Below are 72,089 nucleotides of genomic sequence, written 5' to 3' on the forward strand. Positions count from 1 at the left end.
CTATATAATCATCTTTTTGAAAAAAAAAAAAAAGTAGAGTATATTCCCATTAATGACCAGACAGAGAAATATTCCATTAAACAACATGAACGACCAAGGTGACAAGTAAGCTCAGAAAGAAAGAGAAAAATCCCCAGAAAATAAAGTTAAAGACATAGAAATATGCAATTTAAATGACAGAATTAAGGATTGCACTTCTGAAAACTCAATGAGATGCAAGAAAAATCTGATCAATAAATCCAAGAACAGACCAACAAAATGAGTTTTTTTGCAAGGAGACTGATGACCTAAAAAAGAATCAACTAGAACTTCCGGAGATGAAGAATACATTAAAAGAAATGAATAATGAAACTGGAATCTTAGGAAATAGAGTTAACCAGATGGAGGAAAGAGTCAGTGGTAATGAAGAAATAAATCTGGAAATGACTCAGAAAGGAGAGACCTGAGAATGAAAAATAAAAAACCATACAAGAAGGATCTGACATCATTAAGAAAAGCAACATAATAATGAATATACCAGAAACAGAAGAGGAGAAGGGAAAAGAGAGCATATTCAAACAAATACTTGACAAGAATTTCCAAAATCTAAGAAATGAGCTAGATCTTTGAATCCAAGAAGCAAATGGAACACCCAATTTTCTCAACCCAAAAAGGCCTTCTCCAAAATACATTATATGAAAATTGTAATAAATAAATAAATAAATAAATAAATAAATAAATAAATAAATAATGAAAAAGAAAGAATTCTCAGGGTACAAGGAAAAGAAGACAGTAACCTATAAAGGAAACCCATCAGACAATCTTCAAACTTCTTAGCACAAACTTTACAAGCAAGGAAGGAGTGGAACCAATAGTCAAACTATTAAGTGAAAGGAATTACCAGCAAAGAATAACATATACAGCGTTGTTCTCCTTTAGATATGGAGGAGAAATAAAAAATTACAGACATATGAGAGTTGATGGAATTCTCCGATTGAGGCTTGCATTACAGGGCATACTGAAGGGGGTCATTCCACCTGAAACAAAGGGACAAAAAATACATAACTGAGTAAGATGACTAAGAGGCAGACAGAAGCAGGATAATGCAACCCTTATTAAGAACAGGGTATTATGAGTTTAAACATTAAAGAGATAATTGCTGCTACAAGTTAGAAATGAACGTTAAGCACACATAGGGACAATTTGAGATTAAAAAAAACAGAAAAGGGGAGGGAGTAAAGATCAAAATTCACAAAGGGGAATGGAAATAAGGTGCTCACAGAAGAAAATGGAATATATAAACTATCCTTTACATAATCTTAATAGTAACCACACACCAAAAATCCAGATTTGAGATACATAACATAAAATAAGAGGGACCAGAGGAAAAATCTACAGTGCTCCACCAAATTAAAATAACAGACAGAAACACAAGGACAAAGAAAGAATGGAGACACTGGGCTACCAGAAAACAAAAGATTAAATGGCTATAGGAAAACCTTATATTTCAATAATCACCCTAAATGGAAATGGACTGAACTTACCAATAAAAAGGCGCAGAGTAGCAGATTGGATCCAAAAAACAAAACCTAATTGTATGCTGCTTTAAAGAGACACAACTCAGCTGCAAGGACAAATATAGACTTGAAGTGAAAGGGTGGAAAATGATATTCCAAACAAATGTCATCCAAAGAAAAGTAGATGTAGCTGTACTTATATCTGATGAAATAGACTTCAAGATAAAAAAGGTAAAGAAAGATACTGAGAGACATTTCATATTGATAAAGGGAGCCATATAAAAGAAGACATTACACTTATTTATATCTATGCTCCCAATCAGGGAGCCCCCAAAATATATAAAGAAATTACTAATAGAACTAAAGGGAGAAACAGACCAAAACACTATCGTAGTAGGAGACCTAAATACCTCACTGTCAGATATGGACAGATCATCCAAACAGAAAATCAATAAGGAAATAACACCCTTAAACGACACATTAGACCAACTGGACATAATTAACATTTACGAAGCCTTTCATCTCCACCAGCTGCTTATACATTCTTCTCTAGTGCACATAGAACATTCTCAAGGATAGACCACATGCTGGGACACAAAACTAGCCTCAACAAATATAAGAGTACTGAAATCATACAAAGCACATTCTCTGATCATAATGCTTTGAAACTGGAGATCAACTGTAAAAAGAAAATTGGAAGAACCACAAATATGTGGAGATTAAACAACATACTACTTAAGAATGACTGGATCATAGAAGTAATCAAAAGAGAGATCAAAAGATATACGGAAACGAATGAGAAAGAAAATACAACATAACAATACTTTTGGGACACAGCAAAAGTGGTAATAAGAGAGGAAAGTTCATATCATTACAGGCCTATCTCAAAAAAATAAGAACGAGCCCAAGTAAACAACCAAACACTACATTTTACAACAGAAAAAAAAGAACAAATGAAGCCCAAAGGCAGCAGAAGGAAGGAAATAATAAAAATTACAGCAGAATTCAATGAAACTGAGAACAAAGAGACACTAGAGAAAATAAATGCAACAAAGAGTGGGTTCTTCAAGATTAAGAAAATTGACAAACCCCTGGCTAGACTCAGAGGACCTGAATAGACCCAGGAAGACATACAAATGGCCAACAGACAAACAGAAAGATACTCTACTTCGCTAGCTATTAGGGAAATGTAAATCAAACCCACAACGGGATACCATCTCACACCTGTTAGAATATCTATCATCAACATGACAAGTAATAACAAGTGTTGGAAGGATGTGGGGGAAAAGGAACCCTCTTATGCGGCTGGTGGGACTGCAAATTGGTACAACCACTATGGAAAACAGTATGGAGTTTCCTCAAAAAACTAAGAATTGGATTACCATATGATCCAGCAATCCCTCTTCTGGGTATTTGCCAAAAAAATCTAAAAACAAATATATATGCACCCCGATGTTCATAGCAGCATTATTCACAGTGGCCAGGACATGGAAGCAAACGGAGTGTTGATGATTGAATCAAGAAACTGTGGTACATATATACAATTGAATATTATTCGGCTATAAGAAATGATGAAATACTGTCATTTGCAACATGAATGGATCTTGAGAAAATCATGCTAAATGAAACAAGGCAGACAGAAAGAAGTTGAATACCACCTGATATCACTCATATGTGGGATATAAATTTAAAAACCACAAATAAACATGACAAACAGAGACTCATGGACATGCACAGTGGATTAGTGTTTATCAGAGGGAAGGGGGAAGGGGGAGGTAGATGGAGTAAAAGGGGTCAAATATTTGGTGGTGGAAGGATATGTATACCGTTGAATTGTACACTTGAAACTTATTGGGTTTTGCTGATCAATATAACCCTAATATTTTTTAATGAAACAACAACAACAAAGCAAGTAGATGATAAGCATATGAAAAGATGTTAAATATTAGTCATTAGGAAAATGCAAATCAAAACCATAATGAGATACCATTTCATACTCACTACTATGTAAGCCACTGTGGCAGCAGAGGTGGTAACTGAGGGTGAATAGAATTTAGAATGGATACTAGAGGAAGGTGAGATGATGTCTATCAATTGTGAACCCAATACCAACTGCTATAGTGTTAGTTGTAGTTTGTACTAACCTCTCCCTTCTAAGTTTCCCCTCAGGAAGAAAGACCTTCTAGAGTCTTGGAACATCTGTTCCCCAACTATATATAGAGAAATATATCTAAGTGGCACAAATGATATATTGTGGTAGACAAAGAGATATACTACTGAGATCCCTCTTCAAGGTAGAATTTACTGCTCAACTCTGGAAAGGGCAGTCAGCAGATCATATGTAGTTGTCAGCTTCTTCAGGGTGTGCCTCAGCTTCAGTTTCTTTTTGCCCAAGTTATATCCTTCCTGGGGCAGCCCACAACTAGTAACTGAGTTTGATATGGGACCACTCTGATTGATAACATTCATTCCAGAGCTCTTTGCTGGATCACCCAAGTCTTTGTTTGGCCTATATCATGTGTTGGGTTCTCCACTGACCCAATCCTTCTTTGTCCACCTTCCATGAGTGTTGACCCTTAAAAAACAGACATTTTACATAGAATTTTTGTAAATTGGTCAGTATATTTTACACTATATGATTTTGCACACTATTTACCTGATTGGCAATTAAAATTGTATTGGCTTCACACAATGAACTAGAGAGCTATCCATTTTTTTCTATGGTGTGGAATATATACCTTTAACTTAACAATATACACCTTTAACTTTTTGTGATATACTTTTAAGTTATTATAATCCTTCATGTATAATGCAAGAATCTCACAAGGAATTGCTCTTGGATATTAACCAAAAGTAACATAGAAATTTTGGTACAACCTCTTTGCAGCTGTATTTATAAATGAGGTGGGTCAAGAGCATTCTTTTTGGTAATATATTTTTCTCATCGGATATCATATTATAATGGTTATACAAAATAATATGGGGAGCTTTTCATATTTTTCTATGACTGAAATGGTATATAACATAATTATATGATTTTAAAAGTTAAATAAGAATTAGTATAGAATCAGTTTTGGGCTTTTAATAACTGAGTACACTCTATGCTTCTATATGTTGCCATGCCCCAGGACTCAGTCCTCTTTTCTATTCACTCTCTTCCTAAGGGATCTCATGCAAGTCCATAGTTGTTAAATACCATCAATTCATTATTAATATCCAAATTTATATTTCAAACCCGATTTCTCCCCTGTGCTCCAGACCTGTATATCCCAGAAGGCTTACTTGATATCTCCATGCTTGTCGCTAGGAGACATCACAAACCACATCTCTGAAATAGTACTCTTGTTTTTGCTTTCTTCTCCCAGTCTTCTCCATCTCAGAAATGATACCACTATCCACCTACTTACTCAAGCCTCAAAACTATGAGTCATCCTTGCCTCCTTCCTTTCTCTCAATCTTTACAATCCCCATATAAACAATCTAAATACCTGTTAATTTTACTCTCAAAATATATTCTCGATCTCTCTTTATGTGTCCACATCTGCTAACACCACTTTAGATTAAGCCAAATCATGATCATGTTCTGCTGGGTCAACTGCAGCAGCTTCCAAACTGTCATCCCTATTTATACACTTAATCCCATATATAGGCATTCTTTGTTTGATTGTGCTTCCCTTTATTGTGCTTCGCAGGCATGCCTTTACAAATTGGAGGCAAGACCCTCCACTAGCAAAAATATTATGACTCAAGGCTCAGATGGTGGTTAGTATTTTTGAGCAATAAAGTATTTGTAAATCAAGGTATATACATTGTTTTATTAGACATAATTCTATTGCACACTACTGTATAGTGTAACCATAACTTTCATATGCACTGGAAAAAATATGTAACTCGCTTTATTGCAATACTTGCTTTATTGTGGTAGTCTGGAACCAAACCCACAATATCTCTGAAGTATGTCTGTAATCTCTAGTTTACATAATATCCAGAGTAAACCTGTGTTCAGATGTGATGACACCACCACTAGAAATACTACAGTGTTGCTCTCTCATACCTTGAATAAAATTCAATATTCTTAATATTGCTTCTGAAGTCATGCAAGATGACACTTCTGTCTATATTTCCAACATCATCTTATTCCACTCCCTCCCTAATTTACCATGCTCTCATCATACTGTGATCTTTCCTAGTCCTTGAAAATTTGAAGCTTTTCTATATCAAGACCTTCGCCACTGGAGTTCTGAGTCTCAGTGCAAATGTCACTTCATAGAGACCTTCCTTAAACTCTTAAGAGGGGACAATCTCAAACCCCTGTGTAGTCTCTATCTCTCACATCAACTTTATACATTAACTTGATGTCACATATCACAATGCTTATTTATGTACTTTTTTTCATTTATTATTCCACCAATGGAATATAAATGACATGAGGGCTGGGAACTTTTCAATATTTTCCACCACTTTTTGTCAAGTGAACATACTATGTGTTCAATAACTATCTGTCAAAGAAAGAAAAAAATGTATAGATCTAATAATTAAGAGAAATAGACAGTTGTGTTAGAGTTAGTATTTAAAATATGGGAGTGTGGGGTGGTTCATAGAGTAGTGGTTAGCATGTCTGCTTTTCATGCAGAAGGTCCTGTATTCGCACCCCAGTGGAGCCACGGTCCATACCTAAGGTGCACCAGGCCCCCTGGGTGTGCCTGGCCCCAGGTGTGTGCCACGAGCATGTGGGAGGAGACACCCCACCTTCAGAGATCCAGTTCTTAGGGGAGATGGAAACATCCATAGGTCAGGGGTGGAAGTCGAGGGGGGGAGGAATAATAAAAAATAAAATAAAATTATGGAAGTGAGTAAGCTCATCCAAGGAGAGCATATAGAATGAAAAGAGGAGGGGTGTGAGGACAATCCTGGGGAAACATCAACTTTGGGGCCTTGGATGGAATAAGGACAAGCAGTTCATAGAAACAGAAAGTTAAGCCAGAGGGATAGGAGGAACATCAATAGAATGTGATGTCACAGAAACATGATGGAATGTCAAAAATGAAGTGGCCAATAGAATCAAACCCTATTGAAAAATCATGTGAAGACTAACTTTCAAAGTATCCACTGGCTTTTGTACTAAGGTAAGGACTGCTGGTAACCTTATCAGAGAATTTTCACCATTTTTGGGGGGTGTAGGGTGGGGGGAGGGAAAAAACCAAAGAGCAGCAGGCCGAATGGTGAAGGGAACACAATGAAGTGGTCACAGTGTAGACTACTTTCTAGCAAGAAGAGAGAAAAGCCAGGGCATAGATTAGAGGGAGGAAATTATTCTAAGGACAGAGAGAATGTGAACAGGTTTACTGTACGAGAAAAAAAAATCTAGTAGCCCAGGAAATTAGGGGAGATGCCACAAATACAGGAAGAATAAGATGTATTGAAGTCCCCAAGAAAATGGAATGGGAGGGGCTGGGATCTAGACCATGAAGATAGGGTTTATTTTAGCAAGGAAAGCTAAGGGACTTCGTGGCTCAATAGCTCGTTTTTCTTAATGAGAGGAACGCCAAGGTCATTTGCTTAGGAAGAGGAGGGAAGCATGCAGACAGCTTGAGACTGTATAGAAAGTTGGATATAGCAATTGAGAGTTATAGGAGAGGGAACTGAACCAAAAAGAGCCACCCATGGACCCACTCACCCGACCCCCAGGTTAGAAATTCATTCCACTTGTCTGGGTGTTGTCCTTCAGTAGCTCTTAGAAACAGTTGTCTCGGGGCTCACTGAAGTCCCCAACTCAGTCACCCACCCGTCTGGCCCTGTAGGAGGCATTGTGCCAAAGAAAGTAGGTCCCGGGCACAGCCCAGCGCAGCCGCTCAACTTGCCCGCCAAGTAGGGGGCGCACTGCCCAGGCTGGTGAGCCCCAACACGCCTTGCGGCGTAATTCAGAGCCCGTATCTATGACGTGGTACCCCGTCGCCCCCTGTAGGGGTTGATGTGGTAAGTGAATTGGCTTCACTCTTTGTTAGGAGAACGAGCGGGTGAGAAAGGAAGAAGGCCGAACAGGCCTGGCCTGGGCAAGGACTGAAGTAGGACTGAGCAAGGAGGTGAGGAGCCGATCGGTAGGCGGCTACTGCTTACAACAGTAGCAGCAGGGGTCTACTGACTAGGCCGCGGCGGCCATGGCCGTGGACTTAGGTGACGCCAGGAGCGGTTTCCGCCACAGCGAGATAGTCCTATTCATCAATGAAGAGGTGCTCAGTAATGGCGGCTGCCCGGACTTCTACTTGACTTTCTGCTCGCGGCCCTGGAACGAGATAGAAGACAAGCTGCTTTCCATTATAGCTGACCCTCAGGTACCGCGGGCCGTCAAGAGGGCCTGCACCTGGAGCGCGCTGGCCTTGAGCGTACGTGTGGCTGCGAGGCAGCGGGAGCAGCAGGCGCACCGGGTCCGGAGGCTGCAGGAGCAGGTGGAAGAGCGCGAGACCGCCGCCTGGGCTCTGGCCTCCCAGCTGCAGCGGCTGCGAAAGGAGCGCGATATGCTGGTCTCGCAGTTGCGTCGCATGCGAGAAGACCTGCAGCAGACACTGGACGACCGCGAAGCTCTACGCCGGCAGCTGCTTCAGGCTGAAAAGCAGTCACGGGAGGTCGTACCTGAGTCCCGACCCCAGCGGCTCGGGTATGATGTGTGGCCTCTGAATGCAGATGAGCGGAACAAGGTGCTGGCCGAAATGAGGCAGCGTAGGAAGGATGCAGATTTCCAGAGGGAGAGCACCCAGATTCCCCTGACAACAGGTGTTCTTCATGTGCCAGGACCCCAGAATCCCTGGGCCCAGGTTGTTCACACCCCTCTGCCAGTGCCGTACCCCACACCATTCCCAGCGGCAATCTCGTACCCAGCGCCTCCCGCACCCACAGTAGTCACAGAAACAGATGAGACAGCAGGACCCGCATTTCCACCCCAGATGCCTACTGGGATGATCTACCCATCTGACATGTGGCCTGCAGTTGGGTCCCAGGAGGAAATAGCCCCGCAGCCTGACCAGAGGAACCAAGGCCAAGAAGAAGTTCCTGTGAGGCCCCATTTCATAAACTCCTCAGGGCACAGCCAGAGCAAAGAAGACCCAAGGAAGCAGCAACCTCAGGGACAGGTGCCCACGCTACCAAAAGGTAAGGAAACCTTTGAATACTAGCAATAGGAGAAACCTGCCCCAGACCTCGGGAGGAGGGACTGGGAAAGCCTATAGTATAGAGCGTAGTTTTTTCTGACACTTAGCTTGCAAATAAATGCAAGAGGTAGGAAGCCTTGATCCAAAACAAGCTCCTCACTGAATTCAGGGATGTAGAAAAAGAGTGACACATACTCCAAAGAGAAATCAATTTCTGGAGGCCCCCTTCTGATCAAAAACTAACTTTTATTTATATCATAGAAAATCTGAAAAACTAGCAAACAAAAATTTTCATTGTCCTATCACCAAGCAATAATCATTTTAACACATTTATATACCTATTTCCACATATGGATCTCTATCCCCCAGTTTCATATTATACATCTATGCATATAATGTGTACTGTTTTAAAGGAAGATGAGATTCTATTGAATATGTTCATTAATCTTTTAAATGAAAATTTCTCTGATTACATTTAAATTCACAGGTGGTAGACTCTGGATAGCTGCTACCAATTGGCTGACACCAAGGAGTGACTGACATGATGAAACATTCTCTTTTTTCTCCTTTCTGTATTCTCTTTAACCTCCTTTCTCCCATAGTACTAGGTCTTTGGTGGAGAATAACCATGTTTTTGGAACGTAAGTTACACTGTATTCTAGGAACACTGCTTTTCCTTGAGAATGCTATTATTGTGCTGTAAATTGCAGCAGCATTCATATGTGTTTCTTGATTTGGTTTTTATAACATTCATAGGTGAGAGCCTGTTCTTTGTTTCTCTAAGCTCCAGGAACTTCATGTGAAGCTGAAGAAGCCCCAGCTCCCAGTGTGTGAATCCTCACAAAATGCCCTTCTGGCTCTCAGCAAGCAGCCTTCACCTCAGTGAGACCTCAACTGGCTGGAGCTAAAAAGAATATGAAGGAATCAGGGGAAAGGAGGCATACTGATACACATCTTGGAACAAGGAACAGCAGACAGATTTTGTTAGAACTTACAGCTTCTGTTGGGGAAAAGGGATTGGCATAGCACAGGTCAAAGGGGTTTGGGAAAGTAGTGTTAAATTTTAGAGATTGTAGCAATTTTATTGTTATATTCATTAATTAATAGAACAAATAGTTATTATCTAATATGTTAGGAAATACAATTATATGTTATTATCTAATGCATGCATTATAACCCAGTTTGATGAGTTTGATGAGATGGCAGTAGAGAGCCTAATTTGAGATAAGAGTGTAGACCCAGGGGTGTCTCCTTTGCCTAGCATGTACTGTGGCTTTTGGGTAAACCCTATTGAAATAATGTCAAGATCCATTTCTATGATTCTGGGGGCAAAGTCAGAGACTTTTATGGAAGGGCTTAAACGACTGAACTGCTCATCACATTAATCTTAGTGGAGACAAATGGGCAGTGGCAAGCAAATATCCCACAAAAATAGGATTGGGACTTTTCTGATACTCTTGCTGATTTCTTCCCTTGAGAGGGACAGCTGTCTTGACTGTCTGAAAGACCACTGGATAACCGTCTTAAGAACGGTGCTTGGGAGAGTGTTGGATACACACTCAAGCCCTCAGCCCCAGGCTGCCCCCATGAGAGGCACCTTTCCTGTCATGAGTGGATGAAGAATAAAATGAATTCTAAGGACAGACATCTTCTTTTGGGAGGCTAATTGGACTTAAAATAGACTGGACTTGGACAGGCACTCTTGAGAATGCCCTTGGACCCCATGTCTTCCACTTGGTGTATTTTCTGCTGGCTCTCCACTCCCTTGAGGAAGCTGCTCTGCAAGCAAGTAGGGAGCCAGGGTGGAGCTCAAGGAGTGGGAGCTTAGATAAGCCTCCAGTCTGAACAAAAGACGTCCTAGAGCCCCCTCCTGAGAGCCTAGCTCATCAAGCTCAACCATTGTCAGTTTTTTTTCTGATTCTAACTAGTAATAAAGTGTGTGTACTTGCCTGCTGTGTCTTCTGTGTAGTGGGTATCTAAGGGCAGGTTTGCTCAGAGGCAACAGTTTAAATCTGCATTTTCCATCCCACTGAAGTGAAAAGTTCAATCTCATTCACTATTGAAGGGCCCCTCCTCTTCATGCGAGTTAAATATGGGATGGGGTGGGAGCTTCTGTGGGGCCTTCAATCCATTTTGTGATTGTTTCTGCTACCCTGTCTGTCCAGGTCTACATGGTTCCTCAAAGATGGGCACCTCTGCTGCTTCCTGGCCCGTGGGGGCACAAGAGGTGAGGTGTTACTGCTAGGCTGGGAGACCTAATGCCTGGGGTCCACCCTCCCTATATGCATGAAGAATCCATTTCCCTGAGGCCCAGTCTCTGAGTAGAAATTTCCCTCCTGTATTTATGTTCTCCAAAGCACTGCCCCCTCCCTCCTATACACAATACCATAAAGGTGCTCAGGATTTTGGAAAATAGCCAGACTTAGTCTGCTAACAAGACAAATGTTCCCTGAGGCAAAGGGAGGTGGTTTGCTACCTACTTTGTGTAGGGGCAGGGACGGGGCAGAACACAGAAGTGATCCTGACCCACCAGCTATCTCTCTTCCCTCAGAGGCCTGATTACCAGGAGGCCTTGGTTACTTGGGAGGACACTGAGGAGGAAGGGGGACCATCAGGGACATAAAATAAAAGTTTGGTTTTATGGGTTGGGATTAGTTTTGTGATACTCTTGTGTGTGCTGCTGATAGAACTCTGGGATCTTGGGAGGATGGGACACCAATGAGACTTGAGAATGTTATAGTACATTTTAATTTGGTGGTTCTTCGCGTGTGGTTTCTGGACCAGCAGCATCAGGGACACTTGGGAACTTGGGAACTTGTTACAATTGCAAATTCTCATGCTCCACCCCAGACCTGACTCCTGAAGTCCTGGGGGTTGGGCCAACAGGTGTTTCTGATGTCCCCTGGAGTTTAAGAACCTTTGTTTGTAATCCATAGTGTAATACAAACAAATCACCCTAGATCTCATTTTGATTGGTTTATTAAGGGCTTCACAACACACTCTGATGTCCATCGGAATGTCTGTAGATCTGTATGAAAACAGACCCATCCCTGGGTATAGCTCTTCCATAACAATGTGATTACCCAATTTTTCAGCACTGACTTTTTTCATAGCAACCTGCATGAATCTTTGGTCAGAACCATCAACGTTGACTGTCAATTATCCTTTCATTCTGGGTTGGGCACATTCAGGTAAAGGCAGTAAATTATCAAGGGAAGAGCCCAGGCTTTCGAGCCAGAGAGACCTGGGTTCATATACCTGTGCTGCTGTTCACTAGCTGTGTGACCCTGAAGAAGCTACTGAATTTCTCTGATCCCCCCAAAGCTTTGGCTCCTTTCTCCTACCTTTAGGGGTGATGATAAGGTAATGGGTACAAAGCAGCGGTCACCAACATTTTTGGCACCAGAGACCAGTGTTCTATGAGAATCTAATGATCTGAAGTGGAGCTGAGGCAGTGATGCTAGTGCTGGGGAGCAGCTGCAAATATAGATGAAGTTTTGCTTGCACACCCGCCGCTGACCTGCTGCTCTGTGGCCCAGTTCCTAACAGGCCAAGGACCAGTAGTGGTCTGTTAGGACCCCTCGTATAAAGGATACCTATTGAGTACCTACTCATACCACTGAGTGCCTACTATGTGACACTTCATGGCCATTATCCCATTGGCAACCGTCACAGCTCTGTATAGATATAATAGATACCCTTATTAATAGTTCTTCAAAAAGAATATTTTACTCCAATTTTATAATTGTGGCAACTCAGTAACTTACCCAAAGTCATTTAGTTGGGAGTTAGTGAAGTCTGGGTTCTAACCCCAACCTGTCTGGTACCAAACTCCATGCCCTTTCCATTGCATCACAGTGCCTCAACCTTTTACTCTTACCAATTAATAGCAGTTAACGGGGGTCTGTTAATACCTTGACTGAGAACTGACTGTAATGGAAGGACTCTGAGTCATAGAGGCAGTCTAGGGGAGAGAGAAGTAAATGAGTGGAGATGGCAAGTCAGGCTTGGTTGCTATGGAAATGTTGGTGCTAGAAAAGAAGGTGCTGGAAGAAGAGGATTGTGGACATGGCTCCTAGTGGTGTCAGCTTGGTAAAACCGGCAGAGGTAGAGATGCAAGAAATGGAACATCATGTGGTGGTTGGTATGTTCCTGCCCCACCTCCACACAGCCCCTTGTCATCAACTTTCATTCCCACCTCTCTCAACTACAGAAGTGGTGGCTCCAATCTATATCTTTCCTGTGGGGGTCCTCTGCAGGCAGCATGTGGAAAAGTGTGAGATGGGGAGAAGTACCTCTCAGGTGTCACAGGAGACAATAGACCAGTGATAAGTGTGCTTCTGCATCCCTTTGAGGGTGAGAGCTGTGCATGATGCATGGTAAAGGTCAGGTGACTGGACTAATGAACAATGTAAAATCATTTTTATTTGATAAAAACATGTTTCAAATGAGAGGAGAGCTCTGATATATTATTGTAAGAGTGGAGGCTTTGTCCTCTCATGGAGCCAGGTCATTTATGAGTAGAATGCAAGAGAGAGGAGAACCAAGGAGATTCAAAAACTCACTCTCTTGGGAAATAATTTTCCTGAGGCCCTTCCTGATTATCAAAGTAAACTGGATTCACCAAACAGAAATGTGAAAAGCAATTAAAACCACCTGTAATCACAAAACCTGGAGATGACTGCTGTTTATATTGTAATGTAATTATATATATACACACACATACATATATACATATACATATATATCAAGACAAGATGTGGTACATACTTTTTTGTAGCCTCCTCAACTGTGGCATTGGCTCCAATCTGGACCCTTCCTATGGTGGACTCTGCACCCAGCATGGAGGAAGGTGTAGGGACAGGGAGAAGCACCTCTTTGGTGGCAAAGGAGCAGTTTTATGTGTGCATGTGTGTATACCATATATATACACCATATACATCCATATATATATATATATACACACACACACACACACCCCATATATATATCTCTATATATGCATATATTTATACATATATATACATAATAATGGTACATATTTCTTTCTAACACTCATTTTTCACTTAACAGTAAGACATGAGCATAGTCACATATTCATATTGAGAATGTGGATTTAAATGGCCATATAACATTCTTTCATGTTGATATTTCAATTTACTTAACTACTTCTATTTTATTGGGTATTTAAATTGTTTTCAAGTTTTTATTTTCACTCTCAATGTTATGTTGGTGGGCAGTTCTCTGCACCATGGCCAAGAGTAAATATCATCATTAAACATATCTTAACCAGTTTGAAGGATATCTTGTTTTAATTTATATTTCTTTGCTTACTAGAAAGATGGGACATTTTTTCAAGTTACTTATCCATTTATATTTCTTCTGTCATGATTTAGCTATTCATGTACTTATTCAAATCTACTCATGGAATATTCATCTTGTTTTGTGAGTATTTGATAGTAAGGTTATTAACCTAACCCTTTGTCACACTTAAGTTTGTAAGTATTTTCCAAGTTTGTAGTTTAAATTTGTGTCTGGTGGCATTTTGATGATCAGAAGTATTACATTTTCATATACTGAGATTTATTTCTTTATCACTGTCATTTTTTATTTTTATTTTATCCTTAGGAAGGCCTTCTTTATTTTGAGATAATATATATAATCATCTATATTTGATTCTATATTTTTTATAGTTTAAAAAATTTGAACTCTAGTCATCCTTGAACTTATTTTGGTATTTATTGTGACATAGGCATCTAAATGTATTTCCTCCCAAATAATTAACCTTATATCTCAGCATCATTTTTCAATGTTCCATTCTTTCTCGCATTGATTTGAAAAGTACACCTTTACTAAAACTCAAATACACATCAGCGTGTGTGTGTGTGTGTGTGTGTGTGTGTGTGTGTGTGTCTTGCCTGATAAACCATTGGTCTATTTTTATATCTATTTAACATTTGATTCTGGCTTTATAACATTTTAATAAATGCAATACAAATTATCACCCATCATTGATCTTTTTCTAAATTTCCCTGTGGTCATTGTCTGTTTATTCTCTCAGTTGAAGCTTTAAATTTAACTTTCTATTCCTCAGAGTCCCAGATGTACTTTCTTCAATTGAATTATGTGAGACTTACCCTATACCTCATAATTCATTCCTCTTTTTAAAACCTAGTTTGAGTGGATTTCTGTTCCTTAAGATTTTATCTCAGTCTTATTGTCTCTTCATTTCCTCCTTCCATGATCTTGTCTAAACATTTGAGATCTGTCATCTTTAGAAAAAGATCCCCATCTATACCATTAAAAAAAAGCTCACATTTTGCTATGTATTTGATAGCATTGTTATTTAATTCTCTTGAAAACCCTACAAGATGGGTAATGGTATCACCTCCATTTTACAGATAAAGAAACCTAGACTTAGAGAGGTTAATAACTTGTCTAAGGTCACACCACTGTGTACTAAAAGACAGAAAAAATGACTGTGGAAAAGAAAAAGATCACAATATATTCAAGTTCTATCCTGACACACCTGCCATGCTATGCTATATAGCATTTAAAAGAAGAAAAATGAGTATTAAATATTCTGTCTGCTCTAAAATTAAAAATTATAGCAACAATTGAGACAGACCTATGTTTTGAGAATGAAACTGACACAAGAACCAGTATGTCATACTAAAGAGAGGCTATGATGGCAGAGTGCTTAAATACATTGCCTCCAATCGCTTGGCTCTGAATTCCAGATACATTCGATGGATTAATGGTAGATGATATAATCCACGTATAGCACACTCCACAGCTCCTGGCACACATTGATTCTAAGATATGTCATTTTTTTTACATTTTAATATCTTTGAAATCAGTAGGGTTTTCACGACCAGTTTAATTGGCATATCTATCTTATAATTGGTGGCATCTTTGATTTGATGAAATAAGGTATTAAGTGCTTAATAAATATTTAACTATTATACAAGATGACCACTCATCCATTCAGCAAATATTTATTCAGGGTGAACTATGTGTAAGGCACTGTCCTAGGGATGGGGACAGAATAGCAGTGAAAATTTCTGCTCTCATGAAGTTTACTTTATAGTGGGGGACAAACATGAAACACAGATTAAGTAAAATATATAGTGTCAGATGGTGATAGGTGATAAGTAAGAAGTGAAACAGAGTAAGGGGAATGGACAGTCATGGAAGCGGGGAGTGCTATTTTACATAGGGTGGTCAGGGAATGCTTCACTGACTGGGTGACATTTGAAAAGAGAACTGAATGGGATGAAAGGATGAGGTGTGAGAGCTGAGGGATTATTTTTCTAGGTAGAAAGGAGGGCAACTACAAGAGCCTTGAAGTGAGAGCACCCTTAGAGTCTTTGAGAAACAGCTAGAGGGCCATTATGACTAGAGTGGAGTGAACCCAAGAGAACAGTAGATGAGGTAGGGAGGGGAGTACTGAAGATTAGGGCTGAAAACTTGAAGTATGTTGGTAAGGGTTCCTTGAAATCCTTTTTAAAAGGCTGTAGATCTGAGAATAGGAAATGCATATTGGGGCTCAGAACCACCTAGCAAAGACTGTTGAGTGTCATGGCTATACTGCACTTAAAGCCAGGGGATGGCTTGGGTTAGGGATGGTATTAATTTAAGGAAAGTGAGGAGAGACAGTTCCATTTAGTATCTTAAACACACTAATGCATAGTCAAAATGATTCATGGTGCAGTACAGTTTGAGGGGAGAATGATAATGATATGTGATCAGAATAATTAGATGAGGCTCCTCTCAAAAAAGTAACATTGAGGGCTTATACATTACTGATGAGGTACAGCACAAATTGGCCTTGGTTTGATCTTTCAAAAAGTATGTTCACACAATGTCCATCTGCCCCTCATGTAGGGTGGACAAAATTTGTTATTTTAAGAATACTGAAGACCATTTTTAGGGTGACTATAAACAGGATAGAAGAGTACAGAAGTAAGATTTTTGTGATCATTTAATGTAAAGCATACATTTTTTAAAAAAATTGATTGTTCCTTAGAAACCAGGATGCATAGTAGTTAAGAGCATGGTCTTTGAAAACAGACAACTGGGCTCAAGTGTCTGTGTTGTCACTTACTCCTTGTGTGACTTTGGCTGAGTAACCAACTCAAGCCTCAGTTACTTTATCTGTAAGCTGGAAATGATACTGCCCAATCTCAGAGTTGCAGTGAAGATTAAATGAAATAATGTGTGTAATGTGCACAGCACTGTAACTGCTCAATAATAACTACAGCTGCTTTTCCCTATGAAAAATGCATTGTAGACACAAGATTTCTCCTGTTCATTATACATAGCTTTTGAAACAAGGGAACTCAAATTTACACCATCATGAAAATACAGATAGTAAAAGTGAAAAAACATTTCATCAGAATTCTAAAGGCAGTTCTACCATCCAGAGTATATACATTGAACTTAAAAAGATGAACCACCAAGTTGACCTTTTAGAGGCACGGTAACCCTCATGGCAACATATAAAGAACCACTCTTTTTGCTATCAGTAATCTTAAAGTGCTTCTTAGAGGCCTTGTGAAGTGCAGGGTGGTGAAGCATATTCAATGAACTGGCTAAGACAATAAAAACAGGTTCTTTTGAGAAACCCCCTCATCAGTCCCACAAATGGAAGGTAAGGCCATCCCCCACCCTGCAATTAAAAGACATTAAATGTTTAACAATCAGAATATGAAACCCTATTACTCAAAAACTATAGAGAGACCCAATGTTTAATTCCTTCTGCTATCAAAAATGTCCCTTATGTAAAATGGAGTGTGTTGTCATTTAATCCAATCATATAACGTAGGAACATTGGACTGTGTTGTAAGGAATTTGAAAGAATTTTCAGAAAATGGGTAGGTCCTCCTCTGCCTGGCCATATTGCTGAGGTACTTCTTGCTCAGAATGGCATGAACTTCAACAATGAGTATGGTTGATCAATGCAGACACACATATGCTACAAGTATATTTATTAAGAAGCTCTTACATTAGATTTCCATATTTTATTCACATTGTTTTTTTTTGAAATTTTCTTGACCAGATAGGCCCCCATATTTGAAATGCCTGAACTAAAGGTTTTAATGCCTTCTTAAAGATGCCACAGGGTTAATTTGCAGACCTCTGAGGTCATGTGACTCCTATTGATAATTCAAGAGACTAGAATTTGGAGAATATAGATTATACAAATCCAAGTTCTTAAGGCTGAGCACATAGAATAAAAATGAAGTTATCCATAATGATATGGATTGTGTGATCTTTATTATTTTTTAATCCAGATCTAAAAATTACACATATCAGATCAAACAGGAGTACTACAGTATGCTTTATTTTGCAAGTATTAATTAGTTCATTAAATCGATATATCCAAAACTTTGCTTAGCTGCAAGCATCAGTTCTCCCAAAGAAGTTTGGGTGGAAAACAATTGTTTTTATTCATGAGCTCAAAGTCCTACAGTCTGATCCATTGTTGTTCTGACATAAAAATGAACTCTGTGGGCAAAGCTAATTGAACATTTAGTTCCTAGAGTTGGGGCTTCCTGTATTTTATTGGAGTTGAAGCGGTGTTTTTTTTCTTGTTAGTATTAAACACACACTTGCTAATTATCTAAGATAAAGCCATGATACCCGATGAAGAACTAGTGATAATAATCTCCTACCTAAAAGGAAGAATATGTTTAAATGAACCTGTAATTTGGAATGTATCTGAATTTCCAATTGATTTATTTAACAAGGTCACAAGCTGATTTAAATAATCTGGCTTCTAGACAATCATCTGAAAAATATATATTGAAATGAAGCTACTGTTCTTTATGGTGCCATCATTTTGACCAAATAACAAGCAGTTGTTTTCACAGGAGAACATTTTAGAAGAAAACATTCTCTACATACTTAGAAAAGAGAGGAGGGCTTGAATCTGCAAGATAGAACTAGAGAGTGCTAAAGGAGAGGTAATTGAGCAATCTGACTTTCTACTCCAGTTTGGAACATATGCTTTAAAGATACGCATAAAGGTGAAACTGTTGATGAATTTTCTTTCTTTTTAACAGAATGTTTTCATGTCAGTTATAGGCAAAGAGTTCTGGCATCAGTTAAGGGCAACAATACAGTGGTAAGCATCTATATTGTGCTGAGAGGTAGATGGGGACTTGATCCTTGTATTTAATAATAAACTACCTTTACTTAAGGTTTAAGCTTAATTTTTTATTCCACAGATGTGAAGGCAAATCTTTGAAAACTTTTGTTTTTAGTTATATAGAGATAAAATAGCTCGATAAAATAAACACCTGCCTTATGCTAATAATAGGTGAGCAAAGCAGCCATGTGGGCCCTAGAGAAATAAAACACTGTGCTTCCACATCAAAACGCAATTCAACAGATATTGGGATGAGTGGTCTCTAGTACCTTACTCCAAAAGTCAGAGCCACTGAATGTCTCTACTGGGATATAAATCTCTATAGAAGTCAACAAATTTACAGAATAATTCCAGTCCACCCTTGGCGAGGCAGCCATCTGACTGATGACACTTCAGGACCCACTTGCTTCTAGAGTTAGCACTTGCTCCTTTCAGAAGAAAGAAATCAATACATTAAAATATCAATTAGAACTTATTTACATAGGGAATGGGAGAGTGCAGAAGGTGCACAAAATATAGAAGGGTTTTGGTGTTTCGTTTTTTAATGGATTATGTATGAGGATGAATTAACTTTCAAGATAAGGCTTTAAGGGTGAAAACAACATTCTAAATTATAATCCTAAAAAACCATAATCCACCTTATGTCAACACCTTAAAAAAAAGCTGAAGATCTTACATCATCCTTTAACACAGATGTCATGTCTGAAATCATATATTCCAAACTCCAGAAGGAAAAAAAATGCACCCTTGTTAAAATATAGTGGCCACTTAACAGTAATGAAGAAAACAGCCAGCCTTTTGCTATTAAACACAGTATCTTGAAACCATTTCTTTCTTTTTTTTAACTAGCAGAAAAATATAGATTTAAGTAATCCTGATCAGGAGGTTGGAAAAGGAAGTCTTATTATGAACCAAGTTTTATGTTTGCCTCCAATGAAAATGAATTTATTATTTTCTTGAATTTCTTTCCTGAAACAAGTTAAATTCTCTAAAAGCTTTGATATTGCAAATAATGTCAAAAAAGTAGCAAAATACAAGTAACTGCAACATATAAAACTATACTTTAGTAGAAATGCTTTCATAATTGGATAAAGAGGCTTAAAATTATTACTTACTAAAAAAACATATTCCAAGCCATGATTTTTTTCCATTACACTTTAACAAAGGAAGGAAAACTAGAAAAACAACAGAAATTGGTCTTAACACATTTTTTCTTAAATAAGTGCTACTCATGCCCAAGTTAGCTAACAATTCACTGAGGTTAGTCTGCATATCTTATACAATCGATTGCACAACAATTTCTGGCTTTTAGCCAATGGAAATGTGATAGCAAAAAACAAAAGCACTAAATTTAATTGACTACACAGACTGATATCCAGTACGACTTTTTCTTCTTCCAATCATATAAGAGATAAAGACAACAATTATAAGGAAGCCCAAGGCCACACCCACTGCAACAGGAATAAGAAAGTTGAGGTCAGAGTCAGCAGAACATTCTTCAGCTGTTAAAATAGAACAGACAGAAAGCAAGAAAAGAAAATTAGTAAGGAATGCAATTAAGCAGAAACAAGCAAACAAGAAATGAGCATTTTGAAAGTGTACACAGGTTAGTCTTTTAGGGCATTACTCGATTTTCTTATCTTCTCTATATGCACCCAAATATTTCTAAGCAACTGATCCTCTTATAGCTCTCATTATCTCTTCATCTCAAATCACGCCAAATTTCTCAGTACAAAAAAGCAGAAGTTAAGGGAAGAACAGGAAAAGATCCAAAACACAGAATTATGCTTGCCTGATATGGGGAGATTTTATGTTTAATCATGTAAAGGCACTGGGGAAAAGAACTATCATCTACACTTAAGAGCATTGTGTGTGTATTTCCCTACTTTTCTCCCTTGCCACAACTATTATTAAAATATAAATAAGAACTCTACATGAGTAATAAAATGTAAGTTAAAAAGGACTTAGGGTCAAGAAAATGTGGTATGATTTTTTTTCACACAGGCAATGGGTAATTATCAGGTTATATACAATTATTTTTAGCTGAGCAGTGGCCAGTAAGAGAAATAGCAGAATCTAGTACATTGCATGCAGTCCATGCCACTGGATCACCAGGAAGGGCGTGTGTGCAGTGCAATTTAAGCTCGGGATTCAGAACCGTGTTTGAATCTTGACCGCATCAGTTACTAGGCTAAAGGACCTTGGTCAGGTTATTTAAACTGGGCTTCACTTTACTCATCTGTAAAAGGGCGGTAATAATACCTATATCATAAGGTATTTGAGGATTAAATACAATATTATTTCTAAAGCATCTGATACACATCAGGTAGTCCCTTCTGTTTTCCTCCCATGTTTATGATCCCATCCAAGGGGGTTTAGGTTTTGAAGTAGCAAACAGAGATCAAAATAGGAGTGTTTAAGTATATTAAAATTGAAAAAGCCAATATTCAGTACTTTAAAAAATACTTAGTAGCGGGGAGGTAGACGGGGTAAAGGAGGTCAAATCTGTGATGACAGAAAGAAATCTAACTATGGGAGGTGAACACACAGTGTTAATATATATATGACTTACTGTTAAAATGTACAGCTGAAACTTACTGGATTTTGTTAACCAATGTCACCATAAAAATAAATTCATTAATTTTTAAAAACCACTTAAACAAAGTTGAGAATCATGTGTTATTTATTGAAAGTAGTTAGTACTTGCAGCTCTAAGTGTCCCATTCTGATCTCATAATTTCAAGTTTAAACTAGTTTTACTATTTACTAGTGGTTTTGTCACCCACTAGATATGTAACCTTGGTGAAGTCACTTCCTTTTCTGTAAAATTATAGGGTTAGAGTAAATACTCTTTAAGGTCCTTTCCAGTATAAGTCTAATGCAATTAACAAAATGTGATTGATATTTGTTATGATTTACAATTAAGTAATAACTTGTATTTTTCCTCTAATTTTACTTTTCCTCCTCTTGCAATTTTGACATTCATAAAAAGGAAAACCAGTTGCTAAGGTTCTGAATACATGAATTTTCATAATTATGGTAGCCTTTGTTGAAGAGATTTACTATATTTTACTATAAGCCTTGGGAGACTGATAACAGGGTACCAAAATACTGTAATCTGAGTTACAGAAATTCTGAACCAGCTAATATATAAATAGAATGAATTACTAAAATAATCACTTCAATGTGAAAGTCTTCTCAAGTCTATTGATTAAGCTTCCTACTTATTTGTCTATACATTCAATATCTGTGCTGCATTTATAACAAGGAGTACGCTTCAATAGGGACTGATTATCTAGCTCATTTTAATGTCAACAGCTTCTCCCTACCTCTCCATCTATGCTCTGCTCCACAGGGGCCATCTTAAAGAAGCAAGAGCCTAGTTGCTGTGCTTTACTGCATCCCTTCTGAGATTGCTGTTAGCTTACATTTCATAAGTACCAATCTAATGACAACACTAAATAAATTTTAATGCTCTAGAGATCAACAAGATGAAGTATAGAAACAACACAATCTGTCCTAATTAGTTCATAGAATTTTTCTATCCTTCAATGCTAATTGGGTATCCAAAGAAGAGAATAATACAAGAAAAAAAGGCAAGTGGTTAAATATGCTTGAATCTTTTCCGTCTCTATTGCTGAAAAAGGAATGATTTTTAAGAAACTTATTCTGAAGCTAGTTTAAGTCCTGTTGCGGTCTTTTGGATCTGTTATTTACCTAGGGGGAAAAATTCACAAGCCCAAGATATTACTTCATTCTTAACTTGAACTCAAAGAAATCAGCAAAAAATAACATAATCTAAATAATGCTGATGGTCCTGAGGACATTCCACTGAAAACCAAGTTTGAGCCTATCTGAAGGTATTTATGCCACATCAATATTTATTTAATGAACTATATTCAAAGGCATTGTGATGAGTTTAAATCAGGATAGTTCTTATACATTGAAACAGAACACTGGTAGTGAAATAATATTTAATTCCATTAAGAGACAGCTACATATTTTATTCATATAATGACTATGTTAATAAGTTTATGGTATCTTGGGTTAGGATCAAAATTTGGCTCAGGCTTCTTGAGATAGACCTAAGAACATTGAACACTGATGTTCTTTTTAACAAGTTTGACTTGAGGACCAGTAAATATAACATTTTTTTTATTTTAAGCTGATGAAAGAGAAGAGTTTTTACTAATAAAGATTTAACTCAAAATGTTGGGACTGATTTAAGAATTAATTTCAACATCTTAATCTTAAGGAGCAAAGTGTTTCAAAACTAAGAGGCAAGAAAATCTTGTTGTTTGCATGTATTTTTATATAATCAATCAGATTGCAGGTTCTAAAATTGCTCATATCCAGCGTTATGGGCACTTGAGACCAATAAAGTAAGCCATCATCACCAGAATAAGTACTCCTGCCAAAGCTATTCCCACCACTATGGGTACAAAGAAGTTGTCAGCAGCACTGCAATCTTGAGCTAGATGTGGAGAAAGGACAATTGAGTATAGAAACAGTGACAAGATTTCAATTCTGTAAAGTTTAAGTTAAAAAGACAGTACTTCCCAACACACATTTGTTTTTTACACCAAGGTAAAAAGCCATTGGCATTCATTACCAGCAAATGAGATGTTCCACAAAAGTAATTTTCCAAATAACCAAATCATACACTTTTAAGTACTCCCTAAAATGCAGTCATTTTGGATGAAGGATATATAAAATGACCACATACTTCCCAGGTTTCTTAAACAGATGATAATGAATGAATATAATTAGCCTTTCCTTGATGATCAGGTGGTAAGCTTTCAGAGGCAAACTTTTATGATATTGAAGCATAGTTCCAGGAACACTGCAAATTGTGAAGTATTAATGAAATGAACTAAATGAACAACTGTACAATGCAGACCTAAGAACTTAATGCATAGCAATTGGGTCGTTTAGTAGTGGGAAAAGATATAAACTAGCCCTGACAGAACAATTATTTGCCTCAATATGTTCAGTCTAGTGTGAGAGTCAGGTGAGAAAATTGGTGGTTATCATTTCAAAATAGGCTATAATAGGGGCAGACAACACACAATGTCATAGAAGTATTTCAGAGGCATACTCAATCTTGTTACACAAAACATATTTTGAAAAAACTGACACCTAAGCTGAGTTGTTAAGGATGAGTAGGAATTAATCATGTAGGTAATGGGGAAAGAGCGTTCCAGGTATAGGGAACAGCACAGGCAAAAATAAGGAGGGTAAGAAAATATGGCACTTCAGGGGGAATGCAAATAGGTTGGCATAGCTAGAACAATGGATCAAGAGGTACCCCTGGCTAGAAAAAGGTATTAGAACCAGCTCTAATTGTATGCTCTAGGTAATTTGGTCTTATACTGATGGCCAAAAGTGCAGCAGGATTTTAAGCAGGATATTTGTTTCAGAAATTATGGCAGATGTAAGACTGGTGATACTTAGGTAGGAGGCGTCTCTATTGCTAGAGTCCAGATATCCAAAATATGATCCTAAACTGGGTTAACGAAGTACAGATGCATAAAGGGCAGACTAGAGATCTAATTAGAAGGCAGAATTGACCAAATGCATGTCAGGGTGTGGCAGGAGATAATTGGATGGTTTCCAATTCCACGCTTGAGTGATTGTGTAGATGCTGATGCTATTCATTGTGATAGGGAATATAGAAAAATATATGCATTTCAGTTATTTGTAGTTATCTTTGTGTGTGGGGGGGCGTTAATTAGTGTGTGGAGTGGGGGAGGGTAGAGAGGGATATGTGGAAGAGGGGGACATTCAGTTTTAGATCTGCTAAAGTTAAGATACTTGTGTCCAAATCAAGTGGTTGATGAACCTAAGTAGTAGTTCAAACAATGGACAAAGATATTTCTCAGTGAGGAAGAGTAATAAAAAAAAGGACCAGAGACAAAATCCTTGGGAGCACCAATATTTGAGGGATAAAGGAGCAGGAAAAAGTAGGCAAGACAGGTAGAAAATGGTGCCACAGAAGCCAAAGGACAGGCTCAAGTAGAATGGGAGAAGTGTAAAATATTAGAGAAGTCTGGGAAATGCCGATTGGATATAGCAATGTGGGGGCTATAAGTCAAACTTAAACTGCAGGTTTAGTACTTAATGGAAGTGATCAGTAGAAGATAAAGAGCTTGGGATGGGGAACATACAATACTCCTCTCCTTTTCGAGAAGTTTAGAAGAGAGGACAATAAGAAGGTAGTTAGAAGTGGGACAGAGGATCAAGAAAGGACATCTTCAGGGTGGATGAAGAAAAGAGCCCTTAGCATTTGACAGGTTGAGGATACTGAATGGTACATGGCCTCCTAGGAGGTAGGATAAATGGGATTCCAGAAGCACTGACCAGGAAAAGAAAACCTACTGAGACTGGAGAGGAGGAAGGAATGAATGGTGCAGATGTAGACCCATTTGCAGAGTGGGAAGAAGGCTAGAATGCTGTATCACCACTTCTCACTATTTACCATTTCTGTGCCTCTTAATGCCTTGATTCTCCTAGCTTGTAATCTATCAGGGATGGGTAAATCAGATAAAGCTTATTAGAATTGTATTGAAAATAAGAATGAACAAGACAAAAGGCAATTCTAATTGTGCTTGCATTTAAGAAGTGTGGCAGACTAGCTTCTGGGGCAATAACTGGGAACAAGTTTATAGACTTTATGACATCAACTTTGGCTGCCAGTTCAATGATCGTTTTTACCTGCTTCTTGGTTCTGATAAAAATCCAGATAGCTGAGGTTGCCAGGTGTGACTTCTGAATATATGGTGTTAAGAGTACCCAGTTAGCTCCTCCCCTTCAATTTCCCAAATTACCACAGAGAACATAAACTATTAAATGACATGTACCATAAATTATTATGCATTGGATTTAATATAACTTTGTTTTTTAAAAAAAATCATTAGAAGATTAATTTCTTATTCTGGCAATGGATTCATAGTTCTCTTTCCCAAATTGGGTATTTAACCTAGTACTGAAACAATTTTCATAAATACTGCCAATAAGGCTTTCATGTAAGACAAATATTCCCAGGGTAGATTAAAAAGGCAATTCCACTAATATGAAAATCTTTCTAGATGCTGTCACTTATTTAAAATGCTCTTAATTAGCATGTGAAATATTAATTTATAGTAATTATTGATTTTATAAACTCAACCTTTAAGAATTCTTTAGGTAATGGAAATAAATTCTGGTAAAACAGTGATTTTAATAAGATCACAAGCTGAAGAAAAGAAAATCTCATTCTCTAAGTCATTTTGATTTGATCTATTTGACTAATGTACACCTGAGACTGTATTGAAAGTAATTCTGGGGAAAGAAAGAGTGTTATTTGTGGAAGTTTAATAGTTGCAGGAGCAGTGAAGATTTTAAAGATAAAAAATTCATGGCCATTGAAATTTCAACAAAAAGTTTTCTGTTTAGAAATCTGAAATAAAAATTTCAGTGTGACTTAGAAATCTGAGACATACGTTTATAACAAGATATAAAACAAAAACTCTTAAAAACCAATTGAGTCAAATTTCTCTTTTGAAAAATCAGTGTTAAGAATCACATTCTTATGGGACATCTTATTTATTATACACCTTTTAGATTTATCATCAAACTAAGTATAACACAAAATCTGAAAAGATACTTGAGGCTACTCAGTATCACCCAAACATGTCTACACTATTTTCAAAAACAAGATACAGCAATTATTGATACAGAAAGTTAGCTACCAGGGTAAAAGATAATAAGGAGGTAGATGGGAGAGAGATGAGCCTAAGCCAATTTAACATTACCTACACAGAGATGAAATACTACAATCTTAAAAATATCCATATCTTATAAGAATCTCTCCTAAAGAATACAAGAAATTTCAGATGGTGTGTTTTAGACTGTATATAAAGTAAGTTCTTAATACATAACAAGGCTCTTAGCAGATTGATTCCTACTAAAAATACTCAAATCTTCACTGAAATGGAAACTACCAAAGAAATAGAACAACAAGATTTTAAAGGCCTCAGTCCCCCTGATGAAGAAACTGAGACCCCAGAAGTTAAGCAGCTTGGACAAAGTCACATGGTAACTAGTAGCAGAAGTGGGAGCTGTGATGATTAACTGGCAGTTATATGGCTTAACTGGGTCATCCAGAGGAAAGTTACTAGGTAGGTTACTAAATTTTTTTGTGTGTGATATACCGAGGTTCAAGTATTTTAGGGTATCTGAGAGAGATTGCATGTAATCCTATTTTGGTTCAGATCAATAGCTCGGATTGTATGACTGAAGTGTACAGCTGCTATGTACAGATATTAAATATCAGCCTCAATTTAGGAGTTGAGAGAACTGCACAATAACGCTTTTACTAAGAAATGAATATTCTTGATCATTGGTTCACCAACTGGCTACCAGATTCATTGGGGGAGCTACACACACACATACACACACAAACATGCACGCACGCACGCATGCACATTTTAGCCTAGATCTGCTAAATTATGTCTCCTAGGGATGGCGCCTGGAATCTGAATTTATACAACAAGCTTCCCAGGTGATTCTTATTCTGTAGCCAGCCCAGCATCAGTAGAAACATATGTATGGGACCACTCTTCCAACAGTAATAGTATAACAGAACATTTGGAAATAATTTAGTTCTACTTCTAAGCACTTGTAGAATTTTTCCTTTGGAACGAAATTGCCATTATGTGGTATACAAAATCTTGACTTTAACAAATGGGAAAAAATGTGAGCAAATTTTATTAAGAAATAAAATAATTTTTATTGTTTGTTTTAGAAGCAATACGTTGAGCAAATGGACAAGCAAATATCTAAAGAGAAATACTATACATCAACTAGTGGTTTAAACATTTGAGAAAAAAGACATGAGAAGTATTTACACGGACCAGTCTCTTTATACGAGAATTATCCAGAACCATACAGAGTGTCAGACCATCGAGGTGTAAACCCAGTAGAGCAAATTAAACTACAAAAGGTACAAAGAACATGTGGCTATAGGAAATAATAACGTAAATAACCATATATAAACTGGTCCATGTAAAATACAAAAATATTCAATGAAGTCAGGTTTTCTAGAAAACAGTGCTAATCAGAGGTATTTTAATATGAATCAGGTATATAATCTAAACATAGAAACTTTTAGGAACATTAACAGCATTAAGCCAGTGCCACCCACTTGTGCTTCCAATTTTTATTTTTTTAAAAAGCTGCTTTGCTTTGACTCATGAGAAATATCTGAGACCTACATTCTTATGAGAGTTATCTAGTCTTCTAAGGTTAACAATCTTACACTATGACACTATTTAAATAAAAACTAATTTTAAAAAATCAGATTTATATTTAGTCTTTAAAAAGTGCCTTAAAGTGACAATACAGCTCAGTGTACAGCTGGTGAGGAATCTGATTCTGAGCCAGTAAGATTTTTCAGCCTACTCTAAACAGAGCAAATTTAAATGAGAGAAAACATTTTAGCACTCCAATATAATTCAAAAGATAGTTATAGACATACATGTTAACATATAATTGCTTGTGTGTGCAATTATGCATCTCTGTGTGTAGCTAGACTACCAAATTAATTCAATGTCAATAATATTTTGGAACCCAGATATCTCATTTTCTAGTGAATGGGGGGGACACATAATCTCCCACTCCTAAAAACTCAGGAACTGTCAATGGCTGCATAATAACAATTTAAACATATTTGTTCAGCCATTCTAATTAAAAAATCTCATAGAAAGAGCAAGAAATACTCCATGTGTTAACTATCAAATTGAAACTTTTTGCTTTCTTATATAAACATTAGGTGGTATACGGTAAATGGACAAAACTGAACACAAAATACATGAATTAATCATGATTCTACCACAATGAATGATAATAATCTAGGTTTTAATTAGCACAAAATCATTTAAATGGGAAAGCTAAATTAGTAAATGTTGTAGCAATCAATGTAAGCTGGAAACAAACAAACAAAAACCCAACTTTTTAATGGACTAAGAGAAGACCAAGACTTATGGGTTAGGTGCAGATTACTTTTTAAGTGTAAGTGCACTTCTTTATCTAGGTTCTAGAACATACTGCCATTTCTTTAAGGAAAAGAAAAGACAAGAAAGGAATAAAACGTACTACTGCCACCAAGGATACAGGAAGGCTAGAGAGAAGTCTACATTAAATTTAGCACTGCATACATAGGCCAATTTGTGGGTACAAAGAACTAATGCCCAAAACTGGCACTGCCTAGCCATTTTCTCTAAAGCACATAAAAATGCCCAGTTGGAATAGTTTGTATCTTGCAATTTAAAAGAATGAAATATCCAGTTCTTAAAAAAATACTTAAACAATAAGTTTAACACTTATTCTAAAATTTTAAAAGCTTTTGTATCTCTGTCATTATAGCCACATTAAACACAAATATATTCAAACAACATTAGGAAAGCACTCATTGCTAAGAACATAATACTAGACTGTTCAAATATACTGGCATATCTCTCATAGGTCAAATATGCAGCAATGTCAAAGCAGCTAAGTTAACCTACAAACAAAATCACAGCAAAAAATGCAAAAGGAACAAGTACAAATCCACTGTAGAATGTGTTGTCTCAATTCAACTACATGCAGGAAAAAAAATCTTTTTGAAACTTTTTCTAAAACTATTTCTAGTGAGAATATCTGAAGTGAAAACACAGAAACAATAACTCAAGACAAAATAGAACCTATAATCCAGGTGATTTTGCACATGACTTTTGCTGTAGAAATAATAGTTTTACATCCCTTCGTTGGGGAAAACACCATCATGTGATTAATTTGTAGTTTATAGTTTTGGGGTGTTTGTATTTAACTGTGAAATCCCCGATTCTAAGATCGGAACTACAACTAAATATACCTTAAATTGAACAGTACTGCATGTTGGAACTTGTACTTGCTTTAATATTTTGTAACAGAGATCACATATGGATTAGTGTTACAGAGTCTGATATCCCGCATAACTTTTTCTTCTGCCAATTAGGTAAGCAATCACTATAACGATAATCAAGCCTGAAAGGCCAGCACCAACTATAATTGGTATTAGAATGGTGTCATCATCCAGCGAACACTCCTGAGCTGTTGGTGAGAAAAAGTGTGTAACACATAATGAGTATAATCAAAAAAGAATGTCCAAAACTAAAAGATGTTGATTCAAAAGTCAGAAATGCTTTTACAAGTTCAACTTCAAGTAATTAAGACAGGCACATTTTAATGATAAAGCTAAAGAAAATTATGGATTGTTCTAGAATTAAAATCCTAAAACTTATTTGCCCTTTCATTCATGTACGTATGTACGTATAGGTATTCATATATATGAATACAGATATACTCATGTCTGTGAGTAAACACATACAGGTGTAAATGTGTTTCATTTCTATTCCAAGTCCTTTCCAAAATAGGAGTATTACTTTATCAAAAATGAAGAGAGCTAATATAACCCATTTAACATAGCCAGATTAGGCTCTATGTGGTAGAGTGAACATCTTTTGGGAGACTGGGATCAGATTAGGAAGGTTTAATCATCGGAATTGGAATTGTCAGGCTGGCTCTGTAGTCCTTTAGAACAGAGATCAGTAAACTATAGCCTTTGGGCCAAATCTGGCCCAAGAGCTAAAATGGCTTGTAAACATTTTTAAATGATTGGGGGGGGGAACCCAAAAGATTATTTTGTGAAATATGAGAATTATAAGAAATTCAAATTTTGGTCTCCACAAATAAAGTTTTATTGGAACATAGTCACACTTATTTGTTGTCTGTGGCTGTTTTCAGGCTACAATAGCAAAGTTGGATAGTTGTGACAGATACTACATGGCCTTCAAACATAAAACACTGTCTGGGATTTTACAGAAAAAGTATACAGATCCCTGACTTAGAGTATGATTTTAGTAGCTACAAAAGTCAAGAAACTGGGACCTCTTACTAATTTAAGTGTGTTTATTACATTTATCAATCTGGTCAGTACTAGTAGCCAAAAGGGCTACTTTTTTCTATTTCTAGGGAGCAGTCTGATCCAGGAAAATTCAATCAACATTCTTGTACTTTACTGCAGATCTATTTCCTCTTCCTATATAGTCAAGTATTACCCGTGTGTTGTATTTACAGGTACGCATGGTCAAGAACCTAGTTCCACAAAAAAGATTTTGCATTCATTATTAAATATTGTATGCTCCACTGGGTGACATTTTTAATGCTATGAACATAAAAATTAAAGTTTCAAATCAGATAAAGAACAAAGCTCATCTCTATTACAACTGACTTAGAAAAACAGGCTTGAGCTAAAATTACACTGCAAATGATTTTAAATTCTAAACATAAATTTGGATCTTAAATTAGGGTAATAATGTAGGGGAGCTAGATAAAGATTCAAAAAAAAAAACTATTAAAGGATAAAAATAATTGAAGTAAAAAGAAAACAGACAAAAGGGAAAGTGAATTTTTGAAAAAAAATTTTTAATTACACATTAACCTCTCTAGTCACAAGAATGGTAGTGAAGAGCCCAATTTATTTTGTCGTGAGTAGGGCTGGGTATTCAGCACTACTGCAAAAGTTGTTCAAAGGCTCATAGCATATTCACTTTTAAACACAGCTTCCAAATTTCCTTCTAAACCGTGGAATTAATTGTTAAAAACGTTATGAATGACTGGAATAGCTGTGTTTAAAACTGCAATCCTCAACCCCCAATTTTAGGTAACTGGTTTAAAAGGACAAGTCTATTAAGGAATTCTATGTACTTTTTTCCTTCATAAAAATTTTAATCTTACAATGCCAAATGCATCTTTCATATTCATATAAACACTGTAATGAGCCTTTCACAAAGGTTTCATTAAAAATCTGATAAACACTACCATGTTTTTAAAACTCTCCAGATCATTCTGGCAGGCCAAACCACAGTTCGCAATATTTGAGGTTTTGCTACTGCACTCTTTCGTCTCAACAAAATAAGACCAAACTGCTTTTATTCAAGTATGAAAATGTTTCCAGTGATAAGATGGCCCCAAGAAGGCAGATGCAAGATGCCTAAAGCTGCTGCTCCCAAGTGCCATCCTTCCCACAAACTGAAACTTAGGGGAAGCGTCCCTATGTTAAGTCAAGCTCATTTAAAGCTTCTATCAGTTTTTAGCTTTAAGAACTTTGTCACAAATGATTTTCAGATCATAAAAAAAAATCTAGTTCAAGCAAAATGATGAGACAAATAAAGAGTGATATAACTTGCTTAAGGCTATGAGAACTCTACAAGAGTCAAGAGTTAATTCATATTTTCTCTGTTTCAACGCTTAAATTCCCAAGACTCAAATGAAAAGTAAACATAAGAACATAAATTATTAATAAAAGTTGCTTGATTCTTACCTGTAGAATATTTTCCTTCTATCACATTGAAAGGCTGAACCCTTAGATCAAAGGTATTTATCTGAAATGCCCCGGACACTGAAACTGTCTGCTCTTTGTTGCACATATAAGAACTTCCCAGGGAGGCATCCCAGTAGCTAAGATTGTTATTTGAAATGCTGAAAACTTTAAAAGAAAAAAATATATTAGTAACTTCTTATCCTATCAACATTAAAAGTAAGATAGTTCTTAGGATTTTTCAGTGAAGTATTGGAGCTTGGCGTACAGGGTCTATCCACGAAAAGCAATTCTTCTGATCACTAGGTTCCTTATCTTTATTTTTTATTTTTTATTTTTTTAAAGTGTAGTTGGTATATTATATTATATCAGTTACATTAGTTTCAGGTATATAACAGTGATTTGACATTTTTATACCTTACAATGTGATTACCCACTAATAATAGTAATCATCTGACACCATTCCCTGTATGTCGATAGATGTTTCTATAGTCTGAAGATTAGTCACACCATACTTTGGAAAATATGGTGTATTGAAAAGAATACTACTGTTCTAAGTTACTGACTTTAAGTTGTGGTCATGGTACAATTTTCACATGAAATCTGTCCCACTAAATAAGGCACTATTTCTTAACAAGAAAATTATGGTTTCTATTCCTTCAGTGTAACCCATACTCTTTTCCCCGAGGCCAATATTTTGCTTACCAGAGCCATTAATCAAAGACATGTTGACATTCACTTCCTTCAGATAGAATCGGTTTTCATTTTTCTGTTTAAAAAAAATCTTCCAGTTAATCAACACACCACAGGTACAGTTACTATCTACAGAAGAAATGCAATCTAATACTATTACTCAAAAGACAAAACTATGGACTAGAAATGGGCTAGTAGAATAAACTGCAACTATGTAAAGAGAACTCAAAATGTGAGAGAAACCCTTTTCCTCTGCATTTGGTTTCCAATTTCTGGACCAGAGGAGTAGTCATATGGTTCTCAGACACTCAACAATTCATTCCCTCCATTTTATTCCTGTCACTTGTTGAGCCCTCACCACCTCAAGCCTGGATCACAATAACCTCTTAACTGGGCCCCCTGCCTTTCAGCTTCTACAGTTCAATCTTTCCTTGACTGATACTGTCTTTCTGAAGCACTCATCTGATCACCCAGTCACTTCAATTATTTCAGTGCTTAGTTTATACAAGGTAACCTATCAAAGTGTTCCAGGAAGCTAGCAAAATGAACCAGACTTGGATCCTGACCCCACCATGTCTGTAATCTGCCATGAAAGATAAGATAAATACAATAGTACCCCCTTATCTGTGATGTTGCTTTCCATGGTTTCAGTTATCCACAGTCAACTGTAGTCCAAAATTATTAAATGAAAAATTCCAGGTATTTTGAGAGACCACATTCACATAACTTTTATTACAGTATATTGTTATAATTGTTCTATTTTATTATTGTTGTTAATATCTTACTGTGTCTAATTTACAAATTAAACTTTATCATAGGTATGTACATATAGAAAAAAAACATAGTACATACAGGATTTGGTACTGTCTGCGGTTTCAGGCATCCATTGAGGGTCTTGGAACATATATTCCCCATGGATAAGGGGGAACTACTGTACATAAACATATTACAAAAAAGTGATGAGTTATGAAAATTAAAAGGAGAGAAATTACTTCCAACTAGGGAAAGAGCAAAAGCATAGGGCTAGGCCATGTGAATTGTGTAAGATTCAATTAGGAAACAATCAGAAAAGGGTATTCAAGAAGGCAACAGAAGTACACTCGCATTTGAGAACTTACTAAATGCCAAGCACTGTTCTTAAAACTTTACACATGAAGCATCATTGAATAATTATAACACCCCATTTTGAGATGGAGTAATCGAAGTGCAGAGAAGTTAAGTAACTTTCCAAGAGTCTATATGGTTAGTAATTGGTAAGTTGGGACTTGAACCCGGAATGTGGCTGCAGAGTCTATGGGCTAGTTACTATCATGCTATCTTACCTCACTGGATGTGCACAGGGAACAGGGTGAGGGAAGAATAAGATTCATGAAGAAAGAATGAAGGAAACAAAGCTGGATATGCACATTACATTGCATGATGGGGCAGGGGTAGGGGCTAGAACGAGTCTGCCAGGGAATTTAGATCTTATCTTGCTGGCAAAACAGAACCACTAAAGGTTTCTGAGGAAGAGCTGTGCTTCAAGAACATTAAGCTGATGGAGAACATTGAGGAAGTAGAGGAAGAGGATGGACTAGTTAGGAGGCTAAACAATCCAGGTAAGGGGTAATGCAGGCTAGAATCAGGTCAAAGGCAGCTGGGAATGAAAACAAGGGGAGAGACTCAGAGAACGTGCAGGAGGAAGCTTAAAGGAGGACTTGACCATCTCATCACATCTTTCCTCTGCTTAGGCTATGTCCTAGCTCAGCGTTCAAGGCTCTCCACAATTTGTCCCAACTACTTTTCTATACTTACCTTTCACTTAACACACCACATGCCTCATTCTCCTGGCTGGTCTTGGTTGTGTTCCTTAATCCAGGGATAACCCATACTTTTGCACTTACTCCCATTTTGTATAAATCTGACCCATCCTTGAAGGTCCAGCTCGAATGCCATCTCTTCCATCAAACCCTCCTGACTTGCCTCCAGCCAGAATTAAACTCTCTCTCCTTTATACTCTCATAGCACCATGTATTATCCTCTTGTCAAGCACTCATTCCACTTTGTATGTACCTTCCGCAGTACTCTATTGCCCACAGAATTGAGTTCAAAAGCCTTAGCATGGCATTCAAGGAAGACCTTCCACAAAAATGGTAATTATTTGTATATTTCTATCTACCGCTAAACTGTGGGCACCTTAAGAATATAGGCCTTCTTTGTATACCACGATAGCATCCTGCAAATAACACACTTGAATTCGACATTCTTTTTAGAAGCATCTATCATGACAGAGTTAAAGGTGAGATGGGCCCCAATGAACTCTGGTGATACTGTAGGTGTTTCCTAAGTTTTCAAAATGCCCATAGAATTGTTAAAATGTCATCATTTTGGATTACATTTTAAAATAGTCTGCTGGGAAAATTAAATATTGTAATTATCAAATATTATATATTTCTACATGAGAGTAAGAAGAAACCATGATCCTTTTAGGATTCTACCATAGCTAGAAAGATGAAACTCAAACACTCAAAAGGGAATGAATCTAAAATATTACTTTCCACATTCTTAATGACTATAACATAATCACCATGCAATAACTTTAAAAAAGAATGTATCTGGGGAGGTCTGCTCTTACTGCATTGAAAAGGACAAGCTTAACTAGACGTTCTTAATAGTAATTCAATGGTCATATATGTACTATAACAGAGGAAGATCTGAATGTTAGAAAAGGGAAGATTTTTGTAAATCTTTCTAAAATATATTTGTCTAATATAATCTTCAGTTATTTGGCACATATTCCATACAGAAAAAAGGCTTTAGACACGAAAAAACAAGTTCAGATATGAAACAAATGACAACAGACCTAATTTATATATCAGATGTTGAGACTATTTCCCCATCCTTAAATACAATAATCTGATTTAAAAGCAGAACTGTTTTTTATTCACTTATACAATAACTCTCAGTTTGAAAAATGTTGGTGGTCCAACAGTTCCTTCCACTGATAACTATCTCCTCTTTTCCATTCCTATTTGCTATTACATGTACATGTACACACACACACACACATACACACATATCAAAAAATTGTGGGGATAATAACTGCTTCTGAGAAGGTGAAAATAAAGGTCCCTAATGATTAATATATGCTAGCAAGGAGTAGGGAATGTATGCTCAACCTAGAACTTTCTGTTTAAGATATAGCCCTTGATATAAGCATGAAGAACAAAAATCTGAATGCTGACATTATAAACTGTCTTGAGTTAATGAATTAATACATGCCAAGTACTAACACAGAGTCTTGCACATATAAGTACTCAATAAATATTAACTATTATTACAGATACTATTATCAATAGTATAGCCTCCAAAGAGCCTAAAATATTATAGTTGACAACCATGAGTTTTCTAACCAATAAGAGAGAAAAAACATTATGGAAATTACTTTATATCTTTTATGCATATATTTTATATATATGGATAGGTTAGACAGGTTTTTTGATGTGGGTTAATTTTTGCTCATACTCTAGGGTCTATAAAACAGCAGAATAGTCACTTTTGGTGAACGTTAATGTAAGAATCCAGTGCACAGACCATTGAGGTGACCCTGAGGGTTTTACAAGGCTATGGACTATACTCTATAATTAAGCAGTGTTGAAATGGAAATAGAGATAAATATCCATTCCTGACACACACACGCATGCGCGCGCGTGTACACACACCACCTACTTAGACTTTCATATAGAGAATGAATCCAATTTCTGAGAATGAACCTAATTTTAGAAAAATCTATTACTCACCACAAAGACGAAGTCAAGATACTTAATGTTGCTGCTGTTCAGCCTAAGTAGAGCAGTTTGAGGATGGCAGCTCCCAGTGAAGTCAGTTGTATTGGGTTTGATGTTAATAACTGAAACAACCTTCAGGAAAAGATGGAGGAAAGGTACAGCAAAACCTTATACTCTAATAAGACCAACCTCAGTGGAGAACAAAAAATCCTTTTGTCTAGATACTTAAGTTTATGTTGTCTTACTTTCAAAGCTGGCACAGGCCCGAAAGCTATGAGTCAGATGACTTTAAACAAGCAAAACAAGAAGGAAGCTTCCTCAGTATTGAGCCAAATGAAAATACACATATTTTATGGAGCATATGAGCCATCTGTCTAGCTGTGTAAGTCATGGGACTGTGGAAATTGGATTTGTTCATTGGCATGCCCTCTGTAGCCTCAGTGGAACACTGCAACTAGAAGTGCCATCCTGAACCTTGAGCCTATCTATATGATTTGAGTCATCAAAGAGCTGGAGAAAGGGATAGCTGCACTGTTCCCATAGATCAACCTAGAGTTTGTTTCAGATAAAAGTGAAGGGGTTATAGTAAACTGACTGAAATAACAATCAATTGCTTATACTCTGATCTACTGATGGCAAATGGAAACGAAACCCAGAGTCCTTTTAAAGTGCTAGGTTACCTGCTGGCCAAGAAAACACCTTGATAGCAACATTAACTCTTCACGGTTATAACTCCAGACTAACCAAAACTCAACAAGTCAACACCGAATTTCCATTTATTTATTTTTTTATTAAATCTATTGGGGGTGACTAAAATTATATAGGTTTCAAGTATACAGTTCTATAGTACATCACCTGTACATTGTATTGTGTGTTCACCACCCAAGTTAGATTTCCTTTCATCACCACATATTTGACAACATCAAATCTCCATTTAAAATGATATCATTCTAGTAACACTACTCTTGGGCTGAATGTAGGATAAACTACTTGAAAGGAGATCAGAATAGACTATATCCATAAAAATAGACAACTATACCTTTTCTTGAGTGATGTTCAGCTGCAGTCCCATGGTAGCCAGAAGACAAGTCCCATTGCCATTATTAACCGAATAGGATCCAACCTCTGGTTTTTCCTTTGGAGTAGGCATTGTAGTAGATGGTACAGTGGTGTGAACAGTGGGCACTGCTGTGGTTGAAGTTTTATCTTTGTCACACAAAAACTCTAAAACGAAGGACAAAATAAACTAGATTTTTTCTTAATTCATAAGGTCAAGGAAGAGCAAAATATTTCTCACAATAAAAGTCCAAAAGGATTATATTAGGGGAAGGGCATACCTTGATAGTATATTTTAAATTAAATGAGGCAGAGTTCTCAAACTGTTGCTTCATATGCAGACTATCTCTAAGTTATGAGACAGCAGACAGATTCCAGACACATCCAAATGCTTTATCCACTCACACATGGCCACACATCTATCTTTTCAGACCCTTAAGCCCCTTTATTCCTAAAGAACCTCACCTGCCTTTGATGTAAAAATCAGATATTTAAGTTTGAAAACATTTTGCCCCAACCTTAGGCCTGTCCTCTTCTCTCCCACTTAACAATCACTCTAAGGAAGGATAGTGTATACCAGGAAAAAAGTTCAAAAATCATTTAAGGATTTAAATGCAAATAAAGTTTTTATTTGTGTTACCCCCTACAACAAATCATAGGCATTTCAACTTCTTTTTAGGAATTGCTGGTAGTTTCTCAGAACTGATGAATGAGAAATTACTACATTTCTATAAAGTCATAGAAAAGTGACAAAACCAATTTATAAAATTGAAGATTAGAACCCAGAAATCTAATTTCTATGCTTGTGTCTCAGATCATCAAAAGCTAAAGAGCTGTGGATCAAATATTATCTGAGGATTTGTTCAAATAAACACTAGTTTTTATCAGCTAAAAACACTATGGGTAGAGCATTTTAAAAGACCATTCGACAACATGTACAACATAAACCTAATATTGCAAGTTCCACAAGAATAAGAATTGTTATTATGTATAAAACTTTGTAGTCCAGTATAAATTGTAAGTCTTAATCTATAAATGCTTGCAGGTAATGACTTCAACTAAAGCTTCCTGGTATACTCTAATCTTAAATTAGGACTCAAGTATAGAAATATATACTTTAAGTAGTCACCTTTTGTGCTTACTGTGCCATTTTGGACAAAAGCTTGTACATGAACATCCCAGTAGTACTGAACCACATCATTCTTTTCTAAAGTTGACATACTACTGCATCTAAAGATGTCATTCAACGGAATTCCAAATGCCACAGGGTTGTAAACAGTAAAAATTCCTGTAAAACAAGATTAACAGCTGTTTTCGAGAAGGTAGGAAAAAAGTGATAATATAAATATATATTAGACTTTCTTCTCTTCTGTCTGCCTGCCCTACTCCATCCCCAAAGTGACAAAGGACATGGCATATCCAAGGAATGACAGATTCGCTGTGGCTGAAATATACTAAGAGGAAAGACGTGATGGGACTTAGGAAAAGACAAGCTGCAGGTGGTCACACTTTGAAGCATATTATGTGATCTAAGGACAGATTAGTTGGGCTTTATTTTCTTAACAATAGAAGGCTAGCTTCAGTTTTTAAAGCTGAAAATAGCATGCATATAATTTATTTTAAGGAAGATAGAAAAACTGTAGAGGATAGGCAAGGGAGAAAACTTTTAAGGAAAGTCATTTAAGAGAAAAAACAGAATTGTGATGACCTGGTTAAGGCGAAAAGCAAGAAGGGGGTTGCTTAAACTAAGATGGTGAGGGGCAATAGGAAAAGAGCAAAGAGGTCAAATCGAAAACACCTATCTGAGGTAGAATCAGCAAGACTTAGTGATGAAAAAAGGAAGAGAAATGGATTAATCACGAATTTTATAGTAAATCCTTATTTTTGTGCTACTATCCAAAGTAAGTTATAGTAACTAAAAGGAGCTTTAGGAATCTCTTCCTGGATATAATTTAAAGACTATTCCATTTCATGAAATCTTCAGCATGTGAAAGCAAAAGTTATAGCCATTTTGTACAGTTTTTATTATAATTCCTGTAGTAAAACTTCAAAAGACTGTGATCACACTTATCCACTCAAATGGCTTAGTTTCTTTTGGAGAAGCAGCAGAGGAGGAAGGTATTCAAGACTCTTAACATAGGCTGCCTTTTGTGCCTCTCTACAACATGTAGCAAGAAAGCCAATTAATGCTGCCTTGGCACCCCCTAATGGCCAAAGGAAATTTTTTTAACCAATGAATAGAATATTTTTCTTCACAACTGTTTCTCACTGTTAAGTGAACAGGTAAATGAACTCACTATATATAGATAGACCTAAAAAACAAATGAGTGAAAAAACAAGTTGTAGATATATTGGAGTTGCACTATAAAACTATACCATTTTAAACTGTGTATTGTTTATGAACATATATATTTGTCAAATACAAATACACAGACAGGAAGGCTACCTCCCAAATTCATGAGAGTGGTTGCCATTCAGGAACCAGGAAGGAAAATGGCTCTGAGGAGGGGGTACAAAGGAAACCTCAAGTGTATCTATAAGGTTTTATTTCTTTAAATGAAAAGATGAGGCAAATATGAGAAAAATGGCATTTACTAATTCTGGGTAATGGATACAATGGGTCTGCTATTCTCTGTACTTTTCTGTATTTTAATCATGAAATGTTTTTAAAGAAAGAAAACTGTAGTTTCTAAGTCACTTCAATTATTGGATAGAAAGAAAACAATAAATTATTTCTAAAAACATCATCGGCAGTCCATTTAAGGAAGCCCTTTAAATTTCCAAATAGTTCCAAATATTACACAGAATCTAGTAATAAAAAATTGCACCCTTTCTTGTTTAAAATAAAAGGGAGGAACGATAGGTGTTAACATTTTATGGTCCACAGTTTTTACATCAAATCTGTCAGATTAAACCCCACCTCCTTTTCCTGCTATTCACTGGTCTAGCCATTCATTACATCATCCTGTAATTACTATAACAGCCTCTCTTAAGCTGGCCTCTCTGCCTGCAGTCTCCTCACTTCCAAATCAATCCCACAGAACATTCTTTATAAACTACTGTCTCTGCTTTTGTTATATCATTCTCCTGCTTAAAAACCTAAAATGGTTCCTCAGTGCCTACCCCATCAAGCTAAAGGCCCCCTACAATTTAGACCCACTGCTGCCTAGCCAACCTGATTTTCCTTCTGCTACACACACAGCCTCTATTTTAATCAGGCACTTCTCCAATTACTGCTGCACATACTATGCTTTCCCTTGCTGGAAATACTCTGCTCAAAATTCTCTGCTTCCTATAATTCTACCATTAGCTGAATTTTCAGCTCAGGCTCTCCTTCTCACCTTTCTCCCTCCAATGCACTCTTACCTCTTTTCTCTTCCCCTAATCAGACCCCTGTGAAAACACTTTAAATCTGGCCTCTTATCCATGGGCATGCACAGATGGGTTCAGGGACTATGTGTCATATGCAAAGTTCACACTATACTTTGAGAAAGAGGGTCTAGAGCTTCTCTCACATTGTCGGAAAATGTTTATGAACCCTCAACCCACCAAACATCAACAATAACAAATTCACACAGATCTCAATGCTTTCTAATTTTTCCATATAATGTGGGAAAATAATTTCACTGTCTCTCTAGTTTTTAAGCTCCTTAAAAGCGAGAGGCAAATCTTATACTAGTTCTGAAAGACAGTGTGTGGGGCACAAAGCTAAATAATCAAGCTATCCCGTAACAAACCTGCTTTAGTTATCCTCTCAAACTAAGAGATTAGTAAAAAACAAAACAAAACAAAAAACAAAAAAAATAAGATTTGGTTTCCAAGTCTCAGTCTGCAATATCTCCCAAGTTTTATATGAGCTTATTTACTTCTGGGTCTTTAAAATATAACCTTTTGATATCTATATATCCAAATGAGTCCTTTATCCCCAGGTCTAGGCAACTGAAGCCCATCTACCTGTCTCTGGGGTCAGAATGAAATACTATCAGTGAGAAATGCTAAGCTACTACAAACACCATGTGAACTCAATATCAATGAAGGGGGCAGAAAGGAGAGAATTTTATCCCTAACAAAACGGTAATCTCCATTACTCATGCCTTCGAAATATTTTAATACACATTTAAGTTGTAGTAGTTACAAGGGCAACCTAACTGCCAGTGCTTTCCTGAATTCATTTTTACCTGAAATTTCTCAGAATAGTAGCAAATGTTGATGTTGACTTCAGTCATTTTACCTTTGTCTTTTACTTTTCAGTCAAAATCCTATCTAAATAGTAAAATGATTTGAAGATGAACATTTCTGCTGGTCTCAGGTTACTGAACTTGTATACATTTTAAATAATTATTAAAAAATAAAATAATTATTAGTGAAGAATTTGCTCAGTGATTCAACATTTGCTGAGTGCCCACTATTGAATGAAATACTAGTTAAGTATATGAACTCAGTAGCTCAAAGGCCATCTCATCCACTAACTAACTTCTGTGACCTTTGGGAAAGTCACTTAATTTCATCAAATCTCATTCCTTTTACCTGTAAAGTTTGGATAATATCTACTTCCCAGGCTTACTGGTAAGGATTCTGTGAGATGCTGCTGGTAATACACTTTGGGTACTATCTGGAACAAAGTAAAACACTCAAGCAATGACAGCAAATAGCATCCCTGAGTTGAACACTGTGTTGTACATGGGGTGGAGAGGATAGAAAGACATGAAGTTTCCATTCTAATTAGGAAGGCAGACATACATAAGGATGATTTTTAAATTATTTACATGTTTGATTATTAATAAAGAACAAGAGAACCTAACACAAATCCAATTTCTTAAGTTTACCTTTCTCTTTAGCATCGGGAAATGTTGTGTTATCACTAGTGTCATAGGAAAATGAGATGATGTCAATTGAATAAGTAGACACATCCTTCGTAAAATTCACAACCCAGGAAAAAACAGATCCAAATTGCACCACAATTTTGGGTCCGTTCTGGTCATCCCCACAGATGCTTCCATTGTATGTTGCATTGGCAAGGTCTGAAATGGTTACAAATTTCTGAAAGAAAAAGGAGGTTGGTTTGCAGATGATTAGATAAAGAAGATGTGACTGGAATACTATTTAGCCATGAAAAAGATGAAATACTATCATATGTGACAATATGGATGAATCTTGAGAGTATTATGCTAAGTGAAATAAGTGAGATGGAAAGGACAAAAACTGTAAGATTTCACTCATATATGGAATATAAAACAAAAGATAACAAACTAACGAAACAAAAACAAGTTCATAGATACAGACAACAGAATAGTTGTTACCAGAGGGGGAAAGAGGGTGGGGGGAGGGCAAAGTGGGTAAAGGTGGTCAAATATATGGTAAGGGAAACTAGACTTCGGGTGGTGGGCACACGATAGAGTATACAGCTATCATATGATAATCTTGTACACCTGGAAATTATATAATGTTATCGACCAATGTTACCCCAATAAATTTAATAATACAAATAAATTAATAATAAAAGAGATGAAGTTGAAAGAAAAGAAAAGGAAGTTTAAGGGTAAGGAACAAACAGGCAGTAATGAGCACCAAGCATTTTTGAAAGGTATGCCACTTCAATCTACATCACACATCCTCCATGGCTAGGGTGCCCTTTGCCTGGTTTGCTGTGTAAAACAGTCTCATATTCTTCAGCTACCCACCAGTGCTTTGGACAAATTCATGTACTATGTCTAAAAGGAAAAGGAACACTGGCCTGAACTGTTCTTAGGCTGATTTTTAAAAAAGTCAGGTTGTAAGCAGGCAGGACCTTAACTAAAAGAAAATAAGGCAAAGGGATTGAGAGGATATTGCCAAAAATATTTTAATAGCAAACTATTTAAAAAGGGAAAAACTTTGATGTTAGGACATGTTAAAAACATTACAGTACATAGACCTGAACACCAGATAGTCTTCAGACCATTTGCCCTTAAGCAACTCCAAGAAAAACTCCAAAGAACCAATGAGTTAAAACAGTTTTTACAACACTAATCAGAATACCTTCAAGTATACATGTTTAAAAAAGCCCACAGAATTTAACTGTTAAGTCAGTTAATATATGAAATCTTATTTGCATAAATGCATGTAAAGGATAAAAAAGAGTAGAATTAAATTTCTGCTATAAAACTCAAAGAAAAATAAAAATACTTACATAATTTTTGCTTGTGGTCTCATAGCGTATTCTGAAATTCATCTGCCATTTTGCATAAAGGCAAATGTTCTTTTCTGAATTTGTCAAATTAAGTTCTAATGAATAAGATGAGACAGCTCCTAGATTAAAAAGAGTAAGATTTTAAAATCGTACTACAAAAGTATATATAAAATAAAAACAAGCTCTATCCACTACCAAAGTTCAGCCAGCTCTAAAAATGAAACATGGTATTTTTAATAGATATGATATCTTGCTGATTGTTTTTTTTGTATTTTTAGTGGAATCCTATTGATAAAGTTAGCATTATCCCTTCCCATAAGAATAGTTACTCGACCTAGGATGTTTCGGTCATGACACAGACTGGTGACTTTTCCCTTTTGCCTCTTAATACTAATTTCCACATTCATCTGTGCCTTGATAGTTTTGTTTTAGGCAATTATGGTTTGCCTGTTAGGACTTTTGTCTTTTAAGGTAAATGAAGTAAGGGGAAGCTAGGAAGGAGTGTTAAACTCCTGCTCCTCTCAAAGCAGCTCATGGAACTTTCTCTGCAAAAATGATGACAGACCTGATGTCCTATCACAAACTACATGACCTATAACACAGAGATGTCTTGGCAAACTAATTTATTCTGATGTGAAGAGGTGGTATAGCTTTTCCTAAGCATGTATACCATGTGACCAAAAGAACAGAACTGCAAAGGTTGTTAAATACATAAATAAAAGATTAATTTTTGTAAATGCAATATTGGTTCATCACTTTGTTTCACTTTAAAATACAATTGATTAGAAAGGCTGATCGATCCTTTAACATAGACACAAAGTCACTTCCTGTGTTCTCAGCCTGCTATCTCTTTGGGGAGAAAAACCTGAGACACAAAAAAGCCTTGGGACTTTTCAGCTAACTTGACTCAGATCTTCTATGGAGCACATTCCCTATTACACTGAAGAGCCCAAGGACTCAAAATACTATATGCCAGCAAACATGCCGGCAGCATAAATGATGGGCAACCATCTAAGGATTTTCTTCACTGTCACACATTACCCAAGGGATAAGCTGCTTCCTGTTAAGACAGCTGTAGATCCTTTAATGACACCTGAGCAATCCAGCATCATCTACAAGTAGGGACATGCTACAGACTATACAGAATAAAGTCCTGAGAGTAATACCAAGAAGGCGTGCCTTAGCAACAGCTTACTGGCTGTACACAAAAGCCTATCATCAGGCTCTGGAGACTGGGATCCCTTGCCAAGCCTGAATATTATGTTAACGCTTGTGGTTATTGACAGCGACTAAACATATTGGCTAAGGCTCGAAAAGACCTTGTGAGGCCTAAGTAGATTTTACAGCCATTCTTTTCTAAGTACAATATGGAAGGAAGGTGTCCTCACTGATACAAGGCTGACCTGTAGTGGTGCTGAGGACTCCAGCTTATAATTTTTCTAATCAACTAGAGGCCTGCTATTTATATGTCTCTCTTGGCCTTGTTTAAAGTCCCTAGTTTTAACATATTCTCCTTGTATTCAAATCATTCCAAATTATTGAAATAACTAAGAGAAGCCTGATATGTATTAATCATGTACTTTCCAAAGATATTAAGAGTAACGGAAATAAAACAGCATAAAATAACAATAGTTTCAATGTGGGCCAAGGTGGGAGAAGTGAAGCTTTATGAAGCAGAAGGTATAGGTTGTGGTTCAACTTTACTACTACATTAAATTCAAGGTAGTCTACTTGCCAACTCATGAGATCTGAGAAATGCACTGAGGGCTCCAGCACATTCTGTTCCAGTCCCTTCACAGCTTCTTTCTCTGTGAGAGCTATTCCTTCCAAAACTTACTTCACTCTGTATCTACATCTCCAACTACACAGGGACTCCTTTTACTCGAAGACCTATCGCCTCAAACTCAATGATTCCAAAACTAAAATTCATTCTTCTATTTCCTCCAAACTGGTCTCCTTCTCAGCCGCTCTAGCTCTGAATGAAAAGCAGCACCACATACAGTCACCCAGGCTCAAAAGTTTGAGAATTAGCTTCCACTTCATTCTCTTCATGAAGTCTTACTGATTTTTTTCCTTCAAATTCTCTCTTAAGTCTAACCTTTGCCTTTTATTTCTACTCCCAATCCACCATCCCACCCCTAAATTACTAGAGTACTCCTAGCTGCTTCTAGAAGTGCTACCAGATTAATGATCCTTAAATACCTCTTCCTCTCAGGACACTTTTTTTGTTCAAAAACTTATACTGGCTCCAAAATTCCAACATTAAATTTAAATTCCTCTGCCTGGCTTTCAAAGTGATCCTTAATCTTCCCTACCCTATCCCTTCAACTTCTCTCAAACCATTTTCCAAGAACACATCCTTTGATATGGTTAAACCTGTTCCACTGGACTCAAATGACATGCTGCATTCAACCTCTGCCTCGAGGCTTCTATTGAACCTAATATTTGAGATTTTCTTTCTTCTACTGACCTAAATGTTCACCTCAGGAAGGATTTCATTCTAATACAATGCTCCCCTTTTGGATATCTGCTGGCAGATATCACTATCCATTATAAAAGCTGAAAATGTCAGCTATTTGCTTTCCCAGACTCCACTGCAGCATAGATGGGATCCTGTGCTAGGCTCCACCTAACAAAGGCATCCACAATGGATTCTGAATAGGCAGGGCTGCAGAATGGAGTCAGGAATGGAACTATTACTCTCAGGTCAAAGTACCTATAGCAGGATCAAGCTCCCAAGGAACAAGACAGGCAGAGCTTGCAGTGGCAGTGGCCAGTGGTACAAGCTTCAATTTAATGCTTGGCAGTGGAAGTACAGTTCAGCAGCATGATTTGGGGTACTGAACCAGGCTTTGGGATATAAAGCTAGGACTGCCAGTAATTCTGAGTTGCCTAATATACACATTTTATAATGTGAAATTTTACCGTTGTGCAACATGCATATGGAAAAGTGCACAGAATAACATATGGAAAGGAAAAGTGCACATAACATTAAGTTTGCAGCTAAAATAATGTTCACAAACTGAACCTGGTTGTGTTACGAAACAAAACATTCCAAGTACTCCCAAAGCCTCCCTGGTTCCCCCTTTCAGTTACTACTTCCCTCCCAAGAGCAACCATTATCCACCATCCTGACTGCTAACAGGATAGGTTAGTTTTGCCCGTTGTCAACTTGATATAAATGGAATCATTCACTATGCTCTCTTTCACGTCTGGTTTCTATCACTCCATATCATGTTTGTGAAACTCACTTTGGTTGTTGTGTATAACTGTAGTCTGTCCATTCTCACTCACTTGTATAGCTTTCCATTATTGGGTGACTACTTCACTATACATCTGTGCTACTGTTGATGGACATTTGGATAATTTCCAGTTTGGTTCTATCACAAATGGACACATTGGTGAACACATGTATATGTGCACCTCTTGGGTCCAGGAATGAAAATGTGGGGTCGAAGGGTATGCATATAGCCTGGTATCTTTTTAATAAATTCCTTTTCTGCTTAAAATCAATCGTATTTTATTAGTGTTGCTTACCATTGAGAGCCTGGACTAATACGCTATCCATTTCTCAGCAGCCATTTCTCCACAAAGAATTCCTTGATTAAAAAAGCCCTCGAGGAGCAGTCATACTGCATACGCCCATACTTCAGTCTGTTATACTATCCTGAATTATTCATTTATTTTATGCCTGCAAAACTGCCTCTCTATTGTCGTAAGCTCCACAACAGCAATCTTCAACTGTCATTTCACAACGAACTGATGTGCCATGGTAAATTATAGCAAACAGCAAATAATTTATTAACTAACAAAAAAAGTACTAGTCTGTGAATGAACGAATGAAATATATATATATATATATATATATATATATAGAGAGAGAGAGAGAGAGAGAGAGAGAGAGAGAAAGATTCCCTTTTGATAACATCTCTGCCTCTCATTTGAATTCCAATATGCTCCCTTAAACAGATGATCTTATCTGTGCCACAGCCCCTATGACTGTGTCTTTTATATGAATGCCATCCATCATGGGTGTTATGGTAGGGGAGACTATGTCTATTATGTTTCCTCTATCTCTTATCATTCTTAGTAGTGCCAAATACATATTAGATTCTCAATAAATACTGATTGATTGTGTCAAGGTAAAAATATCCTGCACCAAGAACCTGAAATATAGCTTGATCTAATCACACAAAGGTCAATCTTTTAGCTCTTCCAAATTATGAACTCAACCTATTAGTCTTCTAGAGACTCCTTCAACCCCCATGTCAGTTTTCTCAACAATTTTTTACATGAATTCCATGCTAGGAATAATGCTTTTCTTTTAAGTTTATAGTTGAAACATTTACCCTTTGGTAAAAAACCTCCAGCAAGTCATTTCCATCCTTATTTCTGTGTTTGATTTTAGAACAAACCATTTTTGTTTAAAGGTTTTATGATATTAAAAAAATATATAGTTGAACATAACTTAGAGTATGTAATTATAGAGCTGAGAGTCCATTCTCCAAAGAAAAAGGCATGCCTCAAAATCAGCTTTCTCACATTCAAATATCCTCTCAATCTTGTTTCCAAAGAATTCATTTATAGGTTATTTTAGAACTCAGAACTTATTTATCCAAGCATAAGATACTGCAAAAAATGGCTAGGTTTTACAAGTCTATTTGACCCGATGTAGCTGAAAAATAAACATTTATAAACAAGATGGGGGGGTCGGATGGAGACAAGATAATGCTGGTAAAACAAAACCAAGAAGAAAACAAACAAACAATGATATAAGAGGCAATATTATGAGGTGATTAAGGACCCCATCCCTGGAATTGAAGAGCTAGAATTCAAATCAGGCTATCCAATTTACTCACTGTGAGACTGGGCAAGTTAACCTTGCAAAGAATTGTAGTGTGACTATTTCTCTAACAGGTTCTTCAAAAGCATGTAAACTCTTCAGAGTTAAGAGAACTTTGCCAAGCAAATTAAAGATTCCAGTTTACAAGCCTCCCTTCTAGTAAACATAGCACCTAAAGAGAACCTTCCCAACTGTTACCTGTATTTTTACTTAAATCATATTAAGGTATGGACTCATCCTCAAACTCATCAATTCAGAACAATGCTGAGCAAAGCGTCCTTAAAAAAACAAAAACAAAAACACACACACACACAAAACAGGATACAGGCATACAATGCCTATTTACTTTCTTTTCTAGTCATAGGTTTGTTAAGTCAAATCAACAGTTCCTCACAATTCCTAATATAGGTACAATCATCACATTCAGTTGCTGACAATCTTGATTTTTGGTAAATCTCTTAAAAAGGAAAAATAATAATATGAATGTAAGCTACAACATAATTTAACTTTTTGAGGTCAGAGAGCAGGTAAAGAAATAAGATCCATCACTATTCAACTAATGGAAAGTGCTTATTGCTGAGTGGTATTTGGCAGACCTCCAGAACTTTTGCAATGCACAGCAGGATACCAACAAATACTTATAAAGTATACTTTTGGATTGGAGGATATCTCTGATCACTTTAATATGAGATGATGATGAGAATGCTCTTCTCACTACAGAAGGAAGGAGCAGCCTTCCTGCACTAATGGATCACTTAAGTCAGCCACAGTGCTGTGAAAATAATCCTTGATCACAAATTCCACCCAAAAGATAGAGAAAGAAAGCTGCACTAATGGAAATATTTGAATATCTATAATCCTATCAGATGTGATAACCAATGACTAATGGACAAATATTAAGCCTGTCCTTTCAAGTAGCTCTATTATAGCCAGAATAATTTTAGCAGAACCTTGAAATCAAAGTTATCAGTATAACCGTATGTGGAAAAATCTCAATGCTTACATTCTCTTTTAGATCACTTCCAAAAGGAGAGATTGGTTCTTTAGGAAAACTTTATTCTCTTTCTCATCAAGGACTTCCTAGTTCTCAGTGTTAACCTTCACTATTATGTAGGTAAATCTTAAGGGGGACCGGTAAGATACTAGTATTATTATATGGTATTATACTTTAATAAATTGGTTTATAATTATATGTACTGCTTAGCACTGATTTTGAGGTTCTCAACCCAAAGACTAAAAGAACTTCTTGCAAAACATAATTAAAGGTTCAAAAAGAATAAGAAGAACAAGTTGGTCTAGTTCACCATCATATCCCCAGTGCCCATCAATGAATGAACACCCTCAACAAAAACTTATGGAGGGTTAACCATGTACCTGGCTCTGTGTGAGGCAGGCAGAGGGAAACACCACCACATAAGAAAGTCTCCATTCTCAGAAACGAATACCATAGGGGAGACTTCACTGGTGCTGGAAGAATAAAAAAAGAGTAGAAAATAGGCTAGCCTAATAACCTAAGAGTTTGAGAAAGACAAGATTAACTCCTATTCCTCCAGATGCTCACCTGGCTGACTTCCCTAACACTCAGGTCTCTGCTTAAATATTACACAACAATGGAAGGCCTTCTAACCCCATCACCCACTCTTATTATCTGCTCATTCTTCTTCCAAATTACCTCCTGCATTTTCTTCATAGCGCTTATCACTATCTGAAATTATATTATTGACCTGTTGGGCTGTCTTCCACCATTAAAATGTAAACTCCATGAAAGCAGGGACCTCATCTGTCTTTCCCATTGCTTTATCTATGCGATAAACATTTGTGAGAGGGAGGGGCTCCACCCAGTGAAGCACACACTCAGGATATTTTGAGATTTTTCCCCACCCAGAAAGTCTCAACCCCATAAAAAATGAAAATCACTCATTACAAGAATCCATAACTGCAGAAATCTGGAATCTATGTCACACAAAGGGAACACAGTTAAGCAATGATGCTAGGAAATGATTTTCATCCACTACTCTCTTTATAATGCTTCTATATATCTCTTCTCCAGAAAGTTCTCTAGTCAGTTACAATTCATTCAAATAAATATCAGCATAATTTAATCTCTGTGAAAAAGACCAATATATAGATTCTAAGAATTCTTTTCTATACTTACTCTAAGGCAGCTATTTTTAAAAAGTAAAGTTACTGGTGGGCTGGGATAGTTATAAAGTCATGAAGTGAAAGTGGCACAGCTAGAGCATTAATGTTATGAGACTATAAATTCAGGACAGATCCTCCTTGATTGGTATTTTCTGCAGTACCCAAGAACAGCATGAGATTCATAACAGGTACTTTACAAATATTTAGTGAGTCTTCAAAAACTTATTCTTGATAGGCATTTTAATATATAAGAGCGACAGGCAAAATGCACCAAGCAACTTGAGACCTACTAAATTCTCAAGAGATAAAACCACATGGAAGGAGTTTGAACACCGCACTGAACCAACAGCTCTCAGATAAAGCAATTGTGTAGAAGACATAGTTTCTAGTTCATCCTAGGTGGTACCTTTTAAAAATCTGATCTGAGTATATTACTAACTTTTACTCCTCCAGATCCTGCTCTGAACTTAGAAGTGAGGGAATCAATCTTGGAAATCTTCCAAGAGGATGAATCTAGTTAGTCCTAATCAATAAATGGCAAACTTGCAGATGAGCCAATGGGTTCTTTTATGTGCTTCTTTTCGCCTGTTTATTTTCTGCAATACGGAAGCATTGCTTTTGTAAAAACAAAACAAAAAGCTTTCATTAAAAAACAAAACAATGACATGAAAGCCAACAAGTAAAACAACTATTATTTTTTTCACTTTCTCTTAATAATAAGTGTTGTGTTTGTGCATATTCAGTTGGCAGTGAATTACTGGTCTGATGTGTTCTAGTCACTGATAAGGTGCTTTTCTGGTAAACAGGCTCTCTCAGGGTCACTTGGCCCTCAGTAAGTGCTTCACAGTACGTTAAAGCTTTGTCTTGTGCTTGAGCAAAGCCTCCACCACCCTCTGTCAGAAGGTTTACATAACTTTCCTGCACTATGTAGACAGCTGGACTAGATTAGGGATTTGCAAATGTTTCAGTGTCAGGATCCCCTTTACTCTCTTATCCACTGAGGACTTCGAAGAGCTTTGGCTTATATGAGATATATCTATTGGTATTTGCTGTATTAGAAGTTAAAATCAAGATGCGAATAAAACACTTCAGAGCCAAAAGAGTGGTGATGTCATCACTTATTATATAGTTTCTGGAAAACTCTACTGTACACTGGTGAGAGAAAGAGAGTGAGAAAGACAAATAACTTTGTAGTATTTTTCTGGAAATAGTTTTGATCTGACAAGACACCCAGCAAAGATCCTTGAGAATCACTAGATCAGATAATCAAGAACCCTTCCAATGCTGTGGCTCTGAAGCAAGATATCTCAATTTTGGCACTACTGACATTTTGAGGAGGATATGTCTTTGTTTCGGGGAGCTGTCCTATACATTGTAGGATATTTAGAAGCATCCCTGGCCTCTACCCACTAGATACCAAAAGCAATTCCCAGTTATGACAACCAAAAACGTCTCCAGATATTGCCAAATGTCCCTTGATTGACAATCCACTGTCCAAGGGTGTTGATTTTATTCTACTGAAATGTGTATTACAAGATGTATACTTCTCATTGTCTTCTCAGTCTTCTAATAATATATCTATTTCCTCTCTACTCCCATTTGGGTCTGTCCCCTCTCCCTTCCCCTCCCCTCCCCCTCCTCCTTCTTCTTCTTCTTTCTTCTGTCGTCTTCTTCCTCCTCCTCCTCCTCCTCCTCCTCCTCCTCCTCCTCCTCCTCCTTCTCTTTTAAGGTTACAAACAGCAAGAGTCAGTGGATAGCAACAAACAGGATGAATCAGGTCAGGAAGAAAGATTCTGGACAAAGTACACCTTTCGGGCATTAAAACCAGCAGGGCCCTACTGCTTATAGGGGGAGGGTGTCACAGCACAATCAGCCAATATTCACCCAGCCATTCTGAGGATCTGGTAACAACCCAACCCTTAGGAAGTTACCTAATCCCTACACCTCCTCCCCTGAACACCAGGTAACAGACCATTTGTATGATAGGGAAGAAGAAAACGGTGTCTGAAGGCAAAGAGGCAGTATACAAGAATCAGATACACCACCTCCAAAATCTTGTATCTGGGAGGCCCTCCCAAATGAAACATCTGGGGATTTTTTGGCTGAGAGGAAGTAGCAAAACTGGTAGAAAACCGGTATCTTCAACACCTCGAAGTCACATATTCAATCCCCACCGAAGTTCCCACTCATCCCTTTAGTCTCTAGAGGTTAGGCAGGAGTTTTCTAACCTGGAAATTGCCCCAGCCACCGTAGGTCCCTTCCCTCCCAAAACTCCAACCAGAAAACTCAAATCTGGCATCATTCGTCATCTCTTTAATCACCCTTCCTCCACAGCCTTAAATTCCTACTCATAAAAGCCCCCAACCTTCTCACTGCCCCTCAGACTCTACTGTCACCTGGCCCCTCTTCCTCCAACTTTCTCCACGCAGGCACGGTCTCTTCCCTGCCCAATTTTCTGTCCCCCCTATACTTTTCCACCATCTTCAAAACTCTTCCCTGATCTTAGAAAACCAGGACTCTTAAATTGTCTCTGACATTCCAGAATATGCATGTACTGTCCTCCTATGCTCACTCTTTAGTGTGTTCCCCAAGTTACTCTTCCTACCCCGATCAGCTCCACTCCTCGCCCTTTCCTACCTACTCCCTTGGCGTCCACCCCCCTTTACTTGCCCCTTCTTACTCTCACAGGCCCTCCTTCCCCCGCTATCCCTCGGTCAGGCCTTCTCTAGGTCACTGCTTGCTAGCCTGGGCTAGCGCCACCGCCCACTGTCAGCCATTCAGCCTCTCAACCCCCTCCCCCTGGGACCAGTCTCACTGGATGCGGCCTTTGAACTGGGCGCCCCTGGCCCAGGCTGAAGGACTGAGCAGGAGGGCCCGGCAACTCACCCAGGACGAGGCAGAGCAGAACAAGCCCCGAGCCCGGAACCGGGGAGAGGCGGAAGAACACCATGATTCCAAAGAGCAGGTGGCGGTGACGACGAGAGTCGCAACACCACAGAAACAGCTCGGGGGAAGAAGGGAAAGAACGCCACTGAACGCCGACCACAGCGCTGCAGAAGCCAAGATTAGGCGCTTCAGCGTGGGTCATAAGACTAGGGGCGGGGCTCTTTCTTCTCTCCAGCCAATCTTCGCGCTTCAAAGCGGCGAGAGGGGTGGTGATATAGGGGCGGGTGGTTGGGGCGACCACGCCCTGGCTTTTTGGTTCACAATCACTCTTAGCTCCTAAGAGTTATGCTCGGACGGCCTCATCTGAGGCTAAAAGGAGAGGATGAACTTTCGGGGGGTGGGTGTAGATAATAGAGGTTATTTCACTTTCGACTTCTTGAGGAAGAAGAGTATAATTTTGCTGGAGTTAAAACGGTTGCTAGGCATCACAACATAATGCATACAAAAATACATGATGATTCTCCAAACACTGTTGTTACCTATGCAGTTCATACTGTTAAACGGACAAGGGAGCTGCGGGGCAGTATGTAGTCACTGACCTGCAGAGCAGGACGTGGCCTCGAAGTTCACTAACTTACAACACCCTGTTTTTCAGATGGGGAAATTGAACTCAGAAAGAGGAAGAGACTTCTTTAAATACAAAAGGAAACAAAATGAGATAGAAATAAAATAGAAAGAGGGGAGAAAAAGATCATCCATATTCCTACTACCCAAAGAGAGAATCTATGTATGTATTATGTATGCATGTATGCATGCATCTATCTACCTACCTATCCTCTATCATCTATCTATCCATCCTTCCTTCCAGTTTTTTTTTCAATGCATATACACATGTAAATATTCTTTAATGAATTCATACTAAAAATACTATTTGGTATATTTAACGCTTGAACAGATGAAACCTAAAAAATCAACAAATGAAAGCATTCAAAAACTATAAAAATCTTAAATTGGGATAAAGCACTGCTTCTCAAATCTTAGTTTCCAAAAGAATCATCTGGGGATTTTTAATAACATACAGATTCCTTTACCTCATTCCCCAGAGTTCTGAAACAACAGGTCTGTGGCAGTCCTAAGAATTTGTTTCTCAATCCTGGCTGAATGCTGGAACCACTTGCAGGGCTGTAAAACTTGAAATGTCCCTTTGGTCCCACCCCTTGAGATTCAGGTTCAGTTGTTTGGAGTGGGGCCTACGCATTGTATTTTACTGAGAACTCCCCAAGGCAACGTTAATAGGTCAGAGATGATCTCTAAGTTGGCTCCAGCTTTACAGTTCTAGGATTCTGTAAGAGTAAATGCTTGTTTATTTAAAATATAAAGAAACCAAGTGCCCCAATGAGTCAAATGTCCCTTTTAATACATTCCTGTCCTTAACCTATGGCAGATGTCATCAAATTTTTTAAAATGGAACACAGTGAGGCAGAGTAGCCTTATATGCTAAATCCCTCCATCACAGCCTTTCCCCCTGACAAAGCAAATGCTGGTTCTTTGACAGAGACAGAAACCTTCATGAGACATAACAATGTTTTGGAAGTTGTATGTAAATGGTGGGTATTTTGTCAGTAAAAATAGACTAAAAATACTCAAAACTTTGTTTGGTCTGAGCTTCCACACTCACAATCATTTAATGTTTTTTCTCCAAACCCTATGTACTATCTCACATTATCCCAGCCCAGTGGAAGGAGCTGGCCCTAGGCTCTTCTGCAGCAGAGGCAAGTCTGTGGGACTAGATCCATATTTGAGGAACTCCAGGACATCCCCTCTGATCTGAGCTTCTGAGCCTCATATCTGTTGATCGTTGATACTGCTGCACCCAGAGTGCTTTTACGTGTGCTTCCTCTCCTATCATACTTCATACCTCCCTAGTGGGCAAAACCTCCTCAGCGCACGCGCGCACACACACACACACCCCACATGTCCAGCTTCCTACCACCATAGGTAAATTAGGACTCTTTTGAGAAGCTTTGAGAGCTTATGTCTTTTTGGCCAAGGAGCAGGGATTACTGGCAAACACTTCCATAATGTGAAGATACTGAATGGTGTAAGAGATGACCCTATCAGATTTGGTAAATGATAGCCAATAAAATGTGTAAGTCAGAAGATGGAAATGAATATAAATATAAAGATATTTAAATGCAAAAAATTATATGTGCTTATTAAATCAATGAATAAATGGCCCTGAGGTATTAGTGTCACCTACTTACCAAATTATGATTTTTCAATTCTGCATTCTCTCTCTGCCTTTTCCTTTTCTGACTCATACTCCTTTCAGTTTCTCCTACACTCCTTTTCCCTTTCTCCCTCTCACATGTTACTCTTTTCTGCGTGATACCCCCCAACTGTGACAGTATTGTCAGCGCTCACCCCAACATAGAGGTCATAGTGGGCTCAAGGGGCTGCCTACCCTTGAGTTAGAGTTCATTGAGTGAACAGGGACATGCCATTTAGTTATTAGTTTTCTCCAGTAGGAGTCTTCTCAACCCCCCTCCCTCCAAAAAATAAGGTCTAGTCTAACCTGCTTAAATGAAAGGGTTCCCAACTTTGAACATGCATCAAAATCACCAAAAAGGCTTTTTAAAACACAGATTACTGGGCCTCACTATGGAATTTGAGCAGGTCTGGGGTAGAGCATGAGAATCTGCATTTCTAGCACTTCTCAGGGGATCCTGATACTGCTGTTCTGGAAACCACACCCTGAATAACAGGGTCCCAAACTCATATTCATGGTTACCTGTCCTCTGGGGATGAGATTAAGAGGTGGGGGAGAAGGAACTTTTATTAACTTCTGCAGTATTTAAATTTTTATAGCAATTGGATTGTTTTTGTAATAATGATTTTAAAATTAATGAATGCAAATAATTTTTAAAATGAAATAATTTGAAAAGATAGAAAATCTCACTCCTCAGAGTCATAACTGTTAATGGGCTCATTTTATACTATCAGGTAAAAAGATTATGCATGTACCTGCATATGTATTTATATTATTTTTTTAAAAAAATAGACAAATATGTGCATGCTCTTCATATTGTTTTGTGACTTGCTTTTCTTACTTAGTGGCATATCTTGAATATGTTCTTTGAAAAGTCATATGGCTTTACCTCATTCTTTTAAATGTCTGCATAACTTTTAATTTTGTGGCTGATAAAAATAGTACAAATATTCTTTTTTTAAATTTTATTTTATTAGTTTGAAGCATACACTTGGTTAGACATTTATATAGTTTATAAAACGATCCCTCTAATTGCTCTTTCTCTCCTCTGGCTCTCCACATATATGAATGCTAACTGCATTCCCTTTGCCATGTTCCCCATCTCAATGGCCATCTATCTATCAACTACTAATTGTGCAAATATCTATAAACCCCTCCTCCCCAAGACATTTCTAGATCTGTCTGCAGCATCACCATGTGGTTAACATAGGAATTGCATCACAGAACTGCACCATTAATATAAGGGCATTTTAATAAACCGTTTAGACGTATGTTGCTGTTTTGAAAACTGGATGCTTCCCACAAGACAAGGTTTGCTGGTGTGGCCAGAACAAAGGGATCCAGCAATCGTGATGCTGAAGTGGATTTTTGGAACCCATTCAGCCATTACATTATTGCGCAACCTTACGAAAATCACCATGCTCTTTGTGCTTCTGATCTCCCTGTCCACACACACAAAGACTCTTCCTTGCCCCGCACTCCATCCTTTACCTCCCCAGCTTGGAGGAGACAGGGACATAGTTAGCTTATGGCAAGAAGGTGCTTCTTGGAAGAGGGTGAAGTTAAAGCACTAGTTGTTCTCTTGTGTGTATCCTTTTAATCATTTAAAGAGGGGCAGTATAGTGTAGACATTGAGAGCTGGGGTTCTGCCATTGGACTGCCTCAGTTCAATTCCTGCTTCTACCACTTACTAATTGTGTGACCTCTGGACCTCAGTTTCCTTATCTATAAAATAGAGATGATAAAAGCTGTACCTATCACGTAGGATTATTGTAAAGATTAAATGAGGTGCCTGGAAAGTGCCAACACATAGTAAGCACTCAACAGATATTTTTGTTACTGTTATAAGTAGTAGTAATTGTTGTGCTTCCTTCTCTTCCTGTCAGTGTGTCACAGACCTAAGAAAGTTCTCATTGGTGCTCACTGATTTAAAAAGAGCTATTATTATCCTTCATATTTTAAAATCCTTTTTATATAAATGTAATATATGTCCAATGAAGAACATTCATAAAACACTGCTAAGCACAAAGAACAAAATTAAAATAACTTATAGTTCTATTTCGCCTAGAACATTCCTTCTCCTCCCACATCCTCCAACACCAGGATGGCTTCTGCTTTCCTGTCAGGTGACATGATTTTCTCCAAAGGAACATTCTTTAACAAGCCAAAACTGATTTTGGGATGTTTCACCAGTGTGCTCCCCTAATGCCCTGGACATACCTCACAACAACATTCATCACACTGTAATTGTCTGTTCCCTGGCCCGGACCCCATAGTGCCCTGTGAGCTTCTTTAGGGCAGAGAACATGGCCATTTTATTCACCAATTTATTCTCATAGTAGGTGTTCAGTAAATGTTTATTGAATTAATGAATGAATGGCATATCTAAGAATAGGTTCTGACCTTTAGAGACTGTATGACCTAAGTGTTCAGCTGGCAGAATGGTCTCCCCAGCAGAATATTTCCCAGGTTTTTCCCATCTGTGTCACATCAGAGAAAGTGGCAAGATACATGCCTTCTTTCTGTTAGACTAGCCGGCCGACCATTGACTTCTGATTTCTACTTCTACCACTTTCTCCTTGTCTATGTGTCTCTCTTTGTCTCTTTTTTTTGAGTCTCTCTCTCTCTCTCTCTCTTCCCCCCCCTCTCTCTACACACACACACACACACACACACACACACACACACACACACTTGCATGCCAGTTTTACTTATCTCTCCATTGTAATCTTTAATTTCTCCTTCAACTCAATAGATTATGAAGGAAATTGATCCCAGGACATTATGACCCATGAAATTGCAAAGTGATGTGTTGCTTAGGAAACAATCTCATATTGTTCTCTTTCTTTGCAGTAAGGTGGTTTTGTAGGAGAGGGTTCAGATTCAGAAAATTTTTCCTTCCCTTTATGACACCATTGATGATGACAGTGACCTGGCTCTACAGGTGCAAGTGAGACGGCTGCAGCCAGTTCTTTGGCCTAAGATGGCAGCCATTTGTTGCAGACTCTTGATATGGAATGCTAGACATTTTAAAATCATAAAAGCCCTTGTCTGCTTCAACCCCTTCATTTTGCCCAGGGAGGTCAAGTTTTTTTGCCCAAATAGGCAGCAGAACGGGCAATAGAACTCTTACTTCTGTATTTCTTGTCTGGTGCTCTTTTCTCAGTTGGCTCAAACTGTGTGGTTTAAAAGGCCTCTTTCATTAAAGTTTTATGTGAATGAGAAAGGCCAGGAAAAGACTGAAGGCCCCATTCAGTTATGGTCTAGAACTTATTATATGGAGACCTTAGCATTCTTGTGAACTGAAATGTGTAAGTTTCCTAGCAACTTTACACTTCCAGATGATAGTTATTCAATTTTCTTGCTAACTATTCAGGAAATTGCTTACTGGCTTTACAGTGAGCTTTCAGGAAGACAGTCAGTCCATCCTGCCAACCCCTTCATTAGGAATTTACTAGAAGTTAAGAAAAATAAGTACACTTCACTTGATTCCATCTCTCTTTCCCCTCATCCATATTTCTCCATCCTTTCTCTCCAGATATAGTGATTTTTGAGAGCCGTAGCGGCTTCTGGGGTAGACATATCCACCCAAAGACTTGTAAACCAGGATGGAGACACCAATCACGCAGATAAAACTTAAATAATGGGTGTCACAGGGCACCACTGAGGCTTCCCTCCATATTGCCACATCTAGCACAGTGCTTGCACCTAACATTCGCTCATTCTCCTCAGCATTAAAACCAGGAAAATTGGTTTTTGACCTCAGTTTGGCCACCATTCACCCTATGGCCTGTTTAGTCCATGTAATGTCTTTGGCCATTTAATAACACTTTACCGTCTAAGTGTTTGAACTATGTCAATGTTTCTCAAAGTGTGTCTATGGAGTCCTTGGGTTCAGAGGAGGTATCCCAGAGTGGATAAGGAAGAGATTGGGTGGGCAGGACATCCTGCATTTCATCCCACATCAACCAGAATAGCTCTAGTTTTCTCTGTTTTATATCATGGGTTTTTGTGAAAAATTTTGTTTGAAAAAGGGATACTACGGCTAAAAAAATTACACAAAACGTTAGACTGGAAAATCTCCATTGTCAATTTCAGCTACAACAGTCCTAATTTCTTTCTGAGTTTCCAAGATGGGCATGTCTTATAATGAAAGTATGGTGTATTTTGCTCTAAAAATAGTAGCGTAAATGAGAACACTCAAAGAGCACATTATGGCAGGCCTCTAGGTTCACCTCTAAGCTGGTGACATCCTATAAGTAATAATAGCTAACACATCCTATATACCAGAGACTGTTATAAACCTTTTACATGTATTATATAATTCTCACAACTCTATAGAGTATGTATCATTATCTCTGTTTTACAGATAAGGAAACTGAAGCACAGAAAAGTTAAATAACTTGCCTGTTTTTGTCAGTTCAAACTGCTATGACAAATTACCATAGACTGGGTGGCTTAAGCAACAAACATTAATTTCTCATAATTCTGGAGATTGGCAAGCCCAAGATCAAAGTACTAGCAGATTCAGTGTCTGGTGAGTGTGTGTCCTGGTTTACCTTATTGCCGTGTCCTCACCCGATGGAGAGATCATTCTGTGGATCGCTGGAGAGAAAATAGGAAGATGACTTTGAAGTTACAAGGAGCCAAGATTCAGTTCAGTAAGAAGGAAGTGTTTCTAACAATAAGACCTTAAAAATTAGTAACTCATAGTGACTTTTTCCAAGTCACCAGAAGTGTTTAAAGAGAAGCCGAAAGAGCATTTAATTTCAGCATTGAGGAAAAATTATATAAGATAACCTTTAAAGGTACTCTATTGACTTGATTGCACAGCTTTCTGATATTCCTCGTGCTTCAGTAGTTGTTAGAGGAAGGAACTTATAGTGAATGAAAATACAAAGAACAATGATACCATAAGAGGAAAAGGACCAAGAGATAAGGAATATGAGCAGCTTATATAAACTAGAAAAGTTAAGGAATGCAGCTCTGCTGACACCTTCATTTCAAGACTTCTGACCTCCAGAACTATAAGATAATAAATTTGTGTTGTTTTAAACAACCAAGTTTGTGGTGATCTGTTAAAGCAGTGGTAGAAAAATGATACACTGTTATTGACTATATTCCCCTTTACCTTTTTCACCCATTCTTCCATCTCTTCGCCTCTGGCAACCATTAGTTTGTTCTTTGTTTCTATGAGTTTATTTTGTTTGTTCATTGTTTTTTTCCTAATTCTAAATATAAGTGAAATAGTCAATAATAATGTGGTAACTTTGCACAGTGACAGATAGTTACTAGACTTGGTGTAGTGATCGCATTGTAAGGTATATAAATGACAAATCACTATGTTGTACACCTGAAACTAATACAATATTGAATGCCAACTACATGTTAATAAAAAAAATTTAATAAAAGAAACTAATACAACAGGCCCCACATGGAAGACTAGAAGGTTTTAGGGAAGAAGAGGTGGGTTCCTGTGCATTTTGCTTCTGATTCTAGCATTTGTAAGATTTGGATGGAAAACATAATTTGTTGTTTTTGTGTTTAGTTGGTTTGTTTGCTTTCTTTGACACAAAAAGCCCCATAATAAGAGTACATGCCAGTTTTCAAGGATCTCAAGACTTAGGTTTCTCATCTAACTCTCTAGAAACCTGTAAGTCTGGATAATGACTGTGGGGATGTTTGAGGCCCTGGCTCCATTTTATAGGCCCTCTCCATGCTCCCCTCCCTTCCACCACTCAAGTTCCAGGAAGCCAACCTAGAACCATCTTCTTTTGATAACGTCTTTCCAACTCAGCAGCTGTTCAAGCATTCGTACCTTCAATTTACAGTATGGGTCAGTTTTTTTTTCATACTTACTAACATCTTGCTTTGTAATCACGTATCTAGCCAGTTAAGCAATAAGTTTTGCTCCTCTCCATGTTAGCTGCCTTGCCATTCTTCAGGCAGTCCCACTCCAGGGCCTTTATACTGGCTGTTTTCTCTGCTGGGAACATTCTCCCTTCAGATATCCACCTCCTCCAAGTTTTTGCTTGCCTGTCACTTTCTTAATGAGTCTTACACTGACCACTGGAGATAATACTGAAACACACACACACACACACACACACACACACACACGCTTTCAAACTCCCCTTTCCTGCCTTTTTTTCATAGCACTTATTTCCTTCTAACATAACATATAGTTTATTTATCATTATGTTTATTGTTTAGGATCTGTCTTCCCACATTAAAATGTTAATCACACAAAGTATAGGGATTTGTGTCTTTTATGTTCACTGATATATACTGAGTACCAAGAACAGTGCCTGGTACATAGTAGACACTCAATAACTATTCTTCAATGAGTGAATTTATTCTCCTCTTTGTACTAATGTTAGGTTGGATCCTGGGGTAGAGCTCTAAAAGAATAAGACACTATATGACTTAGAATCTGCTTGTCCAGTATTGCATGTGGGTTTGATTCCATTTTGACTGGCTGGGCTGTAAACATCTGGGGACACAAACATTCTTACTTTCCTCTAGTCCTTTTTGCCCCATCCTGCCCAACCCTAATTGCTGTTGGGGACCAAATTTCCCCTACTCAGTGAAAAGCAACGAATGAGAAGGGAGTTCGATCACACTTTCCAATGATCAAGGTACTTATGGATATATGTATGGTGTTGAAGCATTTCGGAAAGAACACAAAAGATGCTTAGAACAATCGTTTGGTGTTTATTTTTTCAAACTTATATTTGTAAAAATACTTCAAACAACTCCCAAACTAAGGGGAAAAGTTCAGGTGTGCTTTTCCTTAAGCAAACCCAATAAATGAGAACTCAAAAACTTCTGCAGGGGAGCAGAATATGCCACTCCAAAATGTGCCACCTTGGCTTGTGGATTCTTTTGAACTGAAGACAATTAAAACCCAGCAGACTAAGGAAAAGCTTTGTACCTTCCCCTTAACTGCCTAAAATAATCGAGATAGGGAGCCTATACCAGGAAGCTATAATCATAGATAACTTTTTATAACAGAAAGACTTATCTGCATGGCATGGCAAACATTTGTTTATCAAACATTTGCTCTTCTCATTAACTGTAAATTGTTTTCTTCCTTTCTGAAGCCTTGGACCTCTACCTGCTTTTCCTTAGCTCAGGATGGCACATTAGCCTCAATTGCCTGACTGCCCTGAGTCTCATTCTTATGGGACCCCTACTATAAAATTAAATATGTTTTTCTCCTGTTACTCTGCCTTATGTCAATTTGATTATTAGGCCAGTGAAAGAACTTAGAAGGAAAGAAGAAAAAACTTTTCCACTCTACACTTATAAAAGTTGATTGGGTCTGGGAGTGGCTAGTTTCAAGGAATGCCTCACCTCACAGAAAGAACTCACCACAGGGTTATTTTAAATAGTTTGCTCAGTTGTATATATTGAACCTGAATTTCCCCAAATGGAGGATTAAATGATGTATGTTATATTCATACAATGGACTATTAAAAAATAATCATTAAAAATTATGTTCTTAATACAATGGGAAAATGCTAACATTGTAATGAAGAAAAAGAAGTTGGAAATACTGTCAAGGATGTGGAGAAAAGGGAACCCTTGTACACTCTTGGCAGGATTGTAAATTGGATCAGCCACTATGAATAATGACATGGAGATGTCTCAGAAAATTAAAAATAGAGCTGTCATACAACCCAGAAATATCGCTTCTGGGTATTTACCCAAAGAGAACAAAAACACGAATTCAAAAAGATATATGTACCTCCCATGTTCTTTGCAGTATTACTTACAATAGCCAAGATATGGAAGCAATGTTTGTGTCCATCAATAGCAAATGGGTAAAGAAGATGTGGTGCATATATGTGATGGAATATTACTTGGCCATAAAGAAGCATGAAATCTTGCCATTTAGGACAACATGGATGGACCTAGAGGGCATTATGCTAAGTGAAATAAGTCAGACAGAGAAAGACAAAGACCATATGATTACACTTATACGTGGAGTCTAAAACAAAACAAAACAAGTGAACAAACAAAACAAAACAGAAACAGACCCATAGATACAGAGAACAGGCTGATGGTTCCTAAAGAAGAAGGGGTGGGGAACGGGTGAAATATATATATAAAGAGAGAGAGAGAGAGAGAGAGAGAGAGAGAGAGAGAGAGAGAGAGAGGTTGATAACAAAATTGTACAATTACAATGGCTTTTAAAAATCCATAATAAAAAGACTAGAAGGGAAGACACCAAATTATTAATAAGGATAGCTTTCAAGTGCTGAGACTACAAATAATTTCCTTTTGTCTTTTGAATTTTCTGATTGTCCATATTTTCTAAAATGAGTATGTATTATTTTTATTATAAAGATTAAAATAAACTTTCAAAAACAAAAATCGAGATTTGATTTTTAAAAGTTCAATTTGCACAAAACTTTTCAGAATTGTCACTATTGGGGTATACCAGTGGGGGAGGGAGAAAATAATTGCAGGACAACTGTTTATGAAGTCTTTATCTAATTCTCGCATTTGCTTAAGAATGGGTCTTAATAACCCAGAACTAAGGAAAACAAATGGGAAAAAAAATCCTGATGATCCTTTTAAGAAAATGTGTGGCAGTTGCTTCCCTCAGGAATGAGGAAAGAGATTGTGTCTAGTGATTATTTAAAACCCCTATATTGTTTCGAAGGCTTGAAATGAGTTTAACAGGTGATTTATACATTATTTGTATCTAATGAGAGAATTCTGCTTAAATGTTCACAACTGGTAGGTAGAACTATACAAGAAAAGGTGAAGGCGGTGATGACAAACCAATAATTAAAGGAGGCTGTTTAGAGAAATCGCTGAGTCAAGAGTCGGGCGATCACGTGAACTTTTTAATTAAAAAAAAAAAACGAAACTTAAGCAGAAGTGGTTGGCTTTCCCCATCCTCCCTACCGCTTCTTGGTATTGCTACGGGCGCCTGGAGCATCAGTTCGATTTATCCTTTGGATCCTCGACTGGGCCGACCCCTGGCAGGCCAGAGCGAAAGGGGTGGCAGAAGGATAAGGAATCTGGGTCTCAGGGAGAGCCTTTGGACTAGTGGGTCAGCGTTTCGCTAACGCGAACACATAGATCTAGGCGAAGTATTGGCTTTTTGTGTCTCGTGCGTTTTGGTATCTTTGGAGGGTCGGCTGCAGCTCTAGGTGACTACGCTCGCTGCCAGCGGTCAAGGCGACCTTGCTTTGCAAAGCGACTATTTTACTTCGAGCTAGTGACTCCGGAGGTTTTGCCGCTGTCTAGGCATTCTTCTAGGAGCTTTCTCCCCCTAGAGGCCTAACGGGTAAATGCAGTTTGTTTTTGCCTTGTGATCCTACTTTATTCTTGGCGTTGGTGCTGCTGAGTAGCATATAATCCTTACTAGTTAATGATGACCTCTCAGAGAAAAGAACAATAAAGTGCTCTTCTTTATGTCTAAAGTTGATGCTTCTGAGTTCACTGGCAGTAATTGCTTTGAAGTTTTTCTCCAGCGTACTGACTCACTTGGTGTCCTTTGTGACACCAAAAACCTGCACCAAAGCCTAATGCTCCTCTGGGTTGGCTATAGATGACTGACATAAAGAGACACTACAATCATTTTGTGTATATACATATGTCAAAACTTATCAAATCGTACACTTTTTAGTTTTTATTTTGCACACTGATTTTTTAAATTTTATTTTATATTAGTTTCAGGTATGCAGTACACTGGTTAGGCATTTATATAGTTTATGAAGTGAGCCCCCTGATTACTCTAGCACCCATCTGGCTCTACACACAACCATTACAGTACTATTGACTATATTCCCTATGTTGTACTCTATGTCTCTGTGACTATTTTGTAACTACTAATCTGTACTTCTTCATCTGTTCGCCTTTTTATCCAGCCCCTCAAACTCCCTCCCCTCTGGCAGTCACCAATTTGTTCTCCATACCTGTGAGTTTGTTTTCATTTAGTTTGTTCCTTTTGTTTCTTAGATTCTGCATGTAAGTGAAATTGTATGGTATTTATCATTCTCTGTCTTACTTGGTTCACTCAGCATAATACCTTCTAGGTCCATCCATGTTGTTGCAAATAGTAAGATTTCATTTTAAATGGTTGAGTAACATTCCATTGTATATATGTACCATAACTTCTTTATCTAATCATCTGTTGATGGGTATTTAGGTTGCTTCCATATCTGGGCTATTGTGAATAGCGCTGCAGTGAACATAGGGATGCATAGATCTTTACGAATTAATGCTTTGGTTTTCTTTGGATAAATACCCAGAAGTACAACTTCAAATCATACACTTTAAATCTGTGTTGTTTATTGAATGTCAATTATACCTCAATAAGTCTGTTTATTTTATTTTTCTCCCTCTTTAATCCCCCCCACTTCCACCCCTAGCCTAGGGATGTTGCTGTCTCCCCTTAAGAACTGGATCTCTGAAGGCAGGGAATATCCTCCCATATGCTTGCCGTGTGCATGCTCGCTGCGGTGGTAGCCCAGTCAGTGCTCCACCTGGGGCACAAACCCAAGACTTTCTGCATGTAAAGCAGACATGCTAACCATTACACTATGGAGCCACTCTGAAGTCTGTTTTTTGTTTTGTTTTGTTTTGTTTTGTTTTTACTGTGAATTACCTGTTCACATCTTTCTTTGCCCATTTTTATTATTAATTTGTCGGACTTCTTTATATATTCTTAAAAGTAATGATTCATTTGTTATAATTGTGGTAGATTCTTTCAGACTATTATTTCACTTTTTGTTTATGGTGTCTTTTGTAAAAACGGAAGTTTTGAATCTGAAAAAGAATCTGGCAATCTTTTTCTTTATGACTTCTGAGCCAAAGAAATAAGTGAAGGTGTAAGGCTTGTTAATAACTATTTATAACACACATTTTTATTTTCTTGTTTTCAGCCATCCCTTACCTCCCTTCCCTTTGGCAACCATCAACTTGTTCTCATAATGAGACTATTTCTGTTTTGTTTATTCATTTTTTTAATTCCACATGTAAGTGGAATAACATGGTATTTGTCTTTCTGATTTATTTCACTTAGCATGATACCCTCAGAGTCCATTCACATTGTCACCGATGACAAGATTTCATTTTTTTTATTACTGAGTAATAGTCCATTATGTGTATACATATATATAAAGATGCCTATATGTGCGTGTTTGTGTGTGTGTGTGTGTGCTCACATCTTCTTTACCTATTTATCTATTGAAGGACATCAATAAGGCTATTTAAAAGGAACACATGCCGAGAATTAAGTAATAAATGGTAAGTAACTGATAAAAAACAAAACTACATTTCTTTTGTCTGTGTCATTGAATAACGAAAAAATCATATCTATTGCCCTTTATTGGTGAGTTAACCGTGATTCATTTTAAAGCCTTAAATTTCTGAAAATAGAAGTGCGTGATTATACTTGCAAAGTTTTTCCTAAGTGAGGATATTTTATTAATATTTTATTTACTATGGCTATGACACTGGAGAAAATATAACATGCCTCAACAAATAAAGGAACAAAACATCACGGAGTACATAGCAACAGAGTCAGAGGAACCTGGCTAAGAAGCCAGGCTGGCCTAGGTCTGAACTCAAACTCTGTCACTCACTAGCTGTGGGAGCAGAAGTGAGTCCCTTGTTTTCTCTGAGCCTCAGCTTCCTCCTAGAGTCCTGAATGAATATGGGTCAGCAGAGGAGGAACACAAAGAAGCATCATTTGCCTGGAGCCTTGACTCTATGTGGGCCTCGAATCTGGGCTACTGCTTGGTAGTAATTTTGTACGGAATTACTGGGAGAATGATTATCACAAAAGTTGATTCTAAGTGAAATCCATCGGAACCATGGAACTAGAGGACGGAATGCTGGTGAATGTCTTCAAAATCTGAAAACCTCTCAGGCCTTGAGGACCTTAAAGGAATAGATGAGGTAACAATGCGAAAGCTCAGAACAGTACCTGATACATAGTAAGTACTGCACTCAGTCAATGATATCTGTTTTTATTTTGTTATTATTATTGGAAGTGAAACTACATATGTCATAGTATTATGAGCAGAGTATTAATGAAATAAAGCAAGTAAAGATCTTGGTAGAGAGCCTGAGACATGAGGTACTCAGTAGGTATAGTTTTCTTCTCCCTTCTCTCTCCTTACTTTGAAATGTTCACTTCAAGTTTAGCCTACTCTATGAAGCTTTCTCTTTTCATGGCCCCTGCCTCAACATATGGGGCCTTTTCTGTGGCCATGGGGCAGGATCAAGGGAATCATGATGTGGGAAACCTGGGCTGGGTCACCTGGCACTGAACCGAAGGGAAATATCTAAGTTTGTACTGAGATTGCCCCAAACTTTGTGAACTTTAGTTGTAGCCACTGTAAAGGCAGGGAGTGGAGTGTCACAGATTGGGTTCTAGAAGCAGGTACCGAGATGGAATTTGGTATACAACATGAGTAGAGATCAACATCTGAAAAGAATGGATGGGAGGCAGGATTGGACAGATAAGTCAAATGGTGATACCAGACTAACAAAACCTTGGCCAGCCCCACAGGGAGGTCTGGAGCAAGCAATGCTGAGCAGAGTGTTCCACAAACAGCTGACAAGGCTAAGACTCATACCTCTCTCTCAATCACTGGACATGGGCTGCCCCAGAAAAGCATGACCTCATGACCTGAGTAGAGGCAGATCTTGAAGTGATTGATAGCTGGTGTTTGAGTACACTCGCCACAGCTGGGCAGCAGATCTTCCCTTGAACATGGATTAGAATGTCATATTCTCTTTGTCCAGCATCCTGGGGGGTAAAGCAACAATGGAGTAACATACACCAAAATGTTGCTTGTTCACTACAGTGAATTCCTATCATATCTCAACACATTACAAAAGAGGCTTGTCAGCCATCTCTTGATAAAAGATGGTAGGAAAAGTGAGTTGAAATGTCTATGCACCAGACGACTTTACATGTGCAGTAAGAGCAGCTGCCACTGAGAAAAGTTTCTTCTACTCAAGATGGAAGGAGACAAGGCTATTGCCAAATGGATCATGTACAACTGGTAGGGTTTTATATAGCATGGAAGCAGGGAGAAGCTAGGATGAGGAGAGGCAACATTTAGAGGTAGAATGAATCTTAATCCAGGGCTGTCCCAGAAATCTATTTGCCCTCCCAACAATTTTCTCATCACTTGGGATGCTTGTTGGATTTTCAGGCCCACCACCCCATACCAATCTCCTCAATCAGAATCTCTGAGGTTAGACTAAAAAATCAGCATATTTGATAGACATTCCCAATGTTGCTTCTGCAAGTCACAATTTAAGACCCCTGCAAAAGATGGATCAGCATGGATTATACTCCAGAAGGCTGCACAGACTACCCTCGCTGTTACAGACTATAAGAAGAGATGATCCAGCCAGCACCCTTAATCACAAGACTCTAAATAGCAGAGAAGGCAAACTCAGTGGGAAAAGATCCAAAGGCACAGACCATGTGGGCATATATGCAAGATTATATTATTAAACTTATCAACCAATTACCATCATGTAGAGTGAATCATCCATAAGTGTTGATGAGTTGTGGTAAAGAAAGGGCAATCTGAATGGGAGCCTGAATTACAGAAATAAACAGTGTGACCCTTCTCTAATCTGAACTCCTTGGCTCCAAGGCAGGAGTCCTTAACCTAGGCTCCATATGTAGAGTTCAGAAGGGCTCATGAACTGTGATAGAAAGACAAATTTGCATCTTTATGCGGACCAACCTTTCACTGAAATTTATGATTTCCTTAAATAAACCAAAGGCAATAAACCAAAGTAGAATTAATAATATCTATGACTTAGTCACCAATAGAAATCATGGATACGTTTTAAATCACATTACTATTATTATAGGTATCTAGAAATATGGTTTATATTCATCAATACTTCAACATTGTTACTTTTAGATCTCTACATGTTGATATTTAGTGTGTTAATAGAGAAGCGCATTTTATTATGTTACACATTTCCTATTAAATATCTTGATAACTATATATTGATATAATTGGTATTCTTTGTAATATTGCTTGTTGATTATGTATGTATGTATGTATATATGTATTATGGTGATATTGGTTAACAAAATCCAGTAAATTTCAGGTGTTCATATATATATATGCCTTACTGTTAAATGCAATATATATGTATTGCATTGTGTGTTCACCTCTCATAGTTAGATTTCTTTCTGTCACCACATATTTGACCCCTTTTACCCCATCTGCCTACCTCCTCGCCCCTCCTCCCCTTCCATCTGGTAACCACTAGTCTATTGAACATGTCCATGAGTCTCTGTTTGTCCTATTCGTTTGTTGCTTTTAGATTTGTATCCCACATATAAATGATATCATGTGGTTTTCAACCTTTTCTGTCTGGCTTATTTCGCTTAGCATGATTATCTCAAGGTCCATCCATGTTGTCGCAAATGGCAGTATTTCATCTCTTCTTATGGCTGAGTAATATTCTGTTGTATATATGTGCCACAGCTTCTTTAGCCAATCATCTATTGTAGGGCACTTCTATGTCCTGGCCACTGTGAATAATGCTACTATGAACATCGGTGTGCAAATATTTTTTTGGACATGGGTTTTCAAGACTTTGGGGTAAATACCCAGTAGAGAGATTGCTGGATAATATGGCAGACCAATTCTTAGATTTTTGAGGAACCTCCATACTGTTTTCCATAGCGGCTGTACCAATTTGCAGTCCCATCAGCAGTGTATGAGGGTTCCCTTCTCTCCACGTCCTCTCCAACACTTGTTATTCCTTGTCCTGTTAACGATAGCTATTCTAACAGGTGTGAGATGGTATCTCATTGTGGTTTGGATTTGAATTTTCCTAATAGCTAGCAATGTTGAGCATCTTTTCATATATTTGTTGGCCATTTGTATGTCCTCTAGGGAGAAGTGTCTGTTTAGTCCTTTGCCCATTTTTTGATTGGATCATTTGGTTTTTTGTTGTTATTGAGTTGTATGAGTTCTTTGTATATTTTGAATATTAGGCCCTTATTGGAGGCATTGATTGCAAATATATTTTCCCATTGAGATGGTTGTCTCTTTACCTTGCGGACGACTTCTTTTGCTGAGCAGAAGCTTTTTAGTTTGATGTAGTCCCATTCATTTATTTTAGATTTTACTTTCCTGGCTTTTAAGGCCAAATATATAAAATCCTCTTTAAGTCCAAGGTCCTTGAATTTAGTTACTATGTTTTCTTCTATGCATTTTATTGTTTCAGGTCTTATATTCAGGTCCTTAATCCATTTCGAGTTAATTTTTGGTGCATGGTGATAGACAACAGACTAGTTTCATTGTTTTGCAGCTGGATTTCCAGTTTTCCCAGCATCATTTATTGAAGAGGCTTTCCTTTCTCCACTGTGTGTTTTTGGCTTTTTTGTCAAAAATTATTTGCTCATATAAATATGGGTTTACTTCTGGACTCTTGATTCTCTTCCACTGATTCATGTGTCTGTTTTTCGCCAGTACCATGCCATATTAATTACTGTCACTTTTTAGTATAATTTAAAGTCAGGCAGAGTGATGCCTCCAGCCTTGTTCTTTTTTTCTCATGATTGCTTTGGTAATTCAGAGTCTTTTGTGCTTCCATACAAATCTGATGAATTTTTGCTCTATTCCTTTAAAAATGCTGATGGGATATGATGGGGATTGCATTAAATCTGTATAATGCTTTAGGTAATATGATCATTTTAACTATGTTGATTCTTCCAATCCAAGAACACAGGATATCTTTCCATATCTTTATATCTTCTTCAGTTTCTTTTAATAGAGTCTTATAGTTTTCATTCTATAGATACTTTACATGTTTCATTAGATTGATTCCTAGGCATTTTATTCTTTTTGTTGCAATTGCAAAAAGAATTATTTTTCCACTTCTTCTTCTAACACTTCATTTTTAGAGTATAGATTTTGAATGTTGATTTTCTAACCAGAGATTTTACTGTTATTTGCTTATTGTTTCTAATAGAGTTCTTGCGGAGTCTTTAGGGTTTTCTATATAGAGAATCATGTCATCTGCAAATTGTGACACTTTGATTTTTTGTTTTCTATTTGGACACCTTTTACGTAT

At 37.5% G+C, this 72,089-nt stretch overlaps 2 protein-coding genes across 3 annotated transcripts; one reads left to right on the plus strand and one right to left on the minus strand.

Moving 5' to 3' along the window:
- Window positions 1-7,652: 7,652 nt before the first annotated feature.
- LOC118607747 (testis-expressed protein 13D-like) lies at window positions 7,653-8,665 on the plus strand. Its single transcript, XM_036226556.1, has one exon. It carries the CDS (start codon window positions 7,655-7,657, stop codon window positions 8,663-8,665), a length of 1,011 nt encoding a protein of 336 aa, XP_036082449.1. The 5' UTR covers window positions 7,653-7,654.
- A 9,238-nt stretch (window positions 8,666-17,903) lies between these two features.
- LAMP2 (lysosomal associated membrane protein 2) lies at window positions 17,904-53,924 on the minus strand. 2 transcript variants are annotated; one of them, XM_016122091.2, is made up of 9 exons: window positions 53,729-53,924; window positions 43,858-43,976; window positions 42,515-42,728; window positions 38,818-38,976; window positions 37,672-37,856; window positions 36,645-36,764; window positions 32,878-32,941; window positions 32,176-32,340; window positions 17,904-20,296 (listed from the first exon to the last, which is right to left on the minus strand). In XM_016122091.2, exons 1-9 carry the CDS (start codon window positions 53,790-53,792, stop codon window positions 20,154-20,156), a joined length of 1,233 nt encoding a protein of 410 aa, XP_015977577.2. In that variant the 5' UTR covers window positions 53,793-53,924; the 3' UTR covers window positions 17,904-20,153. The 2 variants fall into 2 exon arrangements, with proteins under 2 accessions (XP_015977577.2, XP_015977587.2); XM_016122101.2 differs by lacking the exon at window positions 17,904-20,296 and adding an exon at window positions 27,540-29,903 and having other exon boundaries at window positions 53,729-53,922.
- Window positions 53,925-72,089: the final 18,165 nt, after the last annotated feature.

This window comes from Rousettus aegyptiacus, unplaced genomic scaffold (genome assembly GCF_014176215.1).
Source record: "Rousettus aegyptiacus isolate mRouAeg1 unplaced genomic scaffold, mRouAeg1.p scaffold_m13_p_9, whole genome shotgun sequence".
In the NCBI taxonomy this organism is placed as follows: Eukaryota; Metazoa; Chordata; class Mammalia; order Chiroptera; family Pteropodidae; genus Rousettus; species Rousettus aegyptiacus.

Coding starts and splice junctions, on each gene's coding strand:
- LAMP2 (XM_016122091.2), bottom strand. CDS start 53,792: ATGGTGTTCTTCCGCCTCTCCCCGGTTCCGGGCTCGGGGCTTGTTCTG. Junction 32,942..36,644: donor ATCTTGACTTCGTCTTTGTG/GTGAGTAATAGA, acceptor TTTTTTAAACAG/AAAAATGAAAACCGATTCTA. Junction 20,297..32,175: donor AGAAGGAAAATATTCTACAG/GTAAGAATCAAG, acceptor CTATTTTAACAG/CTGAAGAATGTTCTGCTGAC.
- LOC118607747 (XM_036226556.1), top strand. CDS start 7,655: ATGGCCGTGGACTTAGGTGACGCCAGGAGCGGTTTCCGCCACAGCGAG.